Here is a 71,166-nt window from a genome sequence, read left to right as displayed (position 1 = left end):
TAAGACCTTAACCATTGGGCCAGAGTAAGAGTTAAGACCTTAACCATTGGGCCAGAGTAAGAGTCTAAGACCTTAACCATTAGGCCAGAGTAAGAGTTAAGACCTTAACCTTTAGGCCAGAGTAAGAGTCTAAGACATTAACCATTAGGCCAAAGTAAGAGTCAAGACCTTAACCATTAGGCCAGAGTAAGAGTCTAAGAACTTAACCATTAGGTCAAAGTAAGTGTCTAAGACGTTACCCATTAGGTCAAAGTAAGACTTAAGACCTTATCCAGTAGGCCAGAGTAAGAGATTGAGACCTTAACCATTAGGCCAGAGTAAGAGTCTAAGACCTTAACCATTAGGCCAGAGTAAGAGTCCAAGACCTTAACCATTAGGCTAGAGTAAGAGTCTAAGACCTTAACCAGTAGGCCAGAGTAAGAGTCTAAGACATTAACCATTAGGCCAGAGTAAGAGTTAAGACCTTAACCATGAGGCCAGAGTAAGAGTCTAGACCTTGACCATTAGGCCAGAGTAAGAGTCTAAGACCTTAAGCATTAGGCCAGAGTAAGAGTCTAAGACATTAACCATTAGGCCAGAGTAAGAGTCAAGACCTTAACCATTAGGCCAGAGTAAGAGTCTAGACCTTAACCATTAGGCCAGAGTTAGAGTCTAAGACCTTAGCTATTAGGCCAGAGTTAGAGTCTAAGACCTTAACCATTAGGCTAGAGCAAGAGTCTAAGACCTTAACCATTAGGCAAGAGTAAGAGTTAAGACCTTAACCATTAGGCCAGAGAAAGAGTCTAAGACCTTAAGCATTAGGCCAGAGTAAGAGTTAAAACCTTAACCATTAGGCCAGAGTAAGAGTCTAAGACCTTAACCATTAGGACAGAGTAAGAGTCAAGACCTTAACCATTAGGCCAGAGTAAGAGTCTAAGAACTTAACCATTAGGTCAGAGTAAGAGTCTAAGACCTTAACCGTTAGGCTAGTGTAAGAATTAAGACCTTAACCATTAGGCCAGAGTAAGAGTCTAAGACATTAACCATTAGGCCAGAGTAAGAGTCAATACCTTAACCTTTAGGCCAGAGTAAGAGTCTAGACCTTAACCATTAGGCCAGAGTAAGAATCTAAGACTTTAACGATTAGGCCAGAGTAAGAGTTAATACCTTAACCATTAGGACAGAGTAAGAGTCAAGACGTTAACCATTAGGCCAGAGTAAGAGATAAGACCTTAACCATTGGGCCAGAGTAAGAGTTAAGACCTTAACCATTGGGCCAGAGTAAGAGTCTAAGACCTTAGCCATTAGGCCAGAGTAAAAGTCAAGACCTTAACCATTAGGCCAGAGTAAGAGTCTAAGACTTTAACGATTAGGCCAGAGTAAGAGTCTTAACCATTAGGCCAGAGTAAGAGTTAAGACCTTAACCATTGGGCCAGAGTAAGAGTTAAGACCTTAACCATTGGGCCAGAGTAAGAGTCTAAGACCTTAACCATTAGGCCAGAGTAAGAGTTAAGACCTTAACCTTTAGGCCAGAGTAAGAGTCTAAGACATTAACCATTAGGCCAGAGTAAGAGTCAAGACCTTAACCATTAGGCCAGAGTAAGAGTCTAAGAACTTAACCATTAGGTCAAAGTAAGTGTCTAAGATGTTACCCATTAGGTCAAAGTAAGACTTAAGACCTTATCCAGTAGGCCAGAGTAAGAGATTGAGACCTTAACCATTAGGCCAGAGTAAGAGTCTAAGACCTTAACCATTAGGCCAGAGTAAGAGTCCAAGACCTTAACCATTAGGCTAGAGTAAGAGTCTAAGACCTTAACCAGTAGGCCAGAGTAAGAGTTAAGACCCAGAGTTAAGACCTTAACCATTAGGCCAGAGTAAGAGTCTAAGACCTTAAGCATTAGGCCAGAGTAAGAGTCTAAGACATTAACCATTAGGCCAGAGTAAGAGTCAAGACCTTAACCATTAGGCCAGAGTAAGAGTCTAGACCTTAACCATTAGGCCAGAGTTAGAGTCTAAGACCTTAGCTATTAGGCCAGAGTTAGAGTCTAAGACCTTAACCATTAGGCTAGAGCAAGAGTCTAAGACCTTAACCATTAGGCAAGAGTAAGAGTTAAGACCTTAACCATTAGGCCAGAGTAAGAGTTTAAGACCTTAACCATTAGGCCAGAGTAAGAGTTAAGACCTTAACCATTAGGCCAGAGAAAGAGTCTAAGACCTTAAGCATTAGGCCAGAGTAAGAGTTAAAACCTTAACCATTAGGCCAGAGTAAGAGTCTAAGACCTTAACCATTAGGTCAGAGTAAGAGTTAAGACCTTAACCATTAGGCCAGAGTAAAAATCTAAGACTTTAACGATTAAGCCAGAGTAAGAGTTAATACCTTAACCATTAGGCCAGAGTAAGAGTCAAGACCTTAACCAATAGGCCAGAATAAGAGATAAGACCTTAACCTTTAGGCCAGAGTAAGAGTTAAGACCTTAACCATTGGGCCAGAGTAAGAGTTAAGACCTTAACCATTGGGCCAGAGTAAGAGTCTAAGACCTTAGCCATTAGGCCAGAGTAAAAGTCAAGACCTTAACCATTAGGCCAGAGTAAGAGTCTAAGACCTTAACCATTAGGCCAGAGTAAGAGTCAAGACCTTAACCATTAGGCGAGAGTAAGAGTCTAAGACCTTAACCATTAGGCCAGAGTAAGAGTCAAGACCTTAACCATTAGGCCAGAGTAAGAGTTAAGACCTTAACCATTAGGCCGGAGTAAGGGTCTAGATCTTACCATTAGGCCAGAGTAAGAGTTAAGACCTTAACCATTAGGCCAGAGTAAAAGTCTAAGACCTTAACCATTAGGTCAGAGTAAGAGTTAAGACCTTAACCATTAGGCCAGAGTAAGAGTCTAAGACCTTAACCATTAGACCAGAAGAAGAGTCTAAGACATTAACCATTAGGCCAGAGTAAGAGTCAATACCTTAACCATTAGGCCAGAGTAAGAGTCTAGACCTTAACCATTAGGCCAGAGTAAGAATCTAAGACCTTAACCATTAGGCTAGAGTAAGAGTCTAAGACCTTAACCATTAGGCAAGAGTAAGAGTTAAGATCTTAACCATTAGGCCAGGATAAGAGTCTAAGACATTAACCATTAGACCAGAGTAAGAGTTAAGACCTTACCCATAAGGCCAGAGTAAGAGTTAAGACCTTAACCATTAGGCCGGAGTAAGGGTCTAGATCTTACCATTAGGCCAGAGTAAGTGTTAAGACCTTAACCATTAGGCCAGAGTAAGAGTCTAAGACCTTAACCATTAGGTCAGAGTAAGAGTTAAGACCTTAACCATTAGGCCAGAGTAAGATTCTAAGACCTTAACCATTAGGCCAGAGTAAGAGTCTAAGACATTAACCATTAGGCCAGAGTAAGAGTCAATACCTTAACCATTAGGCCAGAGTAAGAGTCTAGACCTTAACCATTAGGCCAGAGTAAGAATCTAAGACCTTAACCATTAGGCTAGAGTAAGAGTCTAAGACCTTAACCATTAGGCCAGAGTAAAAGTCAAGACCTTACCCATTAGGCCAGAGTAAGAATCTAAGATTTTAATGATTAGGCAAGAGTAAGAGTCTAAGACCTTAACCATTAGGCCAGAATAAGAGTTAAGCCCTTCACCATTAGGCCAGAGTAAGAGTTAAGACCTTAATCATTAGGCCAGAGTAAGAGTCTAAGACCTTAACCAATAGGCCAGAGTAAGAGTCTAAGACCTTAACCATTAGGCCAGAGTAAGAGTCAATACCTTAACCATTAGGCCAGAGTAAGAGTCTAGACCTTAACCATTAGGCCAGAGTTAGAGTCTAAGACCTTAGCCATTAGGCCAGAGTTAGAGTCTAAGACCTTAACCATTAGGCTAGAGTAAGAGTCTAAGACCTTAACCATTAGGCAAGAGTAAGAGTTAAGACCTTAAGCATTAGGCCAGAGTAAGAGTCCAAGATCTTAAGCATTAGGCTAGAGTAAGAGTCTAAGACCTTAACCAGTAGGCCAGAGTAAGAGTCTAGACCTTAACCATTAGGCCAGAGTTAGAGTCTAAGACCTTAAGCATTAGGCCAGAGTAAGAGTTAAGACCTTAACCATTAGGCCAGTGTAAGAGTCTAGACCTTAACCATTAGGCCAGAGTTAGAGTCTACGATCTTAGCCATTAGGCCAGAGTTAGAGTCTAAGACCTTAACCATTAGGATAGAGTAAGAGTCTAAGACCTTAACCATTAGGCTAGAGTAAGAGTCTAGACCTTAACCATTAGGCCAGAGTAAGAGTCTAAGACCTTAACCATTAGGCCAGAGTAAAAGTCAAGACCTTAACCATTAGGCCAGAGTAAGAATCTAAGATTTTAACGATTAGGCAAGAGTAAGAGTCTAAGACCTTAACCATTAGGCCAGAATAAGAGTTAAGCCCTTCACCATTAGGCCAGAGTAAGAGTTAAGACCTTAATCATTAGGCCAGAGTAAGAGTCTAAGACCTTAACCAATAGGCCAGAGTAAGAGCAAATACGTTAACCAGTAGGCCAGAGTAAGTGTCTAAGACCTTAACCATTAGGCTAGAGTAAGAGTTAAGACCTTAACCATTAGGCCAGAGTAAGAGTCTAGACCTTACCATTAGGCCAGACTTAGAGTCTAAGACCTTAACCATTAGGCCAGAGTAAGAGTTAAGACCTTAACCATTAGGCCAGAGTAAGAGTATAGACCTTAACCATTGGGCCAGAGTAAGAGTATAGACCTTAACCATTAGGCCAGAGTAAGAGTCTAAGACCTTAACCATTAGGCCAGAGTAAGAGTCAAGACCTTAACCATTAGGCCAGAGTAAGATCTAAGACCTTAACCAGTAGGCCAGAGTAACAGTCTAAGACCTTAACCATTAGGCCAAAGTAAGACTTAAGACCTTACCATTAGGCCAGAGTAAGAGTTTAAGACCTTAACCATTAGGCCAGAGTTAGAGTCTAAGACCTTAACCAATTGGCCAGAGTAAGAGCAAAGACCTTAACCATTAGGCCAAAGTAAGATTTAAGACCTTAAACAGTAGGCCAGAGTAAGAGTTAAGACCTTAACCAGTAGCCCAGAGTAAGAGTCTAATACCTTAACCATTAGGCCAGAGTAAGAGTCTAAGACCTTAACCAGTAGGCCAGAGTAAGAGCTAAGACCTTAACCATTAGGCCAGAGAAAGAGTCTAAGACCTTAACCATTAGGCCAGAGAAAGAGTCTAAGACCTTAACCATTAGGCCAGAGTAAGAGTCCAAGATCTTAAGCATTAGGCTAGAGTAAGAGTCTAAGACCTTAACCAGTAGGCCAGAGTAAGAGTCTAGACCTTAACCATTAGGCCAGAGTTAGAGTCTAAGACCTTAAGCATTAGGCCAGAGTAAGAGTTAAGACCTTAACCATTAGGCCAGAGTAAGAGTCTAAGACTTTAACGATTAGGCCAGAGTAAGAGTCTTAATCATTAGGCCAGAGTAAGAGTTAAGACCTTAACCATTGGGCCAGAATAAGAGTTAAGACCTTAACCATTGGGCCAGAGTAAGAGTCTAAGACCTTAACCATTAGGCCAGAGTAAGAGTTAAGACCTTAACCTTTAGGCCAGAGTAAGAGTCTAAGACATTAACCATTAGGCCAGAGTTAGAGTCTAGACCTTAACCATTAGGCCAGAGTTAGAGTCTAAGACCTTAGCCATTAGGCCAGAGTTAGAGTCTAAGACCTTAACCATTAGGCTAGAGTAAGAGTCTAGACCTTAACCATTAGGCCAGAGTAAGAGTCTAAGACCTTAACCAGTAGGCCAGAGTAAGAGTCTAGACCTTAACCATTAGGCCAGAGTTAGAGTCTAAGACCTTAAGCATTAGGCCAGAGTAAGAGTTAAGACCTTAACCATTAGGCCAGAGTAAGAGTCTAAGACTTTAACGATTAGGCCAGAGTAAGAGTCTTAATCATTAGGCCAGAGTAAGAGTTAAGACCTTAACCATTGGGCCAGAATAAGAGTTAAGACCTTAACCATTGGGCCAGAGTAAGAGTCTAAGACCTTAACCATTAGGCCAGAGTAAAAGTCAAGACCTTAACCATTAGGCCAGAGTAAGAATCTAAGATTTTAACGATTAGGCAAGAGTAAGAGTCTAAGACATTAACCATTAGGCCAGAATAAGAGTTAAGCCCTTCACCATTAGGCCAGAGTAAGAGTTAAGACCTTAATCATTAGGCCAGAGTAAGAGTCTAAGACCTTAACCAATAGGCCAGAGTAAGAGCAAAGACCTTAACCAGTAGGCCAGAGTAAGTGTCTAAGACCTTAACCATTAGGCTAGAGTAAGAGTTAAGACCTTAACCATTAGGCCAGAGTAAAAGTCTAGACCTTACCATTAGGCCAGACTTAGAGTCTAAGACCTTAACCATTAGGCCAGAGTAAGAGTTAAGACCTTAACCATTAGGCCAGAGTAAGAGTATAGACCTTAACCATTAGGCCAGAGTAAGAGTCTAAGACCTTAACCATTAGGCCAGAGTAAGAGTTAAGACCTTAAACAGTAGGCCAGAGTAAGAGTTAAGACCTTAACCAGTAGCCCAGAGTAAGAGTCTAATACCTTAACCATTAGGCCAGAGTAAGAGTCTAAGACCTTAACCAGTAGGCCAGAGTAAGAGCTAAGACCTTAACCATTAGGCCAGAGTAAGAGTCTAATACCTTAACCATTAGGCCAGAGTAAGAGTTAAGACCTTAACCATTAGGCCAGAGAAAGAGTCTAAGACCTTAAGCATTAGGCCAGAGTAAGAGTTAAAACCTTAACCATTAGGCCAGTGTAAGAGTATAGAGCTTAATCAGTAGGCGATAGTAAGAGTTAAGACCTTAACCATTAGGCCAGAGTAAGAGTCTAAGACCTTAACCATTAGGTCAGAGTAAGAGTTAAGACCTTAACCATTAGGCCAGAATAAGAGTCTAAGACCTTAACCATTAGGCAAGAGTAAGAGTTAATACCTTAAACAATAGGCCAGAGTAAGAGTCTAAGACCTTAACCATTAGACCAGAGTAAGAGTCTAAGACCTTAACCATTAGGCCAGAGTAAGAGTCTAAGACCTTACCCATTAGGCCAGAGTCAGAGTCTAAGACCTTAACCATTAGGTCAGAGTAAGAGTTAAGACCTTAACCATTAGGTCAGAGTAAGAGTTAAGACATTAACCATTAGGCAAGAGTAAGAGTTAAGACCTTAACAGATTAGGCCAGAGTAAGAGTCTAAGACCTTAACCATTAGGCCAGAGTAAGAGTCAAGACCTTAACCATTAGGCCAGAGTAAGAGTCTAAGACCTTAACCATTAGGCCAGAGTAAGAGTCCAAGACCTTAACCATTAGGCTAGAGTAAGAGTCTAAGACCTTAACCAGTAGGCCAGAGTAAGAGTTAAGACCCAGAGTTAAGACCTTAACCATTAGGCCAGAGTAAGAGTCTAAGACATTAACCATTAGGCCAGAGTAAGAGTCAAGACCTTAACCATTAGGCCAGAGTAAGAGTTAAGACCTTAACCATTAGGCCGGAGTAAGGGTCTAGATCTTACCATTAGGCCAGAGTAAGAGTTAAGACCTTAACCATTAGGCCAGAGTAAGAGTCTAAGACCTTAACCATTAGGCCAGAGTAAGAGTTAAGACCTTAACCATTAGGCCAGAGAAAGAGTCTAAGACCTTAAGCATTAGGCCAGAGTAAGAGTTAAAACCTTAACCATTGGGGCCAGTGTAAGAGTAAAGACCTTAATCAGTAGGCGATAGTAAGAGTTAAGACTTTAACCATTAGGCCAGAGTAAGAGTCTAAGACCTTAACCATTAGGTCAGAGTAAGAGTTAAGATGTAGGAGAGTGGAATCTGACTAATGGTTGCCCCCAACTTTTTGCCTGGTATTTAAGTGGTTTTTGACTAGTCTGGCTGGGATCCTGCTATCCAGGACCCCAGCCTATCTGCTTTCTCCCTAAAACTGTTGTGAGTACTCTAGGTACAAACATAATTGGATGCTGGGCATGCCCTTCCAGTCCCTTGTAGATGGTACCCTAGGTACCCAGGGCATGGGTCCCCCAGTAGGCCTACCAGGGCTGCAGCACTTATTGTGCCACCCTGGGACAGCCACCCAAACTGACACCACCAGGCCACTACTGTAGCCTGGGTAAGGTGGTGCTAGCACCCCTTACAGGGACGTAGGTACCCTATGTCCCATACCCTTACAACACATATACTCTCATAGGTCACCCCTATGGCAGGCCCTGGTAATCCTACAGGGCTGGGTGCTGAGGTATGTGTGAGGGGGGACCCCTACATGAGTAGGACCTCTCTGCAACCTTCGTAACACCGTTACTGGGTTGTTTGTAGTGTAGCCATACCATATACTCTACCGCATTATAAGTTATTGCGTCATCGCTGTAACTTGGGACTGGCTACACAGAACCATATCGTGTTTGGTGTCAAACATGAAGGAATCATACCCCCAGTCCAGCCATGGGCATGGGGGCACGATTCCCCCTTGCTAGGAGGGTGATATGGGAAAAGCGGTATATTTTGGAAACCAATTTAAAAGTGCACATGTACCACAAAATGGCTACTGTTCGCCACCTACACGACTCTGGCTGGCTGTTGCTGGGGAAAACCCCAGCCTCGCCATCTGGACAATAGGGCTCCTGTGGCAGGGAGGTGCCAGCACCTCCCCAGACAGGATATGTGGATTGGAACAGGGTGGGTGCACCAAAAGTCCATTCAGAGTTGCACGTAGGCAGCTGCAGAGCCCCAATTCTGCATACACCGCCTGGAACCGGTTCAGGGGCATCCTGCCCCTCGCCCAGGCGGGAAACACACAAAGGGGAGTGGGTGTAGCCACCCTTTCCCGCCTCTACTCTGATTGGTAGGCTCTATTTTGGACCATCCCCTAATCTTGGGGATATATGGGAATAACTTTGCCCTAGAGCCTTAGATTCGTACAGGACTTCACAGAACTGACCTTCGACGAGCTGCTGCCCAGCTGACTGAAGAAATCTCCCTTGGGATAAAGGAGTTATCCCCCTGCTTGGCAGGCACCTAAAAGACTACAAGATACCCGGTTGGGACTTCGTTGCTCTCACGACCTTCGACGCCTTCCAGCAACCTCGAGGTGGGTCTCCAGTGCATCCCAGCGTCCTGTGAGTGTGCCCAGCAAGTCTGAGCACCCTGGACCACGTGGGTGTCGAGATCCCCGCATACCCCGAGACACCGGCCACCTCTTGTCCAGCACACGACCCCGACCAGTGGGGAAGTTGTGCTTTGGCCCATTCTTGAGCCAACCTTCAAGCAGCATTTGTGCCGACTCTCAGCTCTCTGGCCCGCTCCGGTGGCCCGTGGGAGCCCTTTTACGCACTCCATTTTGCTGCCTTCCGCGGTCCCTTGTCCCTCGACTTGTGGGCCTTGACGGAGGACAAACTTCCTTTCTAAGAGTTCCCCTGGTTGCTCCAGGCCTGCTCTACGCTCCCTGCAAAGGAGAGCACCCTCAGACCTCGTGGGTCTGCACCAACAGCTGCTTTGTTCATCTTGCGTGGGTTGCGGTTGCCAATGCTTAGTGGATCCAATCGGGACACTAACACCGCAGCGACCCTCAGCCGACGTGGGACAGTCGCCCTCCAGAAGCTGGCCTTCCTTGAAGCCTCCCGGAGCCCGTGACTGCAGAGCCCAGCTGTACCTTCCACACCTGAAGCACCCGACATCCACGAGCTCCTTCCTGTGAGCTCCCTGGTCACTGTACTGTGACCCAGACTCTGTCCCCTCTGCTTTCAGGTTCATCTTTGTCTTTTCTTCAACTTTAATCTTCACGACTTCAGCGACACTTCCAGCTAGCAGCAGTTTGGACTCCTTTTCCATAGAAAATCAGCCCGCGACCCGACACCAGAATCGACCTATGCACCCGGCTTCCCTGGGGCAGGTAACAGTGGTACTTCGGTACTCCCGTGGTGGTGGGCTCTCCAAAGCCTTAAGTCTCAAGCCTTAACTTTGTACTGTTGTTAGAAGTGTCCTTAAACCTTAATTATTCAACCGCGACATTCTCCATAGGCTAACATTGCGATCCCGACAGCAGCTTCTCGCACTGCACACGCCTCCCGTGGGTCCCCTTCCTCTTAACTGTGGGTGGATTCTTAAGGGGCCAGCGATCCTGAATGCCCTAGGCATTGCCTGTAGAATTGTCGTGGTTCTTATACCACTATTTTAGTATATGGTTTGGTTCCCCCCTGGGGCCCATTGATTTCTGTGCTATTTATTGTGTTTATAAATGCTTGTTTGAATTGTAACTTTGCCACTAGCCACATTAAGTGACTGTGGGATTCTGTCTAGAATAAATACATATATTTTATATATATACCTGTGTGGGCTACTCTTTCATTTGGTTATTCAAGAGGTTATTATGGTAAAACAATAAGCTTAACACTCCTTCAAGACTTAGCCTGAAGGCTGCTCTCCACAGCTACCACTAGGATAGCTTTCTTTAAAGGTTGTCTTAAACCTACCATCAATAGGAGTCGAATTGGACTGGTGCAAGGTGTCCCTATAACTAGGGACAGCATATGCCAGGCCAACTTCTCACATTGGTGTGCAGCGGTTGGATTCAAGCTTGCCATTGTTTTACCAGATAACACATTGAATTTCTAAAGTGAAAGCCACAAGGTACCAAAGGTACATATAAATTCAAGCTAGAATACAATAAGTTCTACTGAACTTGGAGTTGTGTGTAGAGGGTCTAGCACACCTTGACTACAACTCAAGAGAGGGTTCAGTAGGCCACACTTAGTGTAGGTAGATACATCACTACACTAAACATGTCTTCAAGTGGCACTAAGGCTATGGAAGGACCCCAGAGGGTCCCAGTAGATAAGTATGATAATTTCACCTTTGCTGAGCTCAGGGAAATGTGCACCCTTAGGAGACTGAAGACAGAAAGAGGTGCCAACACAAAACGTCTCAAAGAGATCCTGCTCATAGCAGACTTTATGGAGTCCATAGGATCCAGAGGGACGGACAACGTGGGTGGGCACCCCTCAGAAGAGGACACTCCCAGAGTGGAATCTGAAGAGGAACAGGAAGAGGATGAAAATCCTGACCTGGAAGACACAAACCACTCACAGCATGGAGGTGATGGCCCAAGAGGCACTCCCTCCACCCTTAAAAGGAGAGTGGTGGACCCCAGAAGGAACAGATCCCCCTCAGTGGGATCCAACCATTCTAGGGGATCCAAAGGGTCCTCTGCCTCTTCTCAGAGAAGAGAAACCTCTCATGAGAGGAAATGCAGACTGATCAAATTTGAGCAGGCTAAGCTTGAGCTTAAGAGAGAACAGTTAGCATTGGACAGGGAAACCCTGGAGCTTCAGAAAGCTTCAAGAAAGTGGGGTCTAGAGATCCCTGGTGGCAGTAAGGAAACCCCTAGAGTTAGAGAGAAAGTCCCTGACAATAGGAACCTCCACAAGATTGTGCCCCCCTATCAGAATGGGGATGATATCCACAAATGGATATCTGCTCTTGAAAGGGCCTGTAGAGTACAGAGGGTCCCTGTAGAGCAGTGGGCAGCAATCCTGTGGCTCTCCTTTTCAGATAAAGGGAGAGACAAGCTCCTCTCTGTAAGAGAAGAGGATGCTGATGATTATTATATCCTGAAAGATGCTTTAATAGATGGGTTTGGCTTAACCACTGATCAATACAGACTTAAGTTCAGAGACACCCAGAAAGCACAAAATCAGGATTGGGTAGACTTTGTGGATTGTGCAACCAAGGCACTGGAAGGTTGGTTAAATGGCAGTAAAGTTAATGATTATCAAGGATTGTATAATCTCATTATGAGGGAGCAGATTCTTAATAATTGTCAGAACCAACTTTTACACCAGCACCTGGTGGACTCTGATCTGACCTCTCCCCAAGAATTGGGAAAGAAGGCAGACAAATGGGTCAGAACCAGGATCAGGCCTAAGAACCAAGTTGGTGACCAGAAGAAGGATTCCACTAAGCCCAAAGAGAAAGGTGGGGATGATAAACAAGAAAAGTCATCTGAAGGGCCCCAACAAACCAGTGCTGGGGGTGGGTCCCAAAATCCTTCCTCTAATAACAAGAAACCCTATTGCCATGTCTGTAAGAAACCTGGCCACTGGAAAACTGACTCCAGCTGTCCTAAAAATGGCAATAAAGAAAATGTTCCTCCAAAACCTGCTCCAACACCTCCTGTTACTACTAGTAGTAATCCCCCAGGTGGTGGGAGTGCACCCAAAAACTTAGTTGGGTTCTCTTTGGGGACACCAGTGGACTCTGGCCTAGCCAGGTCCCCTGCATTAGCAACTATGGTCTGTGATGGTGGCATGGGGTTTGCCAACTTTACCATGAGCCCCAGTATTCTGGGCAGGTACAGACAAGAACCAATAATCAATGGTCAGAAGGCTGTGGCCTATAAGGACACAGGGGCCAGTGTCACCATGGTGACCAAGAGGCTAGTGCCCCTAGATCAGCTTTTACCTGGGTTTAGCTATCAGGTGACCAACATTGATGGAATCAGGAAAGATCATCCCATGGCAGTGATAAATCTCAGCTGGGGAGGAGTCACTGGCCCCAAGAGAGTGGCAGTGTCCCCAAACTTGCCTGTAGATTGTTTACTGGGGAATGATCTAGAAATCTCAGCCTGGGCTGAGGTTGACCACAAGGCCCATTTGAAAATGGTAGGAATTCCTGAGAGAGTGGATGAGACCCTGAGGGCCTCACCTCCACCCCAGGAGAAAATAGAAAGAGTGAAGCCTGAAACTATGGATCACTCTACACAAACAGAGAGCATAGGGGGGGAAGAGCAGTCTTCCCCCCACCAGACTACAGGTAAAGGGCAAGTTTCTCAGGGAACTGACCCTGCCCCTTGTGAAGTAACTGCCCCAGAAGTGGACAGGCTTGGCCTGCCCACCTCTCTGATGGCAGGGGATCCTTCCAAGGTGGTACCCAGTCTGGAGCAGGTATCCTGCCCCTCTCTACCCTGCCTCAGTCAGCCCAGGGCTGCAGAGGTCAGGGAGGCCAGTGGACCCTTACTGGGCCCCTGTCCAGAGGAACCCCCTCATCAAGAGATTAGGGACACCCAGCAGAGTAGTTTCAGCCAGGTGAATATTCCTCTACAAACTGAGGGATCCCCCTTACCCCTAGGTATAGGCACCCCTCAAATGGATGTTGTTGAGCACAGGGAAACCTGGGGCCTAGCTGCCCCAAACCTTCCAGTGCCCTCCACTATTCCAGCCAAAGGGATCCAACCCCCAGCTGTAGGCAGCCAGAGGTTGACCCTTAGGGCCAGATATGACACCGTCCTGGGCAGAAAGGCTTCCATAGTGGCCAGTGATCTGAGGAGGTTGAGACCAACCCAAGTAGGGTCTCACTTCCAGACTCAGACACCCCACCAGCCCACCTCTGACCCAAAAACCAATACAGGTAATTTCCCTAGACTTTGGAGAAACTCTAGAACCCCTTGGGGTAGGATTTCCCAAGTGGACCATGACACAGGGAGCAACCATGTTAGTACAGGTTCTTCCTTATATGGCCACTCAGGAAATAAAGGCTTATCTGGACAAGGTTAGCCTTATCTCCTTTCGTTTGGGGGGGGGTTATGTAGGAGAGTGGAATCTGACTAATGGTTGCCCCCAACTTTTTGCCTGGTATTTAAGTGGTTTTTGACTAGTCTGGCTGGGATCCTGCTATCCAGGACCCCAGCCTATCTGCTTTCTCCCTAAAACTGTTGTGAGTACTCTAGGTACAAACATAATTGGATGCTGGGCATGCCCTTCCAGTCCCTTGTAGATGGTACCCTAGGTACCCAGGGCATGGGTCCCCCAGTAGGCCTACCAGGGCTGCAGCACTTATTGTGCCACCCTGGGACAGCCACCCAAACTGACACCACCAGGCCACTACTGTAGCCTGGGTAAGGTGGTGCTAGCACCCCTTACAGGGACGTAGGTACCCTATGTCCCATACCCTTACAACACATATACTCTCATAGGTCACCCCTATGGCAGGCCCTGGTAATCCTACAGGGCTGGGTGCTGAGGTATGTGTGAGGGGGGACCCCTACATGAGTAGGACCTCTCTGCAACCTTCGTAACACCGTTACTGGGTTGTTTGTAGTGTAGCCATACCATATACTCTACCGCATTATAAGTTATTGCGTCATCGCTGTAACTTGGGACTGGCTACACAGAACCATATCGTGTTTGGTGTCAAACATGAAGGAATCATACCCCCAGTCCAGCCATGGGCATGGGGGCACGATTCCCCCTTGCTAGGAGGGTGATATGGGAAAAGCGGTATATTTTGGAAACCAATTTAAAAGTGCACATGTACCACAAAATGGCTACTGTTCGCCACCTACACGACTCTGGCTGGCTGTTGCTGGGGAAAACCCCAGCCTCGCCATCTGGACAATAGGGCTCCTGTGGCAGGGAGGTGCCAGCACCTCCCCAGACAGGATATGTGGATTGGAACAGGGTGGGTGCACCAAAAGTCCATTCAGAGTTGCACGTAGGCAGCTGCAGAGCCCCAATTCTGCATACACCGCCTGGAACCGGTTCAGGGGCATCCTGCCCCTCGCCCAGGCGGGAAACACACAAAGGGGAGTGGGTGTAGCCACCCTTTCCCGCCTCTACTCTGATTGGTAGGCTCTATTTTGGACCATCCCCTAATCTTGGGGATATATGGGAATAACTTTGCCCTAGAGCCTTAGATTCGTACAGGACTTCACAGAACTGACCTTCGACGAGCTGCTGCCCAGCTGACTGAAGAAATCTCCCTTGGGATAAAGGAGTTATCCCCCTGCTTGGCAGGCACCTAAAAGACTACAAGATACCCGGTTGGGACTTCGTTGCTCTCACGACCTTCGACGCCTTCCAGCAACCTCGAGGTGGGTCTCCAGTGCATCCCAGCGTCCTGTGAGTGTGCCCAGCAAGTCTGAGCACCCTGGACCACGTGGGTGTCGAGATCCCCGCATACCCCGAGACACCGGCCACCTCTTGTCCAGCACACGACCCCGACCAGTGGGGAAGTTGTGCTTTGGCCCATTCTTGAGCCAACCTTCAAGCAGCATTTGTGCCGACTCTCAGCTCTCTGGCCCGCTCCGGTGGCCCGTGGGAGCCCTTTTACGCACTCCATTTTGCTGCCTTCCGCGGTCCCTTGTCCCTCGACTTGTGGGCCTTGACGGAGGACAAACTTCCTTTCTAAGAGTTCCCCTGGTTGCTCCAGGCCTGCTCTACGCTCCCTGCAAAGGAGAGCACCCTCAGACCTCGTGGGTCTGCACCAACAGCTGCTTTGTTCATCTTGCGTGGGTTGCGGTTGCCAATGCTTAGTGGATCCAATCGGGACACTAACACCGCAGCGACCCTCAGCCGACGTGGGACAGTCGCCCTCCAGAAGCTGGCCTTCCTTGAAGCCTCCCGGAGCCCGTGACTGCAGAGCCCAGCTGTACCTTCCACACCTGAAGCACCCGACATCCACGAGCTCCTTCCTGTGAGCTCCCTGGTCACTGTACTGTGACCCAGACTCTGTCCCCTCTGCTTTCAGGTTCATCTTTGTCTTTTCTTCAACTTTAATCTTCACGACTTCAGCGACACTTCCAGCTAGCAGCAGTTTGGACTCCTTTTCCATAGAAAATCAGCCCGCGACCCGACACCAGAATCGACCTATGCACCCGGCTTCCCTGGGGCAGGTAACAGTGGTACTTCGGTACTCCCGTGGTGGTGGGCTCTCCAAAGCCTTAAGTCTCAAGCCTTAACTTTGTACTGTTGTTAGAAGTGTCCTTAAACCTTAATTATTCAACCGCGACATTCTCCATAGGCTAACATTGCGATCCCGACAGCAGCTTCTCGCACTGCACACGCCTCCCGTGGGTCCCCTTCCTCTTAACTGTGGGTGGATTCTTAAGGGGCCAGCGATCCTGAATGCCCTAGGCATTGCCTGTAGAATTGTCGTGGTTCTTATACCACTATTTTAGTATATGGTTTGGTTCCCCCCTGGGGCCCATTGATTTCTGTGCTATTTATTGTGTTTATAAATGCTTGTTTGAATTGTAACTTTGCCACTAGCCACATAAAGTGACTGTGGGATTCTGTCTAGAATAAATACATATATTTTATATATATACCTGTGTGGGCTACTCTTTCATTTGGTTATTCAAGAGGTTATTATGGTAAAACAATAAGCTTAACACTCCTTCAAGACTTAGCCTGAAGGCTGCTCTCCACAGCTACCACTAGGATAGCTTTCTTTAAAGGTTGTCTTAAACCTACCATCAATAGGAGTCGAATTGGACTGGTGCAAGGTGTCCCTATAACTAGGGACAGCATATGCCAGGCCAACTTCTCACATAAGACCTTAACCAATCGGCCAGAATAAGAGTCTAAGAACTTAACCATTAGGCAAGAGTAAGAGTTAATACCTTAAACAGTAGGCCAGAGTAAGAGTCTAAGACCTTAACCATTAGACCAGAGTAAGAGTCTAAAACCTTAACCATTAGGCCAGAGTAAGAGTCTAAGACCTTACCCATTAGGCCAGAGTCAGAGTCTAAGACCTTAACCATTAGGTCAGAGTAAGAGTTAAGACCTTAACCATTAGGCAAGAGTAAGAGTTAAGACCTTAACAGATTAGGCCAGAGTAAGAGTCTAAGACCTTAACCATTAGGCCAGAGTAAGAGTCAAGACCTTAACCATTAGGCGAGAGTAAGAGTCTAAGACCTTAACCATTAGGCCAGAGGAAGAGTCAAGACCTTAACCATTAGGCCAGAGTAAGAGTTAAGACCTTAACCATTAGGCCGGAGTAAGGGTCTAGATCTTACCATTAGGCCAGAGTAAGAGTTAAGACCTTAACCATTAGGCCAGAGTAAAAGTCTAAGACCTTAACCATTAGGTCAGAGTAAGAGTTAAGACCTTAACCATTAGGCCAGAGTAAGAGTCTAAGACCTTAACCATTAGACCAGAAGAAGAGTCTAAGACATTAACCATTAGGCCAGAGTAAGAGTCAATACCTTAACCATTAGGCCAGAGTAAGAGTCTAGACCTTAACCATTAGGCCAGAGTAAGAATCTAAGACCTTAACCATTAGGCTAGAGTAAGAGTCTAAGACCTTAACCATTAGGCAAGAGTAAGAGTTAAGATCTTAACCATTAGGCCAGGATAAGAGTCTAAGACATTAACTATTAGGCCAGAGTAAGAGTTAAGACCTTACCCATGAGGCCAGAGTAAGAGTTAAGACCTTAACCATTAGGCCGGAGTAAGGGTCTAGATCTTACCATTAGGCCAGAGTAAGTGTTAAGACCTTAACCATTAGGCCAGAGTAAGAGTCTAAGACCTTAACCATTAGGTCAGAGTAAGAGTTAAGACCTTAAGACCTTAACCATTAGGCCAGAGTAAGATTCTAAGACCTTAACCATTAGGCCAGAGTAAGAGTCTAAGACATTAACCATTAGGCCAGAGTAAGAGTCAATACCTTAACCATTAGGCCAGAGTAAGAGTCTAGACCTTAACCATTAGGCCAGAGTAAGAATCTAAGACCTTAACCATTAGGCTAGAGTAAGAGTCTAAGACCTTAACCATTAGACCAGAGTAAAAGTCAAGACCTTAACCATTAGGCCAGAGTAAGAATCTAAGATTTTAACGATTAGGCAAGAGTAAGAGTCTAAGACCTTAACCATTAGGCCAGAATAAGAGTTAAGCCCTTCACCATTAGGCCAGAGTAAGAGTTAAGACCTTAATCATTAGGCCAGAGTAAGAGTCTAAGACCTTAACCAATAGGCCAGAGTAAGAGCAAAGACCTTAACCAGTAGGCCAGAGTAAGTGTCTAAGACCTTAACCATTAGGCTAGAGTAAGAGTTAAGACCTTAACCATTAGGCCAGAGTAAAAGTCTAGACCTTACCATTAGGCCAGAGTAAGAGTATAGACCTTAACCATTAGGCCAGAGTAAGAGTCTAAGACCTTAACCATTAGGCCAGAGTAAGAGTTAAGACCTTAAACAGTAGGCCAGAGTAAGAGTTAAGACCTTAACCAGTAGCCCAGAGTAAGAGTCTAATACCTTAAGCATTAGGCAAGAGTAAGAGTCTAAGACCTTAACCAGTAGGCCAGAGTAAGAGCTAAGACCTTAACCATTAGGCCAGAGTAAGAGTTAAGACCTTAACCATTAGGCCAGAGAAAGAGTCTAAGACCTTAAGCATTAGGCCAGAGTAAGAATTAAAACCTTAACCATTAGGCCAGTGTAAGAGTAAAGACCTTAATCAGTAGGCGATAGTAAGAGTTAAGACCTTAACCATTAGGCCAGAGTAAGAGTCTAAGACCTTAACCATTAGGTCAGAGTAAGAGTTAAGACCTTAACCATTAGGCCAGAATAAGAGTCTAAGACCTTAACCATTAGGCAAGAGTAAGAGTTAATACCTTAAACAATAGGCCAGAGTAAGAGTCTAAGACCTTAACCATTAGACCAGAGTAAGAGTCTAAGACCTTAACCATTAGGCCAGAGTAAGAGTCTAAGACCTTACCCATTAGGCCAGAGTCAGAGTCTAAGACCTTAACCATTAGGTCAGAGTAAGAGTTAAGACCTTAACCATTAGGTCAGAGTAAGAGTTAAGACATTAACCATTAGGCAAGAGTAAGAGTTAAGACCTTAACAGATTAGGCCAGAGTAAGAGTCTAAGACCTTAACCATTAGGCCAGAGTAAGAGTCAAGACCTTAACCATTAGGCCAGAGTAAGAGTCTAAGACCTTAACCATTAGGCCAGAGTAAGAGTCAAGACCCTAACCATTAGGCCAGAGTAAGAGTTAAGACCTTAACCATTAGGCCGGAGTAAGGGTCTAGATCTTACCATTAGGCCAGAGTAAGAGTTAAGACCTTAACCATTAGGCCAGAGTAAGAGTCTAAGACCTTAACCATTAGGCCAGAGTAAGAGTTAAGACCTTAACCATTAGGCCAGAGAAAGAGTCTAAGACCTTAAGCATTAGGCCAGAGTAAGAGTTAAAACCTTAACCATTGGGGCCAGTGTAAGAGTAAAGACCTTAATCAGTAGGCGATAGTAAGAGTTAAGACTTTAACCATTAGGCCAGAGGAAGAGTCTAAGACCTTAACCATTAGGTCAGAGTAAGAGTTAAGACCTTAACCAATCGGCCAGAATAAGAGTCTAAGACCTTAACCATTAGGCAAGAGTAAGAGTTAATACCTTAAACAGTAGGCCAGAGTAAGAGTCTAAGACCTTAACCATTAGACCAGAGTAAGAGTCTAAAACCTTAACCATTAGGCCAGAGTAAGAGTCTAAGACCTTACCCATTAGGCCAGAGTCAGAGTCTAAGACCTTAACCATTAGGTCAGAGTAAGAGTTAAGACCTTAACCATTAGTCAAGAGTAAGAGTTAAGACCTTAACAGATTAGGCCAGAGTAAGAGTCTAAGACCTTAACCATTAGGCCAGAGTAAGAGTCAAGACCTTAACCATTAGGCGAGAGTAAGAGTCTAAGACCTTAACCATTAGGCCAGAGGAAGAGTCAAGACCTTAACCATTAGGCCAGAGTAAGAGTTAAGACCTTAACCATTAGGCCGGAGTAAGGGTCTAGATCTTACCATTAGGCCAGAGTAAGAGTTAAGACCTTAACCATTAGGCCAGAGTAAAAGTCTAAGACCTTAACCTTTAGGTCAGAGTAAGAGTTAAGACCTTAACCATTAGGCCAGAGTAAGAGTCTAAGACCTTAACCATTAGACCAGAAGAAGAGTCTAAGACATTAACCATTAGGCCAGAGTAAGAGTCAATACCTTAACCATTAGGCCAGAGTAAGAGTCTAGACCTTAACCATTAGGCCAGAGTAAGAATCTAAGACCATAACCATTAGGCTAGAGTAAGAGTCTAAGACCTTAACCATTAGGCAAGAGTAAGAGTTAAGATCTTAACCATTAGGCCAGGATAAGAGTCTAAGACATTAACCATTAGGCCAGAGTAAGAGTTAAGACCTTACCCATAAGGCCAGAGTAAGAGTTAAGACCTTAACCATTAGGCCGGAGTAAGGGTCTAGATCTTACCATTAGGCCAGAGTAAGTGTTAAGACATTAACCATTAGGCCACAGTAAGAGTTAAGACCTTAACCATTAGGCAAGAGTAAGAGTTTAAGACCTTAACAATTAGGCCAAAATAGGAGTTAAGACCTCAACCATTAGGCCAGAGTAAGAGTTAAGACCTTAACCATTAGGCCAGAGAAAGAGTCTAAGACCTTAAGCATTAGGCCAGAGTAAGAGTTAAAACCTTAACCATTAGGCCAGTGTAAGAGTAAAGACCTTAATCAGTAGGCGATAGTAAGAGTTAAGACCTTAACCATTAGGCCAGAGTAAGAGTCTAAGACCTTAACCATTAGGTCAGAGTAAGAGTTAAGACCTTAACCATTAGGCCAGAATAAGAGTCTAAGACCTTAACCATTAGGCAAGAGTAAGAGTTAATACCCTAAACAGTAGGCCAGAGTAAGAGTCTAAGACCTTAACCATTAGACCAGAGTAAGAGTCTAAGACCTTAACCATTAGGCCAGAGTAAGAGTGTAAGACCTTACCCATTAGGCCAGAGTCAGAGTCTAAGACCTTAACCATTAGGTCAGAGTAAGAGTTAAGACCTTAACCATTAGGTCAGAGTAAGTGTTAAGACATTAACCATTAGGCAAGAGTAAGAGTTAAGACCTTAACAGATTAGGCCAGAGTAAGAGTCTAAGACCTTAACCATTAGGCCAGAGTAAGAGTCAAGTCCTTAACCATTAGGCGAGAGTAAGAGTCTAAGACCTTAACCATTAGGCCAGAGTAAGAGTCAAGACCTTAACCATTAGGCCAGAGTAAGAGTTAAGACCTTAACCATTAGGCCAGAGTAAGAGTCTAAGACCTTAACCATTAGGCCAGAGTAAGAGTCTAAGACCTTAACCATTAGGCCAGAGTAAGATTCAATACCTTAACCATTAGGCCAGAGTAAGAGTCTAAGACCTTAACCATTAGGCCAGTGTGAGAAGTTGGCCTGGCATATGCTGTTCCTAGTTATAGGGACACCTTGCACCAGTCCAATTCGACTCCTATTGATGATAGGTTTAAGACAACCTTTAAAGAAAGCTATCCTAGTGGTAGCTGTGGAGAGCAGCCTTCAGGCTAAGTCTTGAAGGAGTGTTAAGCTTATTGTTTTACCATAATAACCTCTTGAATAACCAAATGAAAGAGTAGCCCACACAGGTATATATATAAAATATATGTATTTATTCTAGACAGAATCCCACAGTCACTTTATGTGGCTAGTGGCAAAGTTACAATTCAAACAAGCATTTCTAAACACAATAAATAGCACAGAAATCAATGGGCCCCAGGGGGGGACCAAACCATATACTAAAATAGTGGTATAAGAACCACGACAATTCTACAGGCAATGCCTAGGGCATTCAGGATCGCTGGCCCCTTAAGAATCCACCCACAGTTAAGAGGAAGGGGACCCACGGGAGGCGTGTGCAGTGCGAGAAGTTGCTGTCGGGATCGCAATGTTAGCCTATGGAGAATGTCGCGGTTGAATAATTAAGGTTTAAGGACACTTCTAACAACAGTACAAAGTTAAGGCTTGAGACTTAAGGCTTTGGAGAGCCCACCACCACGGAAGTACCGAAGTACCACTGTTACCTGCCCCAGGGAAGCCGGGTGCATAGGTCGATTCTGGTGTCGGGTCGCGGGCTGATTTTCTATGGAAAAGGAGTCCAAACTGCTGCTAGCTGGAAGTGTCGCTGAAGTCGTGAAGATTGAAGTTGAAGAAAAGACAAAGATGAACCTGAAAGCAGAGGGGACAGAGTCTGGGTCACAGCACAGTGACCAGGGAGCTCACAGGAAGGAGCTCGTGGATGTCGGGTGCTTCAGGTGTGGAAGGTACAGCTGGGCTCTGCAGTCACGGGCTCCGGGAGGCTTCAAGGAAGGCCAGCTTCTGGAGGGCGACTGTCCCACGTCGGCTGAAGGTCGCTGCGGTGTTAGTGTCCCGATTGGATCCACTAAGCATTGGCAACCGCAACCCACGCAAGATGAACAAAGCAGCTGCTGGTGCAGACCCACGTGGTCTGAGGGTGCTCTCCTTTGCAGGGAGCGTAGAGCAGGCCTGGAGCAACCAGGGGAACTCTTAGAAAAGAAGATTGTCCTCCGTCAGGGCCCACAAGTCGAGAGACAACGGACTGCGGAAGGCAGCAAAATGGAGTGCGTAAAAGGGCTCCCACGGGCCACCGGGCGGGCCAGGGAGCTGAGGGTCGGCACAAATGCTGCTTGAAGGTTGGCTCAAGAATGGGCCAAAGCACAACTTCCCCACTGGTCGGGGTCGTGTGCTGGACAAGAGGTGGCCGGTGTCTCGGGGTATGCGGGGATCTCGTCACCCACGTGGTCCAGGGTGCTCAGACTTGCTGGGCACGCTCACAGGACGCTGGGATGCACTGGAGACCCACCTCGAGGTTGCTGGAAGGCGTCGAAGGTCGTGAGAGCAACGAAGTTCCAACCGGGTATCTTGTAGTCTTTTAGGTGCCTGCCAAGCAGGGGGATAACTCCTTTATCCCAAGGGAGATTTCTTCAGTCAGCTGGGCAGCAGCTCGTCGAAGGTCAGTTCTGTGAAGTCCTGTACGAATCTAAGGCTCTAGGGCAAAGTTATTCCCATATATCCCCAAGATTAGGGGATGGTCCAAAATAGAGCCTACCAATCAGAGTAGAGGCGGGAAAGGGTGGCTACACCCACTCCCCTTTGTGTGTTTCCCGCCTGGGCGAGGGGCAGGATGCCCCTGAACCGGTTCCAGGCGGTGTATGCAGAATTGGGGCTCTGCAGCTGCCTACGTGCAACTCTGAATGGACTTTTGGTGCACCCACCCTGTTCCAATCCACATATCCTGTCTGGGGAGGTGCTGGCACCTCCCTGCCACAGGAGCCCTATTGTCCAGATGGCGAGACTGGGGTTTTCCCCAGCAACAGCCAGCCAGAGTCGTGTAGGTGGCGAACAGTAGCCATTTTGTGGTACATGTGCACTTTTAAATTGGTTTCCAAATTCTACCGCTTTTCCCATATCACCCTCCTAGCAAGGGGGAGTCGTGCCCCCATGCCCATGGCTGGACTGGGGGTATGATTCCTTCATGTTTGACACCAAACACGATATGGTTCGGTGTAGCCATTCCAAAGTTACAGCGCTGACGCAATAACTTATAATGCGGTTAAGAGTATATGGTATGGCTACACTACAAACAACCCAGTAACGATTTTACGAAGGTTGCAGAGAGGTCCTACTCACGTAGGGGTCCCCCCTCACACATACCTCAGCACCCAGCCCTGTAGGATTACCAGGGCCTGCCATAGGGGTGACCTATGAGAGTATATGTGTTGTAATGGTATGGGACATAGGGTACCTACATCCCTGTAAGGGGTGCTAGCACCACCTTACCCAGGCTACAGTAGTGGCCTGGTGGTGTCAGTTTGGGTGGCTGTCCCAGGGTGGCACAATAAGTGCTGCAGCCCTGGTAGGCCTACTGGGGGCCCCATGCCCTGGGTACCTAGGGTACCATCTACAAGGGACTGGTAGGGCATGCCCAGCATCCAATTATGTTTGTACCTAGAGTACTCACAACAGTTTTAGGGAGAAAGCAGATAGGCTGGGGTCCTGGATAGCAGGATCCCAGCCAGACTAGTCAAAAACCACTTAAATACCAGGCAAAAAGTTGGGGGCAACCATTAGTCAGATTCCACTCTCCTACAGCCAGAGTAAGAGTCTAAGACATTAACCATTAGGCCAGAGTAAGAGTCAATACCTTAACCATTAGGCCAGAGTAAGAGTCTAGACCTTAACCATTAGGCCAGAGTTAGAGTCTAGGACCTTAGCCATTAGGCCAGAGTTAGAGTCTAAGACCTTAACCATTAGGCTAGAGTAAGAGTCTAAGACCTTAACCATTAGGCAAGAGTAAGAGTTAAGACCTTAACCATTAGGCCAGAGTAAGAGTCCAAGATCTTAAGCATTAGGCTAGAGTAAGAGTTTAAGACCTTAACCAGTAGGCCAGAGTAAGAGTCTAGACCTTAACCATTAGGCCAGAGTTAGAGTCTAAGACCTTAAGCATTAGGCCAGAGTAAGAGTTAAGACCTTAACCATTAGGCCATTGTAAGAGTCTAGACCTTAACCATTAGGCCAGAGTTAGAGTCTAAGACCTTAACCATTAGGCTAGAGTAAGAGTCTAAGACCTTAACCATTAGGCTAGAGTAAGAGTCTAGACCTTAACCATTAGGCCAGAGTAAGAGTCTAAGACCTTAACCATTAGGCCAGAGTAAAAGTCAAGACCTTAACCATTAGGCCAGAGTAAGAATCTAAGACTTTAACGATTAGGCATGAGTAAGAGTCTAAGACTTTAACCATTAGGCCAGAATAAGAGTTAAGCCCTTCACCATTAGGCCAGACTAAGAGTTAAGACCTTAATCATTAGGCCAGAGTAAGAGTCTAAGACCTTAACCAATAGGCCAGAGTAAGAGCAAAGACCTTAACCAGTAGGCCAGAGTAAGTGTCTAAGACCTTAACCATTAGGCTAGAGTAAGAGTTAAGACCTTAACCATTAGGCCAGAGTAAGAGTCTAGACCTTACCATTAGGCCAGACTTAGAGTCTAAGACCTTAACCGTTAGGCCAGAGTAAGAGTTAAGACCTTAACCATTAGGCCAGAGTAAGAGTAAAGACCTTAACCATTAGGCCAGAGTAAGAGTCTAAGACCTTAACCATTAGGCCAGAATAAGAGTCAAGACCTTAACCATTAGGCCAGAGTAAGATCTAAGACCTTAACCAGTAGGCCAGAGTAACAGTCTAAGACCTTAACCATTAAGCCAAAGTAAGAGTTAAGACATTACCATTAGGCCAGAGTAAGAGTTTAAGACCTTAACCATTAGGCCAGAGTTAGAGTCTAAGACCTTAACCAATTGGCCAGAGTAAGAGCAAAGACCTTAACCATTAGGCCAAAGTAAGATTTAAGACATTAACCAGTAGGCCAGAGTAAGAGTTAAGACCTTAACCAGTAGCCCAGAGTAAGAGTCTAATACCTTAACCATTAGGCCAGAGTAAGAGTCTAAGAACTTAACCATTAGGTCAGAGTAAGAGTCTAAGACCTTAACCGTTAGGCCAGTGTAAGAATTAAGACCTTAACCATTAGGCCAGAGTAAGAGTCTAAGACATTAACCATTAGGCCAGAGTAAGAGGCAATACCTTAACCATTAGGCCAGAGTAAGAGTCTAGACCTTAACCATTAGGCCAGAGTAAGAATCTAAGACTTTAACGATTAGGCCAGAGTAAGAGTTAATACCTTAACCATTAGGCCAGAGTAAGAGTCAAGACCTTAACCATTAGGCCAGAGTAAGAGTTAAGACCTTAACCTTTAGGCCAGAGTAAGAGTTAAGACCTTAACCATTGGGCCAGAGTTAGAGTTAAGACCTTAACCATTGGGCCAGAGTAAGAGTCTAAGACCTTAACCATTAGGCCAGAGAAAAAGTCAAGACCTTAACCATTAGGCCAGAGTAAGAGTCTAAGACTTTAACGATTCGGCCAGAGTAAGAGTCTTAACCATTACGCCAGAGTAAGAGTTAAGACCTTAACCATTGGGCCAGAGTAAGAGGTAAGACCTTAACCATTGGGCCAGAGTAAGAGTCAAGACCTTAACCATTAGGCCAGAGTAAGAGTCTAAGAACTTAACCATTAGGTCAGAGTAAGAGTCTAAGACCTTAACCGTTAGGCTAGTGTAAGAATTAAGACCTTAACCATTAGGCCAGAGTAAGAGTCTAAGACATTAACCATTAGGCCAGAGTAAGAGTCAATACCTTAACCTTTAGGCCAGAGTAAGAGTCTAGACCTTAACCATTAGGCCAGAGTAAGAATCTAAGACTTTAACGATTAGGCCAGAGTAAGAGTTAATACCTTAACCATTAGGACAGAGTAAGAGTCAAGACGTTAACCATTAGGCCAGAGTAAGAGATAAGACCTTAAACATTGGGCCAGAGTAAGAGTTAAGACCTTAACCATTGGGCCAGAGTAAGAGTCTAAGACCTTAGCCATTAGGCCAGAGTAAAAGTCAAGACCTTAACCATTAGGCCAGAGTAAGAGTCTAAGACTTTAACGATTAGGCCAGAGTAAGAGTCTTAACCATTAGGCCAGAGTAAGAGTTAAGACCTTAACCATTGGGCCAGAGTAAGATTTAAGACCTTAACCATTGGGCCAGAGTAAGAGTCTAAGACCTTAACCATTAGGCCAGAGTAAGAGTTAAGACCTTAACCTTTAGGCCAGAGTAAGAGTCTAAGACATTAACCATTAGGCCAGAGTAAGAGTCAAGACCTTAACCATTAGGCCAGAGTAAGAGTCTAAGAACTTAACCATTAGGTCAAAGTAAGTGTCTAAGATGTTACCCATTAGGTCAAAGTAAGACTTAAGACCTTATCCAGTAGGCCAGAGTAAGAGATTGAGACCTTAACCATTAGGCCAGAGTAAGAGTCTAAGACCTTAACCATTAGGCCAGAGTAAGAGTCCAAGACCTTAACCATTAGGCTAGAGTAAGAGTCTAAGACCTTAACCAGTAGGCCAGAGTAAGAGTTAAGACCCAGAGTTAAGACCTTAACCATTAGGCCAGAGTAAGAGTCTAAGACCTTAAGCATTAGGCCAGAGTAAGAGTCTAAGACATTAACCATTAGGCCAGAGTAAGAGTCAAGACCTTAACCATTAGGCCAGAGTAAGAGTCTAGACCTTAACCATTAGGCCAGAGTTAGAGTCTAAGACCTTAGCTATTAGGCCAGAGTTAGAGTCTAAGACCTTAACCATTAGGCTAGAGCAAGAGTCTAAGACCTTAACCATTAGGCAAGAGTAAGAGTTAAGACCTTAACCATTAGGCCAGAGTAAGAGTTTAAGACCTTAACCATTAGGCCAGAGTAAGAGTTAAGACCTTAACCATTAGGCCAGAGAAAGAGTCTAAGACCTTAAGCATTAGGCCAGAGTAAGAGTTAAAACCTTAACCATTAGGCCAGAGTAAGAATCTAAGACCTTAACCATTAGGTCAGAGTAAGAGTTAAGACCTTAACCATTAGGCCAGAGTAAAAATCTAAGACTTTAACGATTAGCCAGAGTAAGAGTTAATACCTTAACCATTAGGCCAGAGTAAGAGTCAAGACCTTAACCAATAGGCCAGAATAAGAGATAAGACCTTAACCTTTAGGCCAGAGTAAGAGTTAAGACCTTAACCATTGGGCCAGAGTAAGAGTTAAGACCTTAACCATTGGGCCAGAGTAAGAGTCTAAGACCTTAGCCATTAGGCCAGAGTAAAAGTCAAGACCTTAACCATTAGGCCAGAGTAAGAGTCTAAGACTTTAACGATTAGGCCAGAGTAAGAGTCGTAACCATTAGGCCAGAGTAAGAGTTAAGACCTTAACCATTGGGCCAGAGTAAGAGTTAAGACCTTAACCATTGGGCCAGAGTAAGAGTCTAAGACCTTAACCATTAGGCCAGAGTAAGAGTTAAAACCTTAACCTTTAGGCCAGAGTAAGAGTCTAAGACATTATCCATTAGGCCAGAGTAAGAGTCAAGACCTTAACCATTAGGCCAGAGTAAGAGTCTAAGAACTTAACCATTAGGTCAGAGTAAGAGTCTAAGACCTTAACCATTAGGTCAAAGTAAGACTTAAGACCTTATCCAGTAGGCCAGAGTAAGAGTTTGAGACCTTAACCATTAGGCCAGAGTAAGAGTCTAAGACCTTAACCATTAGGCTAGAGTAAGAGTCTAAGACCTTAACCAGTAGGCCAGAGTAAGAGTCTAAGACCTTAACCATTAGGCCAGAGTAAGAGTCTAAGACCTTAACCATTAGGCCAGAGTAAGATCTAAGACCTTAACCAGTAGGCCAGAGTAAGATTTAAGACCTTAACCAGTAGGCCAGAGTGAGAGTTAAGACCTTAACCAGTAGCCCAGAGTAAGAGTCTAATACCTTAACCATTAGGCCAGAGTAAGAGTCTAAGAACTTAACCATTAGGTCAGAGTAAGAGTCCAAGACCTTAACCGTTAGGCTAGTGTAAGAATTAAGACCTTAACCATTAGGCCAGAGTAAGAGTCTAAGACATTAACCATTAGGCCAGAGTAAGAGTCAATACCTTAACCATTAGGCCAGAGTAAGAGTCTAGACCTTAACCATTAGTTCAGAGTAAGAATCTAAGACTTTAACGATTAGGCCAGAGTAAGAGTTAATACCTTAACCTTTAGGCCAGAGTAAGAGTCAAGACCTTAACCATTAGGCCAGAGTAAGAGATAAGACCTTAACCTTTAGGCCAGAGTAAGAGTTAAGACCTTAACCATTAGGCCAGAGTAAGAGTCTAAGAACTTAACCATTAGGTCAGAGTAAGAGTCTAAGACCTTAACCGTTAGGCTAGTGTAAGAATTAAGACCTTAACCATTAGGCCAGAGTAAGAGTCTAAGACATTAACCATTAGGCCAGAGTAAGAGTCAATACCTTAACCTTTAGGCCAGAGTAAGAGTCTAGACCTTAACCATTAGGCCAGAGTAAGAATCTAAGACTTTAACGATTAGGCCAGAGTAAGAGTTAATACCTTAACCATTAGGACAGAGTAAGAGTCAAGACGTTAACCATTAGGCCAGAGTAAGAGATAAGACCTTAAACATTGGGCCAGAGTAAGAGTCTAAGACCTTAGCCATTAGGCCAGAGTAAAAGTCAAGACCTTAACCATTAGGCCAGAGTAAGAGTCTAAGACTTTAACGATTAGGCCAGAGTAAGAGTCTTAACCATTAGGCCAGAGTAAGAGTTAAGACCTTAACCATTGGGCCAGAGTAAGATTTAAGACCTTAACCATTGGGCCAGAGTAAGAGTTAAGACCTTAACCATTGGGCCAGAGTAAGATTTAAGACCTTAACCATTGGGCCAGAGTAAGAGTCTAAGACCTTAACCATTAGGCCAGAGTAAGAGTTAAGACCTTAACCTTTAGGCCAGAGTAAGAGTCTAAGACATTAACCATTAGGCCAGAGTAAGAGTCAAGACCTTAACCATTAGGCCAGAGTAAGAGTCTAAGAACTTAACCATTAGGTCAAAGTAAGTGTCTAAGATGTTACCCATTAGGTCAAAGTAAGACTTAAGACCTTATCCAGTAGGCCAGAGTAAGAGATTGAGACCTTAACCATTAGGCCAGAGTAAGAGTCTAAGACCTTAACCATTAGGCCAGAGTAAGAGTCCAAGACCTTAACCATTAGGCTAGAGTAAGAGTCTAAGACCTTAACCAGTAGGCCAGAGTAAGAGTTAAGACCCAGAGTTAAGACCTTAACCATTAGGCCAGAGTAAGAGTCTAAGACCTTAAGCATTAGGCCAGAGTAAGAGTCTAAGACATTAACCATTAGGCCAGAGTAAGAGTCAAGACCTTAACCATTAGGCCAGAGTAAGAGTCTAGACCTTAACCATTAGGCCAGAGTTAGAGTCTAAGACCTTAGCTATTAGGCCAGAGTTAGAGTCTAAGACCTTAACCATTAGGCTAGAGCAAGAGTCTAAGACCTTAACCATTAGGCAAGAGTAAGAGTTAAGACCTTAACCATTAGGCCAGAGTAAGAGTTTAAGACCTTAACCATTAGGCCAGAGTAAGAGTTAAGACCTTAACCATTAGGCCAGAGAAAGAGTCTAAGACCTTAAGCATTAGGCCAGAGTAAGAGTTAAAACCTTAACCATTAGGCCAGAGTAAGAGTCTAAGACCTTAACCATTAGGTCAGAGTAAGAGTTAAGACCTTAACCATTAGGCCAGAGTAAAAATCTAAGACTTTAACGATTAGCCAGAGTAAGAGTTAATACCTTAACCATTAGGCCAGAGTAAGAGTCAAGACCTTAACCAATAGGCCAGAATAAGAGATAAGACCTTAACCTTTAGGCCAGAGTAAGAGTTAAGACCTTAACCATTGGGCCAGAGTAAGAGTTAAGACCTTAACCATTGGGCCAGAGTAAGAGTCTAAGACCTTAGCCATTAGGCCAGAGTAAAAGTCAAGACCTTAACCATTAGGCCAGAGTAAGAGTCTAAGACTTTAACGATTAGGCCAGAGTAAGAGTCGTAACCATTAGGCCAGAGTAAGAGTTAAGACCTTAACCATTGGGCCAGAGTAAGAGTTAAGACCTTAACCATTGGGCCAGAGTAAGAGTCTAAGACCTTAACCATTAGGCCAGAGTAAGAGTTAAAACCTTAACCTTTAGGCCAGAGTAAGAGTCTAAGACATTATCCATTAGGCCAGAGTAAGAGTCAAGACCTTAACCATTAGGCCAGAGTAAGAGTCTAAGAACTTAACCATTAGGTCAGAGTAAGAGTCTAAGACCTTAACCATTAGGTCAAAGTAAGACTTAAGACCTTATCCAGTAGGCCAGAGTAAGAGTTTGAGACCTTAACCATTAGGCCAGAGTAAGAGTCTAAGACCTTAACCATTAGGCTAGAGTAAGAGTCTAAGACCTTAACCAGTAGGCCAGAGTAAGAGTCTAAGACCTTAACCATTAGGCCAGAGTAAGAGTCTAAGACCTTAACCATTAGGCCAGAGTAAGATCTAAGACCTTAACCAGTAGGCCAGAGTAAGATTTAAGACCTTAACCAGTAGGCCAGAGTGAGAGTTAAGACCTTAACCAGTAGCCCAGAGTAAGAGTCTAATACCTTAACCATTAGGCCAGAGTAAGAGTCTAAGAACTTAACCATTAGGTCAGAGTAAGAGTCCAAGACCTTAACCGTTAGGCTAGTGTAAGAATTAAGACCTTAACCATTAGGCCAGAGTAAGAGTCTAAGACATTAACCATTAGGCCAGAGTAAGAGTCAATACCTTAACCATTAGGCCAGAGTAAGAGTCTAGACCTTAACCATTAGTTCAGAGTAAGAATCTAAGACTTTAACGATTAGGCCAGAGTAAGAGTTAATACCTTAACCTTTAGGCCAGAGTAAGAGTCAAGACCTTAACCATTAGGCCAGAGTAAGAGATAAGACCTTAACCTTTAGGCCAGAGTAAGAGTTAAGACCTTAACCATTGGGCCAGAGTAAGAGTTAAGACCTTAACCATTGGGCCAGAGTAAGAGTCTAAGACCTTAGCCATTAGGCCAGAGTAAAAGTCAAGACCTTAACCATTAGGCCAGAGTAAGAGTCTAAGACTTTAACGATTAGGCCAGAGTAAGAGTCTTAACCATTAGGCCAGAGTAAGAGTTAAGACCTTAACCATTGGGCCAGAGTAAGAGTTAAGACCTTAACCATTGGGCCAGAGTAAGAGTCTAAGACCTGAACCATTAGGCCAGAGTAAGAGTTAAGACCATAACCTTTAGGCCAGAGTAAGAGTCTAAGACATTAACCATTAGGCCAGAGTAAGAGTCAAGACCTTAACCATTAGGCCAGTGTAAGAGTCTAAGAACTTAACCATTAGGTCAGAGTAAGAGTCTAAGACCTTAACCATTAGGTCAAAGTAAGACTTAAGACCTTATCCAGTAGGCCAGAGTAAGAGATTGAGACCTTAACCATTAGGCCAGAGTAAGAGTCTAAGACCTTAACCATTAGGCCAGAGTAAGAGTCCAAGACCTTAACCATTAGGCCAGAGTAAGAGTCTAGACCTTAACCATTAGGCCAGAGTAAGAATCTAAGACTTTAACGATTAGGCCAGAGTAAGAGTTAATACCTTAACCATTAGGCCAGAGTAAGAGTCAAGACGTTAACCATTAGGCCAGAGTAAGAGATAAGACCTTAACCATTGGGCCAGAGTAAGAGTTAAGACCTTAACCATTGGGCCAGAGTAAGAGTCTAAGACCTTAGCCATTAGGCCAGAGTAAAAGTTAAGACCTTAACCATTAGGCCAGAGTAAGAGTCTAAGACTTTAACGATTAGGCCAGAGTAAGAGTCTTAACCATTAGGCCAGAGTAAGAGTTAAGACCTTAACCATTGGGCCAGAGTAAGAGTTAAGACCTTAACCATTGGGCCAGAGTAAGAGTCTAAGACCTTAACCATTAGGCCAGAGTAAGAGTTAAGACCTTAACCTTTAGGCCAGAGTAAGAGTCTAAGACATTAACCATTAGGCCAGAGTAAGAGTCAAGACCTTATCCATTAGGCCAGAGTAAGAGTCTAAGAACTTAACCATTAGGTCAAAGTAAGTGTCTAAGACGTTACCCATTAGGTCAAAGTAAGACTTAAGACCTTATCCAGTAGGCCAGAGTAAGAGATTGAGACCTTAACCATTAGGCCAGAGTAAGAGTCTAAGACCTTAACCATTAGGCCAGAGTAAGAGTCCAAGACCTTAACCATTAGGCTAGAGTAAGAGTCTAAGACCTTAACCAGTAGGCCAGAGTAAGAGTCTAAGACATTAACCATTAGGCCAGAGTAAGAGTTAAGACCTTAACCATGAGGCCAGAGTAAGAGTCTAGACCTTGACCATTAGGCCAGAGTAAGAGTCTAAGACCTTAAGCATTAGGCCAGAGTAAGAGTCTAAGACATTAACCATTAGGCCAGAGTAAGAGTCAAGACCTTAACCATTAGGCCAGAGTAAGAGTCTAGACCTTAACCATTAGGCCAGAGTTAGAGTCTAAGACCTTAGCTATTAGGCCAGAGTTAGAGTCTAAGACCTTAACCATTAGGCTAGAGCAAGAGTCTAAGACCTTAACCATTAGGCAAGAGTAAGAGTTAAGACCTTAACCATTAGGCCAGAGAAAGAGTCTAAGACCTTAAGCATTAGGCCAGAGTAAGAGTTAAAACCTTAACCATTAGGCCAGAGTAAGAGTCTAAGACCTTAACCATTAGGACAGAGTAAGAGTTAAGACCTTAACCATTAGGCCAGAGTAAAAATCTAAGACTTTAATGATTAAGCCAGAGTAAGAGTTAATACCTTAACCATTAGGCCAGAGTAAGAGTCAAGACCTTAACCAATAGGCCAGAATAAGAGATAAGACCTTAACCTTTAGGCCAGAGTAAGAGTTAAGACCTTAACCATTGGGCCAGAGTAAGAGTTAAGACCTTAACCATTGGGCCAGAGTAAGAGTCTAAGACCTTAGCCATTAGGCCAGAGTAAAAGTCAAGACCTTAACCATTAGGCCAGAGTAAGAGTCTAAGACTTTAACGATTAGGCCAGAGTAAGAGTCGTAACCATTAGGCCAGAGTAAGAGTTAAGACCTTAACCATTGGGCCAGAGTAAGAGTTAAGACCTTAACCATTGGGCCAGAGTAAGAGTCTAAGACCTTAACCAATAGGCCAGAGTAAGAGTTAAGACCTTAACCTTTAGGCCAGAGTAAGAGTCTAAGACATTATCCATTAGGCCAGAGTAAGAGTCAAGACCTTAACCATTAGGCCAGAGTAAGAGTCTAAGAACTTAACCATTACGTCAGAGTAAGAGTCTAAGACCTTAACCATTAGGTCAAAGTAAGACTTAAGTCCTTATCCAGTAGGCCAGAGTAAGAGTTTGAGACCTTAACCATTAGGCCAGAGTAAGAGTCTAAGACCTTAACCATTAGGCCAGAGTAAGAGTCTAAGACCTTAACCATTAGGCTAGAGTAAGAGTCTAAGACCTTAACCAGTAGGCCAGAGTAAGAGTCTAAGACCTTAACCATTAGGACAGAGTAAGAGTCTAAGACCTTAACCATTAGGCCAGAGTAAGATCTAAGACCTTAACCAGTAGGCCAGAGTAAGATTTAAGACCTTAACCAGTAGGCCAGAGTGAGAGTTAAGACCTTAACCAGTAGCCCAGAGTAAGAGTCTAATACCTTAACAATTAGGCCAGAGTAAGAGTCTAAGAACTTAACCATTAGGTCAGAGTAAGAGTCCAAGACCTTAACCGTTAGGCTAGTGTAAGAATTAAGACCTTAACCATTAGGCCAGAGTAAGAGTCTAAGACATTAACCATTAGGCCAGAGTAAGAGTCAATACCTTAACCATTAGGCCAGAGTAAGAGTCTAGACCTTAACCATTAGGCCAGAGTAAGAATCTAAGACTTTAACGATTAGGCCAGAGTAAGAGTTAATACCTTAACCTTTAGGCCAGAGTAAGAGTCAAGACCTTAACCATTAGGCCAGAGTAAGAGATAAGACCTTAACCTTTAGGCCAGAGTAAGAGTTAAGACCTTAACCATTGGGCCAGAGTAAGAGTTAAGACCTTAACCATTGGGCCAGAGTGAGAGTCTAAGACCTTAGCCATTAGGCCAGAGTATAAGTCAAGACCTTAACCATTAGGCCAGAGTAAGAGTCTAAGACTTTAACGATTAGGCCAGAGTAAGAGTCTTAACCATTAGGCCAGAGTAAGAGTTAAGACCTTAACCATTGGGCCAGAGTAAGAGTTAAGACCTTAACCATTGGGCCAGAGTAAGAGTCTAAGACCTGAACCATTAGGCCAGAGTAAGAGTTAAGACCGTAACCTTTAGGCCAGAGTAAGAGTCTAAGACATTAACCATTAGGCCAGAGTAATAGTCAAGACCTTAACCATTAGGCCAGAGTAAGAGTCTAAGAACTTAACCATTAGGTCAGAGTAAGAGTCTAAGACCTTAACCATTAGGTCAAAGTAAGACTTAAGACCTTATCCAGTAGGCCAGAGTAAGAGTTTGAGACCTTAACCATTAGGCCAGAGTAAGAGTCTAAGACCTTAACCATTAGGCCAGAGTAAGAGTCTAAGACCTTAACCATTAGGCTAGAGTAAGAGTCTAAGACCTTAACCAGTAGGCCAGAGTAAGAGTCTAAGACCTTAACCATTAGGCCAGAGTAAGAGTTAAGACCTTAGCCATTAGGCTAGAGTAAGAGTCTAAAACCTTAACCATTAGGCCAGAGTAAGAGTTAAGACCTTAACCATTAGGCAAGAGTAAGAGTTTAAGACCTTAACCATTAGGCCAAAATAAGAGTTAAGACCTCAACCATTGGGCCAGAGCAAGAGTCTAAAACCTTAACCATTAGGCCACAGTAAGAGTCAAACACCTTAACCAATAGGCCAGAGTAAGAACAAAGACCTTAACCAGTAGGCCAGAGTAAGTGTCTAAGACCTTAACCATTAGGCCAGAGTAAGAGCCTAAGACCTTAACCATTAGGCCAGAGTAAGAGTCAATACCTTAACCAGTAGGCCAGAGTAAGAGTCTATGACCTTAACCATTAGGTCAGAGTAAGAGTTAAGACCCAGAGTTAAGACCTTAACCATTAGGCCAGAGTAAGGGTCTAAGACCTTAAGCATTAGGCCAGAGTAAGAGTTAGGACCTTAAACATTAGGCCGGAGTAAGAGTCTAGACCTTACCATTAGGCCAGGGTAAGAGTTAAGACCTTAACCATTAGGCCAGTGTAAGAGTAAAGACCTTAATTAGTAGGCCAGAGTAAGAGTTAAGACCTTAACCATTAGGAGAGAGTAAGAGTCTAAGATCTTAACCATTAGGCCAGAGTATGAGTTAAGACCTTAACCATTAGGCCAGAGTAAGACTCTAAGACCTTAACCAGTAGGCCAGAGTAAGAGCTAAGACCTTAACCAGTAGACCAGAGTAAGTGTCTAAGACCTTAACTATTAGGCCAGCGTAAGAGTTAAGACATTAACCATTAGGCCAGAGTAAGAGTTAAGACCGTATCTATTAGGCCAGAGTAAGAGTTAAGACCTTAACTATTAGGCTAGAGTAAGAGTCTAAGACCTTAACCATTAGGCAAGAGTAAGAGTTAAGACCGTAACCATTAGGCCAGAGTAAGAGTCTAAGACCTTAACCATTAGGCCAGAGTAAGAGTCAATACCTTAACCACTAGGCCAGTGTAAGAGTCTAGACCTTAACCATTAGGCCAGAGTTTGAGTCTAAGACCTTAGCCTTTAGGCCAGAGTTAGAGTCTAAGACCTTAACCATTAGGCTAGAGTAAGAGTCTAAGACCTTAACTATTCACCTTAACCATTAGGCCAGAGTAAGAGTCTAAGACCTTAACCATTAGGCCAGAGTAAGAGTCAATACCTTAACCATTAGGCCAGTGTAAGAGTCTAGACCTTAACCATTAGGCCAGAGTTAGAGTCTAAGACCTTAACCATGAGGCTAGAGTAAGAGTCTAAGACCTTAACCATTAGGCAAGAGTAAGAGTTAAGACCTTAACAGATTAGGCCAGAGTAAGAGTCTAAGACCTTAACCATTAGGCCAGAGTAAGAGTCAATACCTTAACCATTAGGCTAGAGTAAGAGTCTAAGACCTTAACCATTAGGCTAGAGTAAGAGTCTAGACCTTAACCATTAGGCCAGAGTAAGAGTCTAAGACCTTAACCATTAGGCCAAAGTAAAAGTCAAGACCTTAACCATTAGGTCAGAGTAAGAGTTGAGACCTTAACCATTTGGCCAGAGTACGAGTTAGGACCTTAACCATTAGGCCAGAGTAAGAGTCTAAGACCTTAACCAGTAGGCCAGAGTAAGAGCTAAGACCTTAACCATTAGGCCAGAGTAAGAGTGTAAGACCTTAACCATTAGGCCAGAGTAAGAGTTAAGACCTTAACCATTAGGCCAGAGAAAGAGTCTAAGACCTTAAGCATTAGGCCAGAGTAAGAGTCTAAGACCTTAACCATTAGGCCAGAGTAAGATCTAAGACCTTAACCAGTAGGCCAGAGTAAGATTTAAGACCTTAACCAGTAGGCCAGAGTGAGAGTTAAGACCTTAACCAGTAGCCCAGAGTAAGAGTCTAATACCTTAACCATTAGGCCAGAGTAAGAGTCTAAGAACTTAACCATTAGGTCAGAGTAAGAGTCCAAGACCTTAACCGTTAGGCTAGTGTAAGAATTAAGACCTTAACCATTAGGCCAGAGTAAGAGTCTAAGACATTAACCATTAGGCCAGAGTAAGAGTCAATACCTTAACCATTAGGCCAGAGTAAGAGTCTAGACCTTAACCATTAGGCCAGAGTAAGAATCTAAGACTTTAACGATTAGGCCAGAGTAAGAGTTAATACCTTAACCATTAGGCCAGAGTAAGAGTCAAGACCTTAACCATTAGGCCAGAGTAAGAGATAAGACCTTAACCTTTAGGCCAGAGTAAGAGTTAAGACCTCAACCATTGGGCCAGAGTAAGAGTTAAGACCTTAACCATTGGGCCAGAGTAAGAGTCTAAGACCTTAGCCATTAGGCCAGAGTAAAAGTCAAGACCTTAACCATTAGGCCAGAGTAAGAGTCTAAGACTTTAACGATTAGGCCAGAGTAAGAGTCTTAACCATTAGGCCAGAGTAAGAGTTAAGACCTTAACCATTGGGCCAGAGTAAGAGTTAAGACCTTAACCATTGGGCCAGAGTAAGAGTCTAAGACCTTAACCATTAGGCCAGAGTAAGAGTTAAGACCTTAACCTTTAGGCCAGAGTAAGAGTCTAAGACATTAACCATTAGGCCAGAGTAAGAGTCAAGACCTTAACCATTAGGCCAGAGTAAGAGTCTAAGAACTTAACCATTAGGTCAGAGTAAGAGTCTAAGACCTTAACCATTAGGTCAAAGTAAGACTTAAGACCTTATCCAGTAGGCCAGAGTAAGAGTTTGAGACCTTAACCATTAGGCCAGAGTAAGAGTTTAACCCCTTCAGTGCCCATGACGAGCTGGACTCGTCATGGGCCGCGGTGGCGCTGTGCCCATGACGAGTCCAGCTCGTCATAGACCCCGCCCGCTAATGCAACGGCCGGCACTGGGCGGGGAAAGGGGCGGGCACTGAAGGGGTTAAGACCTTAACCATTAGGCCAGAGTAAGAGTCTAAGACCTTAACCATTAGGCTAGAGTAAGAGTCTAAGACCTTAACCAGTAGGCCAGAGTAAGAGTCTAAGACCTTAACCATTAGGCCAGAGTAAGAGTTAAGACCTTAGCCATTAGGCTAGAGTAAGAGTCTAAAACCTTAACCATTAGGCCAGAGTAAGAGTTAAGACCTTAACCATTAGGCAAGAGTAAGAGTTTAAGACCTTAACCATTAGGCCAAAATAAGAGTTAAGACCTCAACCATTGGGCCAGAGCAAGAGTCTAAAACCTTAACCATTAGGCCACAGTAAGAGTCAAACACCTTAACCAATAGGCCAGAGTAAGAACAAAGACCTTAACCAGTAGGCCAGAGTAAGTGTCTAAGACCTTAACCATTAGGCCAGAGTAAGAGCCTAAGACCTTAACCATTAGGCCAGAGTAAGAGTCAATACCTTAACCAGTAGGCCAGTTTAAGAGTCTAAGACCTTAACCATTAGGTCAGAGTAAGAGTTAAGACCCAGAGTTAAGACCTTAACCATTAGGCCAGAGTAAGGGTCTAAGACCTTAAGCATTAGGCCAGAGTAAGAGTTAGGACCTTAAACATTAGGCCGGAGTAAGAGTCTAGACCTTACCATTAGGCCAGAGTAAGAGTTAAGACCTTAACCATTAGGCCAGTGTAAGAGTAAAGACCTTAATTAGTAGGCCAGAGTAAGAGTTAAGACCTTAACCATTAGGACAGAGTAAGAGTCTAAGATCTTAACCATTAGGCCAGAGTATGAGTTAAGACCTTAACCATTAGGCCAGAGTAAGACTCTAAGACCTTAACCAGTAGGCCAGAGTAAGAGCTAAGACCTTAACCAGTAGACCAGAGTAAGTGTCTAAGACCTTAACTATTAGGCCAGCGTAAGAGTTAAGACATTAACCATTAGGCCAGAGTAAGAGTTAAGACCGTATCTATTAGGCCAGAGTAAGAGTTAAGACCTTAACTATTAGGCTAGAGTAAGAGTCTAAGACCTTAACCATTAGGCAAGAGTAAGAGTTAAGACCTTAACCATTAGGCCAGAGTAAGAGTCTAAGACCTTAACCATTAGGCCAGAGTAAGAGTCAATACCTTAACCACTAGGCCAGTGTAAGAGTCTAGACCTTAACCATTAGGCCAGAGTTAGAGTCTAAGACCTTAGCCTTTAGGCCAGAGTTAGAGTCTAAGACCTTAACCATTAGGCTAGAGTAAGAGTCTAAGACCTTAACTATTCACCTTAACCATTAGGCCAGAGTAAGAGTCTAAGACCTTAACCATTAGGCCAGAGTAAGAGTCAATACCTTAACCATTAGGCCAGTGTAAGAGTCTAGACCTTAACCATTAGGCCAGAGTTAGAGTCTAAGACCTTAACCATTAGGCTAGAGTAAGAGTCTAAGACCTTAACCATTAGGCAAGAGTAAGAGTTAAGACCTTAACAGATTAGGCCAGAGTAAGAGTCTAAGACCTTAACCATTAGGCCAGAGTAAGAGTCAATACCTTAACCATTAGGCTAGAGTAAGAGTCTAAGACCTTAACCATTAGGCTAGAGTAAGAGTCTAGACCTTAACCATTAGGCCAGAGTAAGAGTCTAAGACCTTAACCATTAGGCCAAAGTAAAAGTCAAGACCTTAACCATTAGGCCAGAGTAAGAGTTAAGACCTTAACCATTTGGCCAGAGTAAGAGTTAGGACCTTAACCATTAGGCCAGAGTAAGAGTCTAAGACCTTAACCAGTAGGCCAGAGTAAGAGCTAATACCTTAACCATTAGGCCAGAGTAAGAGTCTAAGACCTTAACCATTAGGCCAGAGTAAGAGTTAAAACCTTAACCATTGGGGCCAGTGTAAGAGTAAAGACCTTAATCAGTAGGCGATAGTAAGAGTTAAGACCTTAACCATTAGGCCAGAGTAAGAGTCTAAGACCTTAACCATTAGGTCAGAGTAAGAGTTAAGACCTTAACCAATCGGCCAGAATAAGAGTCTAAGACCTTAACCATTAGGCAAGAGTAAGAGTTAATACCTTAAACAGTAGGCCAGAGTAAGAGTCTAAGACCTTAACCATTAGACCAGAGTAAGAGTCTAAGACCTTAACCATTAGGCCAGAGTAAGAGTCTAAGACCTTACCCATTAGGCCAGAGTCAGAGTCTAAGACATTAACCATTAGGTCAGAGTAAGAGTTAAGACCTTAACCATTAAGCAAGAGTAAGAGTTAAGACCTTAACAGATTAGGCCAGAGTAAGAGTCTAAGACCTTAACCATTAGGCCAGAGTAAGAGTCAAGACCTTAACCATTAGGCGAGAGTAAGAGTCTAAGACCTTAACCATTAGGCCAGAGTAAGAGTCAAGACCTTAACCATTAGGCCAGAGTAAGAGTTAAGACCTTAACCATTAGGCCGGAGTAAGGGTCTAGATCTTACCATTAGGCCAGAGTAAGAGTTAAGACCTTAACCATTAGGCCAGAGTAAGAGTCTAAGACCTTAACCATTAGACCAGAGTAAGAGTCTAAGACATTAACCATTAGGCCAGAGTAAGAGTAAATACCTTAACCATTAGGCTAGAGTAAGAGTCTAGACCTTAACCATTAGGCCAGAGTAAGAATCTAAGACCTTAACCATTAGGCTAGAGTAAGAGTCTAAGTCCTTAACCATTAGGCAAGAGTAAGAGTTAAGATCTTAACCATTAGGCCTGAGTAAGAGTCTAAGACATTAACCATTAGGCCAGAGTAAGAGTCAATACCTTAACCAGTAGGCCAGAGTAAGAGTTAAGACCTTAACCATTAGGCCAGAGTACGAGTCTAAGACCTTAGCTATTAGGCCAGAGTAAGAGTTAAGACCTCAGCTATTAGGCCAGAGTAAGAGTTAAGACCTTAACCAGTAGGCCAAAGTACGAGTCAAAGACCTTAGCTATTAGGCCAGAGTAAGAGTTACGACCTTAACCAGTAGGCCAGAGTAAGAGTTAAGACCTTATTCAGTAGGCCAGACTACGAGTTAAGACCTTAAGGATTACGCCAGAGTACGAGTCTAAGACCTTAGCTATTAGACCAGAGTACGAGTCTAAGACCTTAGCTATTAGGCCAGAGTAAGAGTTAAGACCTTAACCAGTAGGCCAGAGTACAAGTCTAAGACCATAGCTATTAGGCCAGAGTAAGAGTTAAGACCTTAACCATTAGGCCTGAGTACGAGTCTAAGACCTTAGCTATTAGGCCAGAGTAAGAGTTAAGACCTTAGCTATTAGGCCAGAGTAAGAGTTAAGACCTTAACCAGTAGGCCAGAGTAAGAGTTAAGACTTTAACCAGTAGGCCAGAGTACGAGTCTAAAACGTTAGCTATTAGGCCAGAGTAAGAGTTAAGACCTTAGCTATTAGGCCAGAGAAAGAGTTAAAACCTTAACCATTAGGCCAGAGAACGAGTCTAAGACCTTAGCTATTAGGACAGAGTAAGAGTTAAGACCTTAGCTATTAGGCCAGAGTAAGAGTTAAGACCTTAACCAGTAGGCCCGATTAAGAGTTAAGACCTTAACCAGTAGGCCAGAGTAAGAGTTAAGACCTTAACCATTAGGCCAGAGTAAGAGTCTAAGACCTTAGCTATTAGGCCAGAGTAAGAGTTAAGACATTAGCTATTAGGTCAGAGGAAGAGTTAAGAACTTAACCAGTAGGCCAGAGTAAGAGTTAAGACCTTAACCAGTAGGCCAGAGTAAGAGTTAAGACCTTAGCTATTAGGCCAGAGTAAGAGTTAAGACCTGAACCATTAGGCCATAGTACGAGTCTAAGACCTTAGCTATTAGGCCAGAGTAAGAGTTAAGACCTTAGCTATTAGGCCAGAGTAAGAGTTAAGATCTTAGCTATTAGCCCAGAGTAAGAGTTAAGACCTTAACCATTAGGTCAGAATACGAGTCTAAGACCTTAGCTATTAGGCCAGATTAAGAGTTAAGACCTTAGCTATTAGGCCAGAGGAAGAGTTAAGACCTTAACCAGTAGGCCATAGTGCGAGTCTAAGACCTTAGCTATTAGGCCAGAGTAAGAGTTAAGACCTTAACCAGTAGGCCAGAGTAAGAGTTAGGACCTTAACCAGTAGGCCAGAGTACGAGTCTAAGACCTTAGCTATTAGGCCAGAGTAAGAGTTAAGACCTTAACCTGTAGGCCAGAGTACGAGTCTAAGACCTTAGCTATTAGGCCAGAGTAAGAGTTAAGACCTTAACCAGTAGGCCAGAGTAAGAGTTAAGACCTTAACCTGTAGGCCAGAGTAAGAGTTAAGACCTTAGCTATTAAGCCAGAGTAAGAGTTAAGACCTTAACCAGTAGGCCAAAGTACGAGTCAAAGACCTTAGCTATTAGGCCAGAGTAAGAGTTACGACCTTAACCAGTAGGCCAGAGTAAGAGTTAAGACCTTATTCAGTAGGCCAGACTACGAGTTAAGACCTTAACCATTACGCCAGAGTACGAGTCTAAGACCTTAGCTATTAGGCCAGAGTACGAGTCTAAGACCTTAGCTATTAGGCCAGAGTAAGAGTTAAGACCTTAACCAGTAGGCCAGAGTACAAGTCTAAGACCATAGCTATTAGGCCAGAGTAAGAGTTAATACCTTAACCATTAGGCCTGAGTACGAGTCTAAGACCTTAGCTATTAGGCCAGAGTAAGAGTTAAGACCTTAACCAGTAGGCCAGAGTAAGAGTTATGACTTTAACCAGTAGGCCAGAGTACGAGTCTAAGACGTTAGCTATTAGGCCAGAGTAAGAGTTAAGACCTTGGCTATTAGGCCAGAGAAAGAGTTAAAACCTTAACCATTAGGCCAGAGAACGAGTCTAAGACCTTAGCTATTAGGCCAGAGTAAGAGTTAAGACCTTAGCTATTAGGCCAGAGTAAGAGTTAAGACCTTAACCAGTAGGCCAGAGTAAGAGTTAAGACCTTAACCAGTAGGCCAGAGTAAGAGTTAAGACCTTAACCATTAGGCCAGAGTAAGAGTCTAAGACCTTAGCTATTAGGCCAGAGTAAGAGTTAAGACATTAGCTATTAGGTCAGAGTAAGAGTTAAGACCTTAACCAGTAGGCCAGACTAAGAGTTAAGACCTTAACCAGTAGGCCAGAGTAAGAGTTAAGACCTTAACCAGTAGGCCAGAGTAAGAGTTAAGACCTTAGCTATTAGGCCAGAGTAAGAGTTAAGACCGTAACCATTAGGCCATAGTACGAGTCTAAGACCTTAGCTATTAGGTCAGAGTAAGAGTTAAGACCTTAGCTATTAGGCCAGAGTAAGAGTTAAGATCTTAGCTATTAGCCCAGAGTAAGAGTTAAGACCTTAACCATTAGGTCAGAATACGAGTCTAAGACCTTAGCTATTAGGCCAGAGTAAGAGTTAAGACCTTAGCTATTAGGCCAGAGGAAGAGTTAAGACCTTAACCAGTAGGCCAAAGTGCGAGTCTAAGACCTTAGCTATTAGGCCAGAGTAAGAGTTAAGACCTTAACCAGTAGACCAGAGTAAGAGTTAGGACCTTAACCAGTAGGCCAGAGTACGAGTCTAAGACCTTAGATATTAGGCCAGAGTAAGAGTTAAGACCTTAACCAGTAGGCCAGAGTACGAGTCTAAGACCTTAGCTATTAGGCCAGAGTAAGAGTTAAGACCTTAACCTGTAGGCCAGAGTACGAGTCTAAGACCTTAGCTATTAGGCCAGAGTAAGAGTTAAGACCTTAACCAGTAGGCTAGAGTAAGATTTAAGACCTTAACCAGTAGGTCAGAGTACGAGTCTAAGACATTAGCTTTTAGGCCAGAGTAAGTGTTAAGACCTTAACCAGTAGGCCAGAGTAAGAGGTAATACCTTAACCATTAGGCCAGAGTACGAGTCTAAGACCTTAGCTATTGGGCAGAGTAAGAGTCTTAGCTATTAGGCCAGAGTAAGAGTTAAGACCTTAACCATTAGGCCAGAGTACGAGTCTAAGCCTTAGCTATTAGGCCAGAGTAAGAATTAAGACCTTGACCTGTAGGCCAGAGTACGAGTCTAAGACCTTAGCTATTAGGCCAGAGTAAGAGTTAAGACCTTAGCTATTAGGCCAGAGTAAGAGTTAAGACCTTAGATATTAGGACAGAGTAAGAGTTAAGACCTTAACCATTAGGCCAGAGTATGAGTCTAAGACCTTAGCTATTAGGCCAGAGGAAGAGTTAGGACCTTAACCAGTAGGCCATAGTGCGAGTCTAAGACCTTAGATATCAGGTCAGAGTAAGTGTTAAGACCTTAACCAGTAGGCCAGAGTAAGAGTTAAGACCTTAACCATTAGGCCAGAGTACAAGTCTATGACCTTAGCTATTAGGCCATAGTATGAGTCTAAGACCTTAGCTATTAGGCCAGAGTAAGAGTTAAGACCTTAACCAGTAGGCCAGAGTAGGAGTTAAGACCTTAACCTGTAGGCCATAGTACGAGTCTAATACCTTAGCTATTAGGCCAGAGTACGAGTTAAGACATTAACCTGTAGGCCAGAGTAAGAGTTAAGACCTTAGCTATTAGGCCAGAGTAAGAGTTAAGACCTTAACCTGTAGGCCATAGTACGAGTCTAAGACCTTAGCTATTAGGCCAGAGTAAGAGTTAAAACCTTAACCAGTAGGCCAGAGTAAGTGTTAAGACCTTAACCATTAGGCCAGAGTATGAGTCTAAGACCTAAGCTATTAGGCCAGAGTAACAGTTAAGACCTTAGCTATTAGGCCAGAGTAAGAGTTAAGACCTTAACCAGTAGGCCAGAGTAACAGTTAAGACATTAACCAGTAGGCCAGAGTACGAGTCTAAGACCTTAACCAGTAGGCCAGAGTATGAGTTAAGACCTTAACCAGTAGACCAGAGTAAGAGTTAGGACCTTAACCAGTAGGCCAGAGTACGAGTCTAAGACCTTAGCTATTAGGCCAGAGTAAGAGTTTAGACCTTAACCTGTAGGCCAGAGTACGAGTCTAAGACCTTAGATATTAGGCCAGAGTAAGAGTTAAGACCTTAACCAGTAGGCCAGAGTACGAGTCTAAGACCTTAGCTATTAGGCCAGAGTAAGAGTTAAGACCTTAACCTGTAGGCCAGAGTACGAGTCTAAGACCTTAGCTATTAGGCCAGAGTAAGAGTTAAGACCTTAACCAGTAGGCTAGAGTAAGATTTAAGACCTTAACCAGTAGGTCAGAGTACGAGTCTAAGACATTAGCTTTTAGGCCAGAGTAAGTGTTAAGACCTTAACCAGTAGGCCAGAGTAAGAGTTAATACCTTAACCATTAGGCCAGAGTACGAGTCTAAGACCTTAGCTATTGGGCAGAGTAAGAGTCTTAGCTATTAGGCCAGAGTAAGAGTTAAGACCTTAACCATTAGGCCAGAGTACGAGTCTAAGCCTTAGCTATTAGGCCAGAGTAAGAATTAAGACCTTAACCTGTAGGCCAGAGTACGAGTCTAAGACCTTAGCTATTAGGCCAGAGTAAGAGTTAAGACCTTAGCTATTAGGCCAGAGTAAGAGTTAAGACCTTAGATATTAGGCCAGAGTAAGAGTTAAGACCTTAACCATTAGGCCAGAGTATGAGTCTAAGACCTTAGCTATTAGGCCAGAGGAAGAGTTAAGACCTTAACCAGTAGGCCATAGTGCGAGTCTAAGACCTTAGATATCAGGTCAGAGTAAGAGTTAAGACCTTAACCAGTAGGCCAGAGTAAGAGTTAAGACCTTAACCATTAGGCCAGAGTACAAGTCTATGACCTTAGCTATTAGGCCATAGTATGAGTCTAAGACCTTAGCTATTAGGCCAGAGTAAGAGTTAAGACCTTAACCAGTAGGCCAGAGTAGGAGTTAAGACCTTAACCTGTAGGCCATAGTACTAGTCTAAGACCTTAGCTATTAGGCCAGAGTACGAGTTAAGACATTAACCTGTAGGCCAGAGTAAGAGTTAAGACCTTAACCTGTAGGCCATAGTACGAGTCTAAGACCTTAGCTATTAGGCCAGAGTAAGAGTTAAGACCTTAACCAGTAGGCCAGAGTAAGTGTTAAGCCCTTAACCATTAGGCCAGAGTATGAGTCTAAGACCTAAGCTATTAGGCCAGAGTAACCGTTAAGACCTTAGCTATTAGGCCAGAGTAAGAGTTAAGACCTTAACCAGTAGGCCAGAGTAACAGTTAAGACATTAACCAGTAGGCCAGAGTACGAGTCTAAGACCTTAACCAGTAGGCCAGAGTATGAGTTAAGACCTTAACCAGTAGGCCAGAGTAAGAGTTAAGACCTTAACCTGTAGGCCAGAGTAAGAGTTAAGACCTTAGCTATTAGGCCAGACTAAGAGTTAAGAATTTAACCATTAGGCCAGAGTACTAGTCTAAGACCTTAGCTATTAGGCCAAAGTACGAGTCTAAGACCTTAGCTATTAGGCCAGAGTACGAGTTAAGACATTAACCTGTAGGCCAGAGTAAGAGTTAAGACATTAGCTATTAGGCCAGAGTAAGAGTTAAGACCTTAACCAGTAGGCTAGAGTAAGATTTAAGACCTTAACCAGTAGGTCAGAGTACGAGTCTAAGACATTAGCTTTTAGGCCAGAGTAAGTGTTAAGACCTTAACCAGTAGGCCAGAGTAATAGTTAATATTTTAACCATTAGGCCAGAGTACGAGTCTAAGACCTTAGCTATTGGGCAGAGTAAGAGTCTTAGCTATTAGGCCAGAGTAAGAGGTAAGACCTTAACCATTAGGCCAGAGTACGAGTCTAAGACCTTAGCTATTAGGCCAGAGTAAAAGTTAAGACCTTAGCTATTAGGCCAGAGTAATAGTTAAGACCTTAACCATTAGGCCAGAGTACGAGTCTAAGCCTTAGCTATTAGGCCAGAGTAAGAGTTAAGACCTTAACCTGTAGGCCAGAGTACGAGTCTAAGACCTTAGCTATTAGGCCAGAGTAAGAGTCTAAGACCTTAGCTATTAGGCCAGAGTAAGAGTTAAGACCTTAGATATTAGGCCAGAGTAAGAGTTAAGACCTTAACCATTAGGCCAGAGTATCAGTCTAAGACCTTAGCTATTAGGCCAGAGGAAGAGTTAAGACGTTAACCAGTAGGCCATAGTGCGAGTTTAAGACCTTAGATATTAGGTCAGAGTAAGAGTTAAGACCTTAACCAGTAGGCCAGAGTAAGAGTTAAGACCTCAACCATTAGGCCAGAGTACGAGTCTAAGATCTTAGCTTTTCGGCCATAGTACAAGTCTAAGACCTTAGCTATTAGGCCAAAGTAAGAGTTAACACCTTAACCATTAGGCCAGAGTAAGAGTTAAGACCTTAACCATTAATCCAGAGTACGAGTCTATGACCTTAGCTATTAGGCCATAGTACGAGTCTAAGACCTTAGCTATTAGGCCAGAGTAAGAGTTAAGACCTTAACCAGTAGGCCAGAGTAAGAGTTAAGACCTTAACCTGTAGGCCATAGTACGAGTCTAAGACCTTAGCTATTAGGCCAGAGTATGAGTTAAGACATTAACCTGTAGGCCAGAGTAAGAGTTAAGACCTTAACTATTAGGCCAGAGTAAGAGTTAAGACCTTAACCTGTAGGCCATAGTACGAGTCTAAGACCTTAGCTATTAGGCCAGAGTAAGAGTTAAGTCCTTATCCAGTAGGCCAGAGTAAGTGTTCAGACCTTAACCATTAGGCCAGAGTATGAGTCTAAGACCTAAGCTATTAGGCCAGAGTAACAGTTAAGACCTTAGCTATTAGGCCAGAGTAAGAGTTAAGACCTTAACCAGTAGGCCAGAGTAAGAGTTAAGACCTTAACCAGTAGGCCAGAGTACGAGTCTAAGACCTTAACCAGTAGGCCAGAGTATGAGTTAAGACCTTAACCAGTAGGCCAGAGTAAGAGTTAAGACCTTAACATGTAGGCCAGAGTAAGAGTTAAGACCTTAGCTATTAGGCCAGACTAAGAGTTAAGACCTTAACCATTAGTCCAGAGTACGAGTCTAAGACCTTAGCTATTAGGCAAAAGTACGAGTCTAAGACCTTAGCTATTAGGCCATGGTAAGAGTTAAGACCTTAACCAGTAGGCCAGAGTAAGAGTTAAGACCTTAACCATTACGCCAGAGTATGAGTCTAAGACCTAAGCTATTAGGCCAGAGTAAGAGTTAAGACCTTAACCATTAGGCCAGAGAACGAGTCTAAGACCTTAGCTATTAGGCCAGAGTAAGAGTTAAGACCTTAACCAGTAGGCCAGAGTAAGAGTTAAGACCTTAACCAGTAGGCCAGAGTACAAGTCTAAGACCTTAACCAGTAGGCCAGAGTATGAGTTAAGACCTTAACCAGTAGGCCAGAGTAAGAGTTAAGACCTTAACCTGTAGGCCAGAGTAAGAGTTAAGACCTTATCTATTAAGCCAGAGTAAGAGTTAAGACCTTAACCAGTAGGCCAAAGTACGAGTCAAAGACCTTAGCTATTAGGCCAGAGTAAGAGTTACGACCTTAACCAGTAGGCCAGAGTAAGAGTTAAGACCTTATTCAGTAGGCCAGACTAAGAGTCTAAGACCTTAGCTATTAGGCCAGAGTATGAGTCTAAGACCTTAGCTATTAGGCCAGAGTAAGAGTTAAGACCTTAGCTATTAGGCCAGAGTAAGAGTTAAGACCTTAACTAGTAGGCCAGAGTACAAGTCTAAGACCTTAGCTATTAGGCCAGAGTACGAGTCTAAGACCTTAGCTATTAGGCCAGAGTAAGAGTTAAGACCTTAACCATTAGGCCAGAGTACGAGTCTAAGACCTTAGCTATTAGGCCAGAGTACGAGTCTAAGACCTTAGCTATTAGGCCAGAGTAAGAGTTAAGACCTTAACCATTAGACCAGAGTACGAGTTAAGACCTTAGCTATTAGTCCAGAGTAAGAGTTAAGACCTTAACCAGTAGGCCAGAGTAAGAGTTAAGACCTTAGCTATTAGGCCAGAGTAAGAGTTAAGACCTTAACCTGTAGGCCATAGTACGAGTCTAAGACCCTAGCTATTAGGCCAGAGTAAGAGTTAAGACCTTAACCATTAGGCCAGAGTAAGAGTTAAGACCTTAGCTATTAGGCCAGAGTAAGAGTTAAGACCTTAACCAGTAGGCCAGAGTAAGAGTTAAGACCTTAACCAGTAGGCCAGAGTAAGAGTTAAGACCTTAGCTATTAGGCCAGAGGAAGAGTTAAGACCTTAACCAGTAGGCCATAGTGCGAGTCTAAGACCTTAGCTATTAGGCCAGAGTAAGAGTTAAGACCTTAACCAGTAGGCCAGAGTAAGAGTTAGGACCTTAACCAGTAGGCCAGAGTACGAGTCTAAGACCTTAGCTATTAGGCCAGAGTAAGAGTTAAGACCTTAACCTGTAGGCCAGAGTACGAGTCAAAGACCTTAGCTATTAGGCCAGAGTAAGAGTTAAGACCTTAACCAGTAGGCCAGAGTAAGAGTTAGGACCTTAACCAGTAGGCCAGAGTACGAGTCTAAGACCTTAGCTATTAGGCAAGAGTAAGAGTTAAGACCTTAACCTGTAGGCCAGAGTACGAGTCAAAGACCTTAGCTATTAGGCCAGAGTAAGAGTTAAGACCTTAACCTGTAGGCCAGAGTAAGAGTTAAGACCTTAGCTATTAAGCCAGAGTAAGAGTTAAGACCTTAACCAGTAGGCCAAAGTACGAGTCAAAGACCTTAGCTATTAGGCCAGAGTAAGAGTTACGAACTTAACCAGTAGGCCAGAGTAAGAGTTAAGACCTTATTCAGTAGGCCAGACTACGAGTTAAGACCTTAACCATTACGCCAGAGTACGAGTCTAAGACCTTAGCTATTAGGCCAGAGTACGAGTCTAAGACCTTAGCTATTAGGCCAGAGTAAGAGTTAAGACCTTAACCAGAAGGCCAGAGTACAAGTCTAAGACCATAGCTATTAGGCCAGAGTAAGAGTTAAGACCTTAACCATTAGGCCTGAGTACGAGTCTAAGACCTTAGCTATTAGGCCAGAGTAAGAGTTAAGACCTTAGCTATTAGGCCAGAGTAAGAGTTAAGACCTTAACCAGTAGGCCAGAGTAAGAGTTAAGACCTTAACCATTAGGCCAGAGTAAGAGTCTAAGACCTTAGCTATTAGGCCAGAGTAAGAGTTAAGACATTAGCTATTAGGTCAGAGTAAGAGTTAAGACCTTAACCAGTAGGCCAGAGTAAGAGTTAAGACCTTAACCAGTAGGCCAGAGTAAGAGTTAAGACCTTAGCTATTAGGCCAGAGTAAGAGTTAAGACCTTAACCATTAGGCCATAGTACGAGTCTAAGACCTTAGCTATTAGGCCAGAGTAAGAGTTAAGACCTTAGCTATTAGGCCAGAGTAAGAGTTAAGATCTTAGCTATTAGCCCAGAGTAAGAGTTAAGACCTTAACCATTAGGTCAGAATACGAGTCTAAGACCTTAGCTATTAGGCCAGAGTAAGAGTTAAGACCTTAGCTATTAGGCCAGAGGAAGAGTTAAGACCTTAACCAGTAGGCCATAGTGCGAGTCTAAGACCTTAGCTATTAGGCCAGAGTAAGAGTTAAGACCTTAACCAGTAGACCAGAGTAAGAGTTAGGACCTTAACCAGTAGGCCAGAGTACGAGTCTAAGACCTTAGCTATTAGGCCAGAGTAAGAGTTAAGACCTTAACCTGTAGGCCAGAGTACGAGTCTAAGACCTTAGATATTAGGCCAGAGTAAGAGTTAAGACCTTAACCAGTAGGCCAGAGTACGAGTCTAAGACCTTAGCTATTAGGCCAGAGTAAGAGTTAAGACCTTAACCTGTAGGCCAGAGTACGAGTCTAAGACCTCAGCTATTAGGCCAGAGTAAGAGTTAAGACCTTAACCAGTAGGCTAGAGTAAGATTTAAGACCTTAACCAGTAGGTCAGAGTACGAGTCTAAGACATTAGCTTTTAGGCCAGAGTAAGTGTTAAGACCTTAACCAGTAGGCCAGAGTAAGAGTTAATACCTTAACCATTAGGCCAGAGTACGAGTCTAAGACCTTAGCTATTGGGCAGAGTAAGAGTCTTAGCTATTAGGCCAGAGTAAGAGTTAAGACCTTAACCATTAGGCTAGAGTACGGGTCTAAGCCTTAGCTATTAGGCCAGAGTAAGAATTAAGACCTTAACCTGTAGAACAGAGTACGAGTCTAAGACCTTAGCTATTAGGCCAGAGTAAGAGTTAAGACCTTAGCTATTAGGCCAGAGTAAGAGTTAAGACCTTAGATATTAGGCCAGAGTAAGAGTTAAGACCTTAACCATTAGGCCAGAGTACGAGTCTAAGACCTTAGCTATTAGGCCAGAGTAAGAGTCTAAGACCTTAGCTATTAGGCCAGAGTAAGAGTTAAGACCTTAGATATTAGGCCAGAGTAAGAGTTAAGACCTTAACCATTAGGCCAGAGTATCAGTCTAAGACCTTAGCTATTAGGCCAGAGGAAGAGTTAAGACCTTAACCAGTAGGCCATAGTGTGAGTTTAAGACCTTAGATATTAGGTCAGAGTAAGAGTTAAGACCTTAACCAGTAGGCCAGAGTAAGAGTTAAGACCTCAACCATTAGGCCAGAGTACGAGTCTAAGATCTTAGCTTTTAGGCCATAGTACGAGTCTAAGACCTTAGCTATTAGGCCAAAGTAAGAGTTAAGACCTTAACCATTAGGCCAGAGTAAGAGTTAAGACCTTAACCATTAGGCCAGAGTACGAGTCTATGACCTTAGCTATTAGGCCATAGTACGAGACTAAGACCTTAGCTACTAGGCCAGAGTAAGAGTTAAGACCTTAACCAGTAGGCCAGAGTAAGAGTTAAGACCTTAACCTGTAGGCCATAGTACGAGTCTAAGACCCTAGCTATTAGGCCAGAGTATGAGTTAAGACATTAACCTGTAGGCCAGAGTAAGAGATAAGACCTTAGCTATTAGGCCAGAGTAAGAGTTAAGACCTTAACCTGTAGGCCATAGTACGAGTCTAAGACCTTAGCTATTAGGCCAGAGTAAGAGTTAAGTCCTTAACCAGTAGGCCAGAGTAAGTGTTAAGACCTTAACCATTAGGCCAGAGTATGAGTCTAAGACCTAAGCTATTAGGCCAGAGTAACCGTTAAGACCTTAGCTATTAGGCCAGAGTAAGAGTTAATACCTTAACCATTAGGCCAGAGTACGAGTCTAAGACCTTAGCTATTGGGCAGAGTAAGAGTCTTAGCTATTAGGCCAGAGTAAGAGTTAAGACCTTAACCATTAGGCCAGAGTACGAGTCTAAGCCTTAGCTATTAGGCCAGAGTAAGAATTAAGACCTTAACCTGTAGGCCAGAGTACGAGTCTAAGACCTTAGCTATTAGGCCAGACTAAGAGTTAAGACCTTAACCATTAGTCCAGAGTACGAGTCTAAGACCTTAGCTATTAGGCAAAAGTACGAGTCTAAGACCTTAGCTATTAGGCCAGGGTAAGAGTTAAGACCTTAACCAGTAGGCCAGAGTAAGAGTTAAGACCTTAACCATTACGCCAGAGTATGAGTCTAAGACCTAAGCTATTAGGCCAGAGTAAGAGTTAAGACCTTAACCATTAGGCCAGAGAACGAGTCTAAGACCTTAGCTATTAGGCCAGAGTAAGAGTTAAGACCTTAACCAGTAGGCCAGAGTAAGAGTTAAGACCTTAACCAGTAGGCCAGAGTACAATTCTAAGACCTTAACCAGTAGGCCAGAGTATGAGTTAAGACCTTAACCAGTAGGCCAGAGTAAGAGTTAAGACCTTAACCTGTAGGCAAGAGTAAGAGTTAAGACCTTATATATTAAGCCAGAGTAAGAGTTAAGACCTTAACCAGTAGGCCAAAGTACGAGTCAAAGACCTTAGCTATTAGGCCAGAGTAAGAGTTACGACCTTAACCAGTAGGCCAGAGTAAGAGTTAAGACCTTATTCAGTAGGCCAGACTAAGAGTCTAAGACCTTAGCTATTAGGCCAGAGTACGAGTCTAAGACCTTAGCTATTAGGCCAGAGTAAGAGTTAAGACCTTAGCTATTAGGCCAGAGTAAGAGTTAAGACCTTAACCAGTAGGCCAGAGTACAAGTCTAAGACCTTAGCTATTAGGCCAGAGTACGAGTCTAAGACCTTAGCTATTAGGCCAGAGTAAGAGTTAAGACCTTAACCATTAGGCCAGAGTACGAGTCTAAGACCTTAGCTATTAGGCCAGAGTACGAGTCTAAGACCTTAGCTATTAGGCCAGAGTAAGAGTTAAGACCTTAACCATTAGACCAGAGTACGAGTTAAGACCTTAGCTATTAGGCCAGAGTAAGAGTTAAGACCTTAACCAGTAGGCCAGAGTAAGAGTTAAGACCTTAGCTATTAGGCCAGAGTAAGAGTTAAGACCTTAACCTGTAGGCCATAGTACGAGTCTAAGACCCTAGCTATTAGGCCAGAGTAAGAGTTAAGACCTTAACCATTAGGCCAGAGTAAGAGTTAAGACCTTAGCTATTAGGCCAGAGTAAGAGTTAAGACCTTAACCAGTAGGCCAGAGTAAGAGTTAAGACCTTAACCAGTAGGCCAGAGTAAGAGTTAAGACCTTAGCTATTAGGCCAGAGGAAGAGTTAAGACCTTAACCAGTAGGCCATAGTGCGAGTCTAAGACCTTAGCTATTAGGCCAGAGTAAGAGTTAAGACCTTAACCAGTAGGCCAGAGTAAGAGTTAGGACCTTAACCAGTAGGCCAGAGTACGAGTCTAAGACCTTAGCTATTAGGCCAGAGTAAGAGTTAAGACCTTAACCTGTAGGCCAGAGTACGAGTCAAAGACCTTAGCTATTAGGCCAGAGTAAGAGTTAAGACCTTAACCAGTAGGCCATAGTAAGAGTTAAGACCTTAACCGGTAGGCCAGAGTAAGAGTTAAGACCTTAGCTATTAAGCCAGAGTAAGAGTTAAGACCTTAACCAGTAGGCCAAAGTACGAGTCAAAGACCTTAGCTATTAGGCCAGAGTAAGAGTTACGACCTTAACCAGTAGGCCAGAGTAAGAGTTAAGACCTTATTCAGTAGGCCAGACTACGAGTTAAGACCTTAACCATTACGCCAGAGTACGAGTCTAAGACCTTAGCTATTAGGCCAGAGTACGAGTCTAAGACCTTAGCTATTAGGCCAGAGTAAGAGTTAAGACCTTAACCAGTAGGCCAGAGTACAAGTCTAAGACCATAGCTATTAGGCCAGAGTAAGAGTTAAGACCTTAACCATTAGGCCTGAGTACGAGTCTAAGACCTTAGCTATTAGGCCAGAGTAAGAGTTAAGACCTTAGCTATTAGGCCAGAGTAAGAGTTAAGACCTTAACCAGTAGGCCAGAGTAAGAGTTAAGACCTTAACCAGTAGGCCAGAGTAAGAGTTAAGACCTTAACCATTAGGCCAGAGTAAGAGTCTAAGAGTTTAGCTATTAGGCCAGAGTAAGAGTTAAGACATTAGCTATTAGGTCAGAGTAAGAGTTAAGACCTTAACCAGTAGGCCAGAGTAAGAGTTAAGACCTTAACCAGTAGGCCAGAGTAAGAGTTAAGACCTTAGCTATTAGGCCAGAGTAAGAGTTAAGACCTTAACCATTAGGCCATAGTACAAGTCTAAGACCTTAGCTATTAGGCCAGAGTAAGAGTTAATACCTTAGCTATTAGGCCAGAGTAAGAGTTATGATCTTAGCTATTAGCCCAGAGTAAGAGTTAAGACCTTAACCATTAGGTCAGAATACGAGTCTAAGACCTTAGCTATTAGGCCAGAGTAAGAGTTAAGACCTTAGCTATTAGGCCAGAGGAAGAGTTAAGACCTTAACCAGTAGGCCATAGTGCGAGTATAAGACCTTAGCTATTAGGCCAGAGTAAGAGTTAAGACCTTAACCAGTAGACCAGAGTAAGAGTTAGGACCTTAACCAGTAGGCCAGAGTACGAGTCTAAGACCTTAGCTATTAGGCCAGAGTAAGAGTTAAGACCTTAACCTGTAGGCCAGAGTACGAGTCTAAGACCTTATATATTAGGCCAGAGTAAGAGTTAAGACCTTAACCAGTAGGCCAGAGTACGAGTCTAAGACCTTAGCTATTAGGCCAGAGTAAGAGTTAAGACCTTAACCTGTAGGCCAGAGTACGAGTCTAAGACCTTAGCTATTAGGCCAGAGTAAGAGTTAAGACCTTAACCAGTAGGCTAGAGTAAGATTTAAGACCTTAACCAGTAGGTCAGAGTACGAGTCTAAGACATTAGCTTTTAGGCCAGAGTAAGTGTTAAGACCTTAACCAGAAGGCCAGAGTAAGAGTTAATACCTTAACCATTAGGCCAGAGTACGAGTCTAAGACCTTAGCTATTGGGCAGAGTAAGAGTCTTAGCTATTAGGCCAGAGTAAGAGTTAAGACCTTAACCATTAGGCCAGAGTACGGGTCTAAGCCTTAGCTATTAGGCCAGAGTAAGAATTAAGACCTTAACCTGTAGGCCAGAGTACGAGTCTAAGACCTTAGCTATTAGGCCAGAGTAAGAGTTAAGACCTTAGCTATTAGGCCAGAGTAAGAGTTAAGACCTTAGATATTAGGCCAGAGTCAGAGTTAAGACCTTAACCAGTAGGCCATGGTGCGAGTCTAAGACCTTAGATATCAGGTCAGAGTAAGAGTTAAGACCTTAACCAGTAGGCCAGAGTAAGAGTTAAGACCTTAACCATTAGGCCAGAGTACAAGTCTATGACCTTAGCTATTAGGCCATAGTATGAGTCTAAGACCTTAGCTATTAGGCCAGAGTAAGAGTTAAGACATTAACCTGTAGGCCAGAGTAAGAGTTAAGACCTTAGCTATTAGGCCAGAGGAAGAGTTAAGACCTTAACCAGTAGGCCATAGTGCGAGTCTAAGACCTTAGCTATTAGGCCAGAGTAAGAGTTAAGACCTTAACCAGTAGGCCAGAGTAAGAGTTAGGACCTTAACCAGTAGGCCAGAGTACGAGTCTAAGACCTTAGCTATTAGGCCAGAGTAAGAGTTAAGACCTTAACCTGTAGGCCAGAGTACGAGTCAAAGACCTTAGCTATTAGGCCAGAGTAAGAGTTAAGACCTTAACCAGTAGGCCAGAGTAAGAGTTAAGACCTTAACCTGTAGGCCAGAGTAAGAGTTAAGACCTTAGCTATTAAGCCAGAGTAAGAGTTACGACCTTAACCAGTAGGCCAGAGTAAGAGTTAAGACCTTATTCAGTAGGCCAGACTACGAGTTAAGACCTTAACCATTACGCCAGAGTACGAGTCTAAGACCTTAGCTATTAGGCCAGAGTACGAGTCTAAGACCTTAGCTATTAGGCCAGAGTAAGAGTTAAGACCTTAACCAGTAGGCCAGAGTACAAGTCTAAGACCATAGCTATTAGGTCAGAGTACGAGTTAAGACATTAACCTGTAGGCCAGAGTAAGAGTTAAGACCTTAGCTATTAGGCCAGAGGAAGAGTTAAGACCTTAACCAGTAGGCCATAGTGCGAGTCTAAGACCTTAGCTATTAGGCCAGAGTACGAGTCTAAGACCTTAGCTATTAGGCCAGAGTAAGAGTTAAGACCTTAACCAGTAGGCCAGAGTAAGAGTTAAGACCTTAACCTGTAGGCCAGAGTAAGAGTTAAGACCTTAGCTATTAAGCCAGAGTAAGAGTTAAGACCTTAACCAGTAGGCCAAAGTACGAGTCAAAGACCTTAGCTATTAGGCCAGAGTAAGAGTTACGACCTTAACCAGTAGGCCAGAGTAAGAGTTAAGACCTTATTCAGTAGGCCAGACTACGAGTTAAGACCTTAACCATTACGCCAGAGTACGAGTCTAAGACCTTAGCTATTAGGCCAGAGTACGAGTCTAAGACCTTAGCTATTAGGCCAGAGTAAGAGTTAAGACCTTAACCAGTAGGCCAGAGTACAAGTCTAAGACCATAGCTATTAGGCCAGAGTAAGAGTTAAGACCTTAACCATTAGGCCTGAGTACGAGTCTAAGACCTTAGCTATTAGGCCAGAGTAAGAGTTAAAACCTTAGCTATTAGGCCAGAGTAAGAGTTAAGACCTTAACCAGTAGGCCAAAGTAAGAGTTAAGACCTTAACCAGTAGGCCAGAGTAAGAGTTAAGACCTTAACCATTAGGCCAGAGTAAGAGTCTAAGACTTTAGCTATTAGGCCAGAGTAAGAGTTAAGACATTAGCTATTAGGTCAGAGTAAGAGTTAAGACCTTAACCAGTAGGCCAGAGTAAGAGTTAAGACCTTAACCAGTAGGCCAGAGTAAGAGTTAAGACCTTAGCTATTAGGCCAGAGTAAGAGTTAAGACCTTAACCATTAGGCCATAGTACAAGTCTAAGACCTTAACCATTAGGTCAGAATACGAGTCTAAGACCTTAGCTATTAGGCCAGAGTAAGAGTTAAGACCTTAGCTATTAGGCCAGAGGAAGAGTTAAGACCTTAACCAGTAGGCCATAGTGCGAGTCTAAGACCTTAGCTATTAGGCCAGAGTAAGAGTTAAGACCTTAACCAGTAGACCAGAGTAAGAGTTAGGACCTTAACCAGTAGGCCAGAGTACGAGTCTAAGACCTTAGCTATTAGGCCAGAGTAAGAGTTAAGACCTTAACCTGTAGGCCAGAGTACGAGTCTAAGACCTTATATATTAGGCCAGAGTAAGAGTTAAGACCTTAACCAGTAGGCCAGAGTACGAGTCTAAGACCTTAGCTATTAGGCCAGAGTAAGAGTTAAGACCTTAACCTGTAGGCCAGAGTACGAGTCTAAGACCTTAGCTATTAGGCCAGAGTAAGAGTTAAGACCTTAACCAGTAGGCTAGAGTAAGATTTAAGACCTTAACCAGTAGGTCAGAGTACGAGTCTAAGACATTAGCTTTTAGGCCAGAGTAAGTGTTAAGACCTTAACCAGTAGGCCAGAGTAAGAGTTAATACCTTAACCATTAGGCCAGAGTACGAGTCTAAGACCTTAGCTATTGGGCAGAGTAAGAGTCTTAGCTATTAGGCCAGAGTAAGAGTTAAGACCTTAACCATTAGGCCAGAGTACGGGTCTAAGCCTTAGCTATTAGGCCAGAGTAAGAATTAAGACCTTAACCTGTAGGCCAGAGTACGAGTCTAAGACCTTAGCTATTAGGCCAGAGTAAGAGTTAAGACCTTAGCTATTAGGCCAGAGTAAGAGTTAAGACCTTAGATATTAGGCCAGAGTAAGAGTTAAGACCTTAACCAGTAGGCCATGGTGCGAGTCTAAGACCTTAGATATCAGGTCAGAGTAAGAGTTAAGACCTTAACCAGTAGGCCAGAGTAAGAGTTAAGACCTTAACCTGTAGGCCATAGTACGAGTCTAAGACCTTAGCTATTAGGTCAGAGTACGAGTTAAGACATTAACCTGTAGGCCAGAGTAAGAGTTAAGACCTTAGCTATTAGGCCAGAGTAAGAGTTAAGACCTTAACCTGTAGGCCATAGTACGAGTCTAAGACCTTAGCTATTAGGCCAGAGTAAGAGTTAAGACCTTAACCAGTAGGCCAGAGTAAGTGTTAAGACCTTAACCATTAGGCCAGAGTATGAGTCTAAGACCTAAGCTAGTAGGCCAGAGTAACAGTTAAGACCTTAGCTATTAGGCCAGAGTAAGAGTTAAGACCTTAACCAGTAGGCCAGAGTAAGAGTTAAGACATTAACCAGTAGGCCAGAGTACGAGTCTAAGACCTTAACCAGTAGGCCAGAGTAAGAGTTAAGACCTTAACCTGTAGGCCAGAGTAAGAGTTAAGACCTTAGCTATTAGGCCAGACTAAGAGTTAAGACCTTAACCATTAGGCCAGAGTACGAGTCTAAGACCTTAGCTATTAGGCCAAAGTACGAGTCTAAGACCTTAGCTATTAGGCCAGAGTACGAGTTAAGACATTAACCTGTAGGCCAGAGTAAGAGTTAAGACATTAGCTATTAGGCCAGAGTAAGAGTTAAGACCTTAACCAGTAGGCTAGAGTAAGATTTAAGACCTTAACCAGTAGGTCAGAGTACGAGTCTAAGACATTAGCTTTTAGGCCAGAGTAAGTGTTAAGACCTTAACCAGTAGGCCAGAGTAAGAGTTAATATTTTAACCATTAGGCCAGAGTACGAGTCTAAGACCTTAGCTATTGGGCAGAGTAAGAGTCTTAGCTATTAGGCCAGAGTAAGAGGTAAGACCTTAACCATTAGGCCAGAGTACGAGTATAAGACCTTAGCTATTAGGCCAGAGTAAGAGTTAAGACCTTAACCATTAGGCCAGAGAACGAGTCTAAGACCTTAGCTATTAGGCCAGAGTAAGAGTTAAGACCTTAACCAGTAGGCCAGAGTAAGAGTTAAGACCTTAACCAGTAGGCCAGCGTATGAGTTAAGACCTTAACCTGTAGGCCAGAGTAAGAGTTAAGACCTTATCTATTAAGCCAGAGTAAGAGTTAAGACCTTAACCAGTAGGCCAAAGTACGAGTCAAAGACCTTAGCTATTAGGCCAGAGTAAGAGTTACGACCTTAACCAGTAGGCCAGAGTAAGAGTTAAGACCTTATTCAGTAGGCCAGACTACGAGTCTAAGACCTTAGCTATTAGGCCAGAGTACGAGTCTAAGACCTTAGCTATTAGGCCAGAGTAAGAGTTAAGACCTTAGCTATTAGGCCAGAGTAAGAGTTAATACCTTAACCAGTAGGCCAGAGTACAAGTCTAAGACCTTAGCTATTAGGCCAGAGTAAGAGTTAAGACCTTAACCATTAGGCCTGAGTACGAGTCTAAGACCTTAGCTATTAGGCCAGAGTAAGAGTTAAGACCTTAACCAGTAGGCCAGAGTAAGAGTTACGACCTTAACCAGTAGGCCAGAGTACGAGTCTAAGACCTTAGCTATTAGGCCAGAGTAAGAGTTAAGACCTTAACCAGTAGGCCAGAGTACGAGTCTAAGACCTTAGCTATTAGGCCAGAGTAAGAGTTAAGACCTTAACCTGTAGGCCAGAGTACGAGTCTAAGACCTTAGCTATTAGGCCAGAGTAAGAGTTAAGACCTTAGCTATTAGGCAAGAGGAAGAGTTAAGACCTTAACAATTAGGCCAGAGTATGAGTCTAAGGCCTTAGCTATTAGGTCAGAGTAAGAGTTAAGACCTTAACCAGTAGGCCAGAGTAAGAGTTAAGACCTTAACCATTAGGCCAGAGTACGAGTGTAAGACCTTAGCTATTAGGGCATAGTACGAGTCTAAGACCTTAGCTATTAGGCCAGAGTAAGAGTTAAGACCTTAACCAGTAGGCCAGCGTAAGAGTTAAGACCTTAACAATTAGGCCAGAGTACGAGTCTATGACCTTAGTTATTAGGCCATAGTACGAGTCTAAGACCTTAGCTATCGGGCCAGAGTAAGAGTTAAGACCTTAACCAGTAGGCCAGAGTAAGGGTTAAGACCTTAACCAGTAGGCCAGAGTACGCGTTAAGACCTTAACCATTAGGCCAGAGTACAAGTCTAAGACCTTAACCAGTAGGCCAGAGTAAGAGTTAAGACCTTAGCTATTAGGCCAGAGTAAGAGTTAAGACCTTAACCATTATGCCAGAGTACGAGTCTTAGACCTTAGCTATTAGGCCAGAGTACGAGTCTAAGACCTTAGCTATTAGGCCAGAGTAAGAATTAAGACCTTAACCATTAGGCCAGAGTACGAGTCTAAGACCTTAGCTATTAGGCCAGAGTACGAGTCTAAGACCTTAGCTATTAGGCCAGAGTAAGAGTTAAGACCTTAACCATTAGGCCAGAGTACGAGTCTATGACCTTAGCTATTAGGCCAGAGTACGAGTCTAAGACGTTAGCTATTAGGCCAGAGTAAGAGTTAAGACCTTAACCATTAGACCAGAGTATGAGTTAAGAGCTTAGCTATTAGGCCAGAGTAAGAGTTAAGACCTTAACTAGTAGGCCAGAGTAAGAGTTGAGACCTTAGCTATTAAGCCAGAGTAAGAGTTAAGACCTTAACCTGTAGGCCATAGTACGAGTATAAGACCCTAGCTATTAGGCCAGAGTAAGTGTTAAGACCTTAACCATTAGGCCAGAGTAAGAGTTAAGACCTTAGCTATTAGGCCAGAGTAAGAGTTAAGACCTTAACCAGTAGGCCAGAGTAAGAGTTAAGACCTTAACCAGTAGGCCAGAGTAATAGTTAAGACCTTAGCTATTAGGCCAGAGGAAGAGTTAAGACCTTAACCAGTAGGCCATAGGGCGAGTCTAAGACCTTAGCTATTAGGCCAGAGTAAGAGTTAAGACCTTAACCAGTAGGCCAGAGTAAGAGTTAGGACCTTAACCAGTAGGCCAGAGTACGAGTCTAAGACCTTAGCTATTAGGCCAGAGTAAGAGTTAAGACCTTAACCTGTAGGCCAGAGTACGAGTCTAAGACCTTAGCTATTAGGCCAGAGTAAGAGTTAAGACCTTAACCAGTAGGCCAGAGTAAGAGTTAAGACCTTAACCTGTAGGCCAGAGTAAGAGTTAAGACCTTAGCTATTAAGCCAGAGTAAGAGTTAAGACCTTAACCAGTAGGCCAAAGTACGAGTCAAAGACCTTAGCTATTAGGCCAGAGTAAGAGTTACGACCTTAACCAGTAGGCCAGAGTAAGAGTTAAGACCTTATTCAGTAGGCCAGACTACGAATTAAGACCTTAACCATTACGCCAGAGTACGAGTCTAAGACCTTAGCTATTAGGCCAGAGTACGAGTCTAAGACCTTAGCTATTAGGCCAGAGTAAGAGTTAAGACCTTAACCAGTAGGCCAGAGTACAAGTCTAAGACCATAGCTATTAGGCCAGAGTAAGAGTTAAGACCTTAACCATTAGGCCTGAGTACGAGTCTAAGACCTTAGCTATTAGGCCAGAGTAAGAGTTAAGACCTTAGCTATTAGGCCAGAGTAAGAGTTAAGACCTTAGATATTAGGCCAGAGTAAGAGTTAAGACCTTAACCAGTAGGCCATGGTGCGAGTCTAAGACCTTAGATATCAGGTCAGAGTAAGAGTTAAGACCTTAACCATTAGGCCAGAGTACGGGTCTAAGCCTTAGCTATTAGGCCAGAGTAAGAATTAAGACCTTAACCTGTAGGCCAGAGTACGAGTCTAAGACCTTATCTATTAAGCCAGAGTAAGAGTTAAGACCTTAACCAGTAGGCCAAAGTACGAGTCAAAGACCTTAGCTATTAGGCCAGAGTAAGAGTTACGACCTTAACCAGTAGGCCAGAGTAAGAGTTAAGACCTTATTCAGTAGGCCAGACTACGAGTCTAAGACCTTAGCTATTAGGCCAGAGTACGAGTCTAAGACCTTAGCTATTAGGCCAGAGTAAGAGTTAAGACCTTAGCTATTAGGCCAGAGTAAGAGTTAATACCTTAACCAGTAGGCCAGAGTACAAGTCTAAGACCTTAGCTATTAGGCCAGAGTAAGAGTTAAGACCTTAACCATTAGGCCTGAGTACGAGTCTAAGACCTTAGCTATTAGGCCAGAGTAAGAGTTAAGACCTTAACCAGTAGGCCAGAGTAAGAGTTACGACCTTAACCAGTAGGCCAGAGTACGAGTCTAAGACCTTAGCTATTAGGCCAGAGTAAGAGTTAAGACCTTAACCAGTAGGCCAGAGTACGAGTCTAAGACCTTAGCTATTAGGCCAGAGTAAGAGTTAAGACCTTAACCTGTAGGCCAGAGTACGAGTCTAAGACCTTAGCTATTAGGCCAGAGTAAGAGTTAAGACCTTAGCTATTAGGCAAGAGGAAGAGTTAAGACCTTAACAATTAGGCCAGAGTATGAGTCTAAGGCCTTAGCTATTAGGTCAGAGTAAGAGTTAAGACCTTAACCAGTAGGCCAGAGTAAGAGTTAAGACCTTAACCATTAGGCCAGAGTACGAGTGTAAGACCTTAGCTATTAGGGCATAGTACGAGTCTAAGACCTTAGCTATTAGGCCAGAGTAAGAGTTAAGACCTTAACCAGTAGGCCAGCGTAAGAGTTAAGACCTTAACAATTAGGCCAGAGTACGAGTCTATGACCTTAGTTATTAGGCCATAGTACGAGTCTAAGACCTTAGCTATCAGGCCAGAGTAAGAGTTAAGACCTTAACCAGTAGGCCAGAGTAAGGGTTAAGACCTTAACCAGTAGGCCAGAGTACGCGTTAAGACCTTAACCATTAGGCCAGAGTACAAGTCTAAGACCTTAACCAGTAGGCCAGAGTAAGAGTTAAGACCTTAGCTATTAGGCCAGAGTAAGAGTTAAGACCTTAACCATTATGCCAGAGTACGAGTCTTAGACCTTAGCTATTAGGCCAGAGTACGAGTCTAAGACCTTAGCTATTAGGCCAGAGTAAGAATTAAGACCTTAACCATTAGGCCAGAGTACGAGTCTAAGACCTTAGCTATTAGGCCAGAGTACGAGTCTAAGACCTTAGCTATTAGGCCAGAGTAAGAGTTAAGACCTTAACCATTAGGCCAGAGTACGAGTCTATGACCTTAGCTATTAGGCCAGAGTACGAGTCTAAGACGTTAGCTATTAGGCCAGAGTAAGAGTTAAGACCTTAACCATTAGACCAGAGTATGAGTTAAGAGCTTAGCTATTAGGCCAGAGTAAGAGTTAAGACCTTAACTAGTAGGCCAGAGTAAGAGTTGAGACCTTAGCTATTAAGCCAGAGTAAGAGTTAAGACCTTAACCTGTAGGCCATAGTACGAGTATAAGACCCTAGCTATTAGGCCAGAGTAAGTGTTAAGACCTTAACCATTAGGCCAGAGTAAGAGTTAAGACCTTAGCTATTAGGCCAGAGTAAGAGTTAAGACCTTAACCAGTAGGCCAGAGTAAGAGTTAAGACCTTAACCAGTAGGCCAGAGTAATAGTTAAGACCTTAGCTATTAGGCCAGAGGAAGAGTTAAGACCTTAACCAGTAGGCCAGAGTATCAGTCTAAGACCTTAGCTATTAGGCCAGAGGAAGAGTTAAGACCTTAACCAGTAGGCCATAGTGTGAGTTTAAGACCTTAGATATTAGGTCAGAGTAAGAGTTAAGACCTTAACCAGTAGGCCAGAGTAAGAGTTAAGACCTCAACCATTAGGCCAGAGTACGAGTCTAAGATCTTAGCTTTTAGGCCATAGTACGAGTCTAAGACCTTAGCTATTAGGCCAAAGTAAGAGTTAAGACCTTAACCATTAGGCCAGAGTAAGAGTTAAGACCTTAACCATTAGGCCAGAGTACGAGTCTATGACCTTAGCTATTAGGCCATAGTACGAGACTAAGACCTTAGCTACTAGGCCAGAGTAAGAGTTAAGACCTTAACCAGTAGGCCAGAGTAAGAGTTAAGACCTTAACCTGTAGGCCATAGTACGAGTCTAAGACCCTAGCTATTAGGCCAGAGTATGAGTTAAGACATTAACCTGTAGGCCAGAGTAAGAGATAAGACCTTAGCTATTAGGCCAGAGTAAGAGTTAAGACCTTAACCTGTAGGCCATAGTACGAGTCTAAGACCTTAGCTATTAGGCCAGAGTAAGAGTTAAGTCCTTAACCAGTAGGCCAGAGTAAGTGTTAAGACCTTAACCATTAGGCCAGAGTATGAGTCTAAGACCTAAGCTATTAGGCCAGAGTAACCGTTAAGACCTTAGCTATTAGGCCAGAGTAAGAGTTAATACCTTAACCATTAGGCCAGAGTACGAGTCTAAGACCTTAGCTATTGGGCAGAGTAAGAGTCTTAGCTATTAGGCCAGAGTAAGAGTTAAGACCTTAACCATTAGGCCAGAGTACGAGTCTAAGCCTTAGCTATTAGGCCAGAGTAAGAATTAAGACCTTAACCTGTAGGCCAGAGTACGAGTCTAAGACCTTAGCTATTAGGCCAGACTAAGAGTTAAGACCTTAACCATTAGTCCAGAGTACGAGTCTAAGACCTTAGCTATTAGGCAAAAGTACGAGTCTAAGACCTTAGCTATTAGGCCAGGGTAAGAGTTAAGACCTTAACCAGTAGGCCAGAGTAAGAGTTAAGACCTTAACCATTACGCCAGAGTATGAGTCTAAGACCTAAGCTATTAGGCCAGAGTAAGAGTTAAGACCTTAACCATTAGGCCAGAGAACGAGTCTAAGACCTTAGCTATTAGGCCAGAGTAAGAGTTAAGACCTTAACCAGTAGGCCAGAGTAAGAGTTAAGACCTTAACCAGTAGGCCAGAGTACAATTCTAAGACCTTAACCAGTAGGCCAGAGTATGAGTTAAGACCTTAACCAGTAGGCCAGAGTAAGAGTTAAGACCTTAACCTGTAGGCAAGAGTAAGAGTTAAGACCTTATATATTAAGCCAGAGTAAGAGTTAAGACCTTAACCAGTAGGCCAAAGTACGAGTCAAAGACCTTAGCTATTAGGCCAGAGTAAGAGTTACGACCTTAACCAGTAGGCCAGAGTAAGAGTTAAGACCTTATTCAGTAGGCCAGACTAAGAGTCTAAGACCTTAGCTATTAGGCCAGAGTACGAGTCTAAGACCTTAGCTATTAGGCCAGAGTAAGAGTTAAGACCTTAGCTATTAGGCCAGAGTAAGAGTTAAGACCTTAACCAGTAGGCCAGAGTACAAGTCTAAGACCTTAGCTATTAGGCCAGAGTACGAGTCTAAGACCTTAGCTATTAGGCCAGAGTAAGAGTTAAGACCTTAACCATTAGGCCAGAGTACGAGTCTAAGACCTTAGCTATTAGGCCAGAGTACGAGTCTAAGACCTTAGCTATTAGGCCAGAGTAAGAGTTAAGACCTTAACCATTAGACCAGAGTACGAGTTAAGACCTTAGCTATTAGGCCAGAGTAAGAGTTAAGACCTTAACCAGTAGGCCAGAGTAAGAGTTAAGACCTTAGCTATTAGGCCAGAGTAAGAGTTAAGACCTTAACCTGTAGGCCATAGTACGAGTCTAAGACCCTAGCTATTAGGCCAGAGTAAGAGTTAAGACCTTAACCATTAGGCCAGAGTAAGAGTTAAGACCTTAGCTATTAGGCCAGAGTAAGAGTTAAGACCTTAACCAGTAGGCCAGAGTAAGAGTTAAGACCTTAACCAGTAGGCCAGAGTAAGAGTTAAGACCTTAGCTATTAGGCCAGAGGAAGAGTTAAGACCTTAACCAGTAGGCCATAGTGCGAGTCTAAGACCTTAGCTATTAGGCCAGAGTAAGAGTTAAGACCTTAACCAGTAGGCCAGAGTAAGAGTTAGGACCTTAACCAGTAGGCCAGAGTACGAGTCTAAGACCTTAGCTATTAGGCCAGAGTAAGAGTTAAGACCTTAACCTGTAGGCCAGAGTACGAGTCAAAGACCTTAGCTATTAGGCCAGAGTAAGAGTTAAGACCTTAACCAGTAGGCCATAGTAAGAGTTAAGACCTTAACCGGTAGGCCAGAGTAAGAGTTAAGACCTTAGCTATTAAGCCAGAGTAAGAGTTAAGACCTTAACCAGTAGGCCAAAGTACGAGTCAAAGACCTTAGCTATTAGGCCAGAGTAAGAGTTACGACCTTAACCAGTAGGCCAGAGTAAGAGTTAAGACCTTATTCAGTAGGCCAGACTACGAGTTAAGACCTTAACCATTACGCCAGAGTACGAGTCTAAGACCTTAGCTATTAGGCCAGAGTACGAGTCTAAGACCTTAGCTATTAGGCCAGAGTAAGAGTTAAGACCTTAACCAGTAGGCCAGAGTACAAGTCTAAGACCATAGCTATTAGGCCAGAGTAAGAGTTAAGACCTTAACCATTAGGCCTGAGTACGAGTCTAAGACCTTAGCTATTAGGCCAGAGTAAGAGTTAAGACCTTAGCTATTAGGCCAGAGTAAGAGTTAAGACCTTAACCAGTAGGCCAAAGTAAGAGTTAAGACCTTAACCAGTAGGCCAGAGTAAGAGTTAAGACCTTAACCATTAGGCCAGAGTAAGAGTCTAAGACTTTAGCTATTAGGCCAGAGTAAGAGTTAAGACATTAGCTATTAGGTCAGAGTAAGAGTTAAGACCTTAACCAGTAGGCCAGAGTAAGAGTTAAGACCTTAACCAGTAGGCCAGAGTAAGAGTTAAGACCTTAGCTATTAGGCCAGAGTAAGAGTTAAGACCTTAACCATTAGGCCATAGTACAAGTCTAAGACCTTAACCATTAGGTCAGAATACGAGTCTAAGACCTTAGCTATTAGGCCAGAGTAAGAGTTAAGACCTTAGCTATTAGGCCAGAGGAAGAGTTAAGACCTTAACCAGTAGGCCATAGTGCGAGTCTAAGACCTTAGCTATTAGGCCAGAGTAAGAGTTAAGACCTTAGCTATTAGGCCAGAGTAAGAGTTAAGACCTTAACCAGTAGGCCAGAGTAAGAGTTAAGACCTTAACCAGTAGGCCAGAGTAAGAGTTAAGACCTTAACCATTAGGCCAGAGTAAGAGTCTAAGAGTTTAGCTATTAGGCCAGAGTAAGAGTTAAGACATTAGCTATTAGGTCAGAGTAAGAGTTAAGACCTTAACCAGTAGGCCAGAGTAAGAGTTAAGACCTTAACCAGTAGGCCAGAGTAAGAGTTAAGACCTTAGCTATTAGGCCAGAGTAAGAGTTAAGACCTTAACCATTAGGCCATAGTACAAGTCTAAGACCTTAGCTATTAGGCCAGAGTAAGAGTTAATACCTTAGCTATTAGGCCAGAGTAAGAGTTATGATCTTAGCTATTAGCCCAGAGTAAGAGTTAAGACCTTAACCATTAGGTCAGAATACGAGTCTAAGACCTTAGCTATTAGGCCAGAGTAAGAGTTAAGACCTTAGCTATTAGGCCAGAGGAAGAGTTAAGACCTTAACCAGTAGGCCATAGTGCGAGTATAAGACCTTAGCTATTAGGCCAGAGTAAGAGTTAAGACCTTAACCAGTAGACCAGAGTAAGAGTTAGGACCTTAACCAGTAGGCCAGAGTACGAGTCTAAGACCTTAGCTATTAGGCCAGAGTAAGAGTTAAGACCTTAACCTGTAGGCCAGAGTACGAGTCTAAGACCTTATATATTAGGCCAGAGTAAGAGTTAAGACCTTAACCAGTAGGCCAGAGTACGAGTCTAAGACCTTAGCTATTAGGCCAGAGTAAGAGTTAAGACCTTAACCTGTAGGCCAGAGTACGAGTCTAAGACCTTAGCTATTAGGCCAGAGTAAGAGTTAAGACCTTAACCAGTAGGCTAGAGTAAGATTTAAGACCTTAACCAGTAGGTCAGAGTACGAGTCTAAGACATTAGCTTTTAGGCCAGAGTAAGTGTTAAGACCTTAACCAGAAGGCCAGAGTAAGAGTTAATACCTTAACCATTAGGCCAGAGTACGAGTCTAAGACCTTAGCTATTGGGCAGAGTAAGAGTCTTAGCTATTAGGCCAGAGTAAGAGTTAAGACCTTAACCATTAGGCCAGAGTACTGGTCTAAGCCTTAGCTATTAGGCCAGAGTAAGAATTAAGACCTTAACCTGTAGGCCAGAGTACGAGTCTAAGACCTTAGCTATTAGGCCAGAGTAAGAGTTAAGACCTTAGCTATTAGGCCAGAGTAAGAGTTAAGACCTTAGATATTAGGCCAGAGTCAGAGTTAAGACCTTAACCAGTAGGCCATGGTGCGAGTCTAAGACCTTAGATATCAGGTCAGAGTAAGAGTTAAGACCTTAACCAGTAGGCCAGAGTAAGAGTTAAGACCTTAACCATTAGGCCAGAGTACAAGTCTATGACCTTAGCTATTAGGCCATAGTATGAGTCTAAGACCTTAGCTATTAGGCCAGAGTAAGAGTTAAGACATTAACCTGTAGGCCAGAGTAAGAGTTAAGACCTTAGCTATTAGGCCAGAGGAAGAGTTAAGACCTTAACCAGTAGGCCATAGTGCGAGTCTAAGACCTTAGCTATTAGGCCAGAGTAAGAGTTAAGACCTTAACCAGTAGGCCAGAGTAAGAGTTAGGACCTTAACCAGTAGGCCAGAGTACGAGTCTAAGACCTTAGCTATTAGGCCAGAGTAAGAGTTAAGACCTTAACCTGTAGGCCAGAGTACGAGTCAAAGACCTTAGCTATTAGGCCAGAGTAAGAGTTAAGACCTTAACCAGTAGGCCAGAGTAAGAGTTAAGACCTTAACCTGTAGGCCAGAGTAAGAGTTAAGACCTTAGCTATTAAGCCAGAGTAAGAGTTACGACCTTAACCAGTAGGCCAGAGTAAGAGTTAAGACCTTATTCAGTAGGCCAGACTACGAGTTAAGACCTTAACCATTACGCCAGAGTACGAGTCTAAGACCTTAGCTATTAGGCCAGAGTACGAGTCTAAGACCTTAGCTATTAGGCCAGAGTAAGAGTTAAGACCTTAACCAGTAGGCCAGAGTACAAGTCTAAGACCATAGCTATTAGGTCAGAGTACGAGTTAAGACATTAACCTGTAGGCCAGAGTAAGAGTTAAGACCTTAGCTATTAGGCCAGAGGAAGAGTTAAGACCTTAACCAGTAGGCCATAGTGCGAGTCTAAGACCTTAGCTATTAGGCCAGAGTACGAGTCTAAGACCTTAGCTATTAGGCCAGAGTAAGAGTTAAGACCTTAACCAGTAGGCCAGAGTAAGAGTTAAGACCTTAACCTGTAGGCCAGAGTAAGAGTTAAGACCTTAGCTATTAAGCCAGAGTAAGAGTTAAGACCTTAACCAGTAGGCCAAAGTACGAGTCAAAGACCTTAGCTATTAGGCCAGAGTAAGAGTTACGACCTTAACCAGTAGGCCAGAGTAAGAGTTAAGACCTTATTCAGTAGGCCAGACTACGAGTTAAGACCTTAACCATTACGCCAGAGTACGAGTCTAAGACCTTAGCTATTAGGCCAGAGTACGAGTCTAAGACCTTAGCTATTAGGCCAGAGTAAGAGTTAAGACCTTAACCAGTAGGCCAGAGTACAAGTCTAAGACCATAGCTATTAGGCCAGAGTAAGAGTTAAGACCTTAACCATTAGGCCTGAGTACGAGTCTAAGACCTTAGCTATTAGGCCAGAGTAAGAGTTAAGACCTTAGCTATTAGGCCAGAGTAAGAGTTAAGACCTTAACCAGTAGGCCAAAGTAAGAGTTAAGACCTTAACCAGTAGGCCAGAGTAAGAGTTAAGACCTTAACCATTAGGCCAGAGTAAGAGTCTAAGACTTTAGCTATTAGGCCAGAGTAAGAGTTAAGACATTAGCTATTAGGTCAGAGTAAGAGTTAAGACCTTAACCAGTAGGCCAGAGTAAGAGTTAAGACCTTAACCAGTAGGCCAGAGTAAGAGTTAAGACCTTAGCTATTAGGCCAGAGTAAGAGTTAAGACCTTAACCATTAGGCCATAGTACAAGTCTAAGACCTTAACCATTAGGTCAGAATACGAGTCTAAGACCTTAGCTATTAGGCCAGAGTAAGAGTTAAGACCTTAGCTATTAGGCCAGAGGAAAAGTTAAGACCTTAACCAGTAGGCCATAGTGCGAGTCTAAGACCTTAGCTATTAGGCCAGAGTAAGAGTTAAGACCTTAACCAGTAGACCAGAGTAAGAGTTAGGACCTTAACCAGTAGGCCAGAGTACGAGTCTAAGACCTTAGCTATTAGGCCAGAGTAAGAGTTAAGACCTTAACCTGTAGGCCAGAGTACGAGTCTAAGACCTTATATATTAGGCCAGAGTAAGAGTTAAGACCTTAACCAGTAGGCCAGAGTACGAGTCTAAGACCTTAGCTATTAGGCCAGAGTAAGAGTTAAGACCTTAACCTGTAGGCCAGAGTACGAGTCTAAGACCTTAGCTATTAGGCCAGAGTAAGAGTTAAGACCTTAACCAGTAGGCTAGAGTAAGATTTAAGACCTTAACCAGTAGGTCAGAGTACGAGTCTAAGACATTAGCTTTTAGGCCAGAGTAAGTGTTAAGACCTTAACCAGTAGGCCAGAGTAAGAGTTAATACCTTAACCATTAGGCCAGAGTACGAGTCTAAGACCTTAGCTATTGGGCAGAGTAAGAGTCTTAGCTATTAGGCCAGAGTAAGAGTTAAGACCTTAACCATTAGGCCAGAGTACGGGTCTAAGCCTTAGCTATTAGGCCAGAGTAAGAATTAAGACCTTAACCTGTAGGCCAGAGTACGAGTCTAAGACCTTAGCTATTAGGCCAGAGTAAGAGTTAAGACCTTAGCTATTAGGCCAGAGTAAGAGTTAAGACCTTAGATATTAGGCCAGAGTAAGAGTTAAGACCTTAACCAGTAGGCCATGGTGCGAGTCTAAGACCTTAGATATCAGGTCAGAGTAAGAGTTAAGACCTTAACCAGTAGGCCAGAGTAAGAGTTAAGACCTTAACCTGTAGGCCATAGTACGAGTCTAAGACCTTAGCTATTAGGTCAGAGTACGAGTTAAGACATTAACCTGTAGGCCAGAGTAAGAGTTAAGACCTTAGCTATTAGGCCAGAGTAAGAGTTAAGACCTTAACCTGTAGGCCATAGTACGAGTCTAAGACCTTAGCTATTAGGCCAGAGTAAGAGTTAAGACCTTAACCAGTAGGCCAGAGTAAGTGTTAAGACCTTAACCATTAGGCCAGAGTATGAGTCTAAGACCTAAGCTAGTAGGCCAGAGTAACAGTTAAGACCTTAGCTATTAGGCCAGAGTAAGAGTTAAGACCTTAACCAGTAGGCCAGAGTAAGAGTTAAGACATTAACCAGTAGGCCAGAGTACGAGTCTAAGACCTTAACCAGTAGGCCAGAGTAAGAGTTAAGACCTTAACCTGTAGG

This window comes from Triturus cristatus, chromosome 7 (genome assembly GCF_964204655.1).
Source record: "Triturus cristatus chromosome 7, aTriCri1.1, whole genome shotgun sequence".
Taxonomy (NCBI): Eukaryota; Metazoa; Chordata; class Amphibia; order Caudata; family Salamandridae; genus Triturus; species Triturus cristatus.
This window is presented reverse-complemented; position numbering follows the sequence as displayed.